Source organism: Aegilops tauschii, chromosome 5 (assembly GCF_002575655.3).
Source record: "Aegilops tauschii subsp. strangulata cultivar AL8/78 chromosome 5, Aet v6.0, whole genome shotgun sequence".
In the NCBI taxonomy this organism is placed as follows: Eukaryota; Viridiplantae; Streptophyta; class Magnoliopsida; order Poales; family Poaceae; genus Aegilops; species Aegilops tauschii.
Genome location: NC_053039.3, coordinates 44,634,668 through 44,706,475, shown reverse-complemented (window position 1 = coordinate 44,706,475; position 71,808 = coordinate 44,634,668). Strand labels below are relative to the sequence as shown.

General features: G+C 47.6%; 3 protein-coding genes across 5 annotated transcripts; 1 reads left to right on the top strand and 2 right to left on the bottom strand.

The window, feature by feature from the left end:
* Window positions 1-33,896: 33,896 nt before the first annotated feature.
* LOC109769451 (uncharacterized) lies at window positions 33,897-40,646 on the bottom strand. 2 transcript variants are annotated; one of them, XR_005755528.3, is made up of 5 exons: window positions 35,915-40,646; window positions 35,073-35,346; window positions 34,421-34,730; window positions 34,149-34,324; window positions 33,897-34,064 (listed from the first exon to the last, which is right to left on the bottom strand). XR_005755528.3 is itself a non-coding variant. In XM_040388328.3 (4 exons), exons 1-3 carry the CDS (start codon window positions 37,424-37,426, stop codon window positions 34,435-34,437), a joined length of 2,082 nt encoding a protein of 693 aa, XP_040244262.1. In that variant the 5' UTR covers window positions 37,427-40,646; the 3' UTR covers window positions 33,897-34,324; window positions 34,421-34,434. The 2 variants fall into 2 exon arrangements, 1 of the variants encoding a protein (XP_040244262.1); XM_040388328.3 differs by having other exon boundaries at window positions 33,897-34,324.
* Window positions 40,647-40,721: 75 nt separating this feature from the next.
* Window positions 40,722-44,995, top strand: LOC109769442 (protease Do-like 5, chloroplastic). Of its 2 annotated transcripts, none has more exons than XM_020328188.4 (8): window positions 40,722-41,044; window positions 41,137-41,301; window positions 41,915-41,977; window positions 42,104-42,193; window positions 42,310-42,432; window positions 42,604-42,691; window positions 43,838-43,912; window positions 44,824-44,995. In XM_020328188.4, the coding sequence occupies exons 1-8, from the start codon at window positions 40,823-40,825 to the stop codon at window positions 44,931-44,933; spliced, it is 936 nt and encodes a 311-aa protein (XP_020183777.1). In that variant the 5' UTR covers window positions 40,722-40,822; the 3' UTR covers window positions 44,934-44,995. The 2 variants fall into 2 exon arrangements, 1 of the variants encoding a protein (XP_020183777.1); XR_012184012.1 differs by having other exon boundaries at window positions 40,760-41,044; window positions 42,604-43,456.
* Window positions 44,996-51,613: 6,618 nt separating this feature from the next.
* On the bottom strand, window positions 51,614-53,052 carry LOC109769441 (uncharacterized). The gene has a single exon (XM_020328187.4). The coding sequence runs from the start codon at window positions 52,848-52,850 to the stop codon at window positions 51,987-51,989; it is 864 nt and encodes a 287-aa protein (XP_020183776.1). The 5' UTR covers window positions 52,851-53,052; the 3' UTR covers window positions 51,614-51,986.
* Window positions 53,053-71,808: the final 18,756 nt, after the last annotated feature.

The window sequence follows — 71,808 nt, the reverse complement described above, 5'->3', positions numbered from 1 at the left end:
GTCACAGAAGAGAGTCATCGGGCCCGACGCATTGGGAATCACCCCTAGGTTGGTAATGAACTCCTTCATCCAGACTGCTTCCTGTGCTGCCTCCGAGGCTGCCATGTACTCCGCTTCACATGTAGATCCCGCCACGACACTTTGCTTGCAACTGCACCAGCTTACTGCTCCTCCATTCAAAATATACACGTATCCGGTCTGTGACTTCGAGTCATCCAGATCTGTGTCCAAGCTAGCGTCGACGTAACCCTTTACGACGAGCTCTTCGTCACCTCCATAAACGAGAAACATATCCTTAGTCCTCTTCAGGTACTTCAGGATATTCTTGACCGCTGTCCAGTGTTCCTTGCCGGGATTACTTTGGTACCTTCCTACCAAACTTACGGCAAGGTTTACATCAGGTCTGGTACACAGCATGGCATACATAATAGACCCTATGGCCGAGGCATAGGGGATGACACTCATCTCTTCTATATCTTCTGCTGTGGTCGGGCATTGAGCCGTGCTCAATTGCACACCTTGCAATACAGGCAAGAACCCCTTCTTGGACTGATCCATATTGAACTTCTTCAATATCTTGTCAAGGTATGTACTCTGTGAAAGACCAATGAGGCGTCTCGATCTATCTCTATAGATCTTGATGCCTAATATATAAGCAGCTTCTCCAAGGTCCTTCATTGAAAAACACTTATTCAAATAGGCCTTTATACTTTCCAAGAATTCTATATCATTTCCCATCAATAGTATGTCATCCACATATAATATGAGAAATGCTACAGAGCTCCCACTCACTTTCTTGTAAACACAGGCTTCTCCATAAGTCTGTGTAAACCCAAACGCTTTGATCATCTCATCAAAGCGAATGTTCCAACTCCGAGATGCTTGCACCAGCCCATAGATTGAGCGCTGGAGCTTGCATACTTTGTTAGCATTCTTAGGATCGACAAAACCTTCCGGCTGCATCATATACAACTCTTCCTTAAGGAAGCCGTTAAGGAATGCCGTTTTGACGTCCATCTGCCATATCTCATAATCATAGTATGCGGCAATTGCTAACATGATTCGGACGGACTTCAGCTTCGCTACGGGTGAGAAAGTCTCATCGTAGTCAACCCCTTGAACTTGTCGATAACCCTTAGCGACAAGTCGAGCTTTGTAGATGGTCACATTACCATTCGCGTCCGTCTTCTTCTTAAAGATCCATTTGTTTTCTATGGCTCGCCGATCATCAGGCAAGTCAGTCAAAGTCCATACTTCGTTTTCATACATGGATCCTATCTCGGATTTCATGGCTTCTAGCCATTTTTCGGAATCCGGGCCCGCCATCGCTTCTTCATAGTTCGAAGGTTCACCGTTGTCTAACAACATGATTTCCAGGACAGGGTTGCCGTACCATTCTGGTGCCGAACGTGTCCTTGTGGACCTACGAAGTTCAGTAACTTGATCCGAAGTTTCATGATCATCATCATTAACTTCCTCCCCAGTCGGTGTAGGCACCACAGGAACATTTTCCCGCGCTGCGCTACTTTCCGGTTCGGAAGGGGTGACTATCACCTCATCAAGTTCCACTTTCCTCCCACTCAATTCTTTCGAGAGAAACTCCTTCTCCAGAAAGGACCCGTTCTTGGCAACGAAGATCTTGCCTTCGGATCTGAGGTAGAAGGTATACCCAATAGTTTCCTTAGGGTATCCTATGAAGACGCATTTTTCCGATTTGGGTTCGAGCTTTTCAGGTTGAAGTTTCTTGACATAACCATCGCATCCCCAAACTTTTAGAAACGACAGCTTAGGTTTCTTCCCAAACCATAATTCATACGGTGTCGTCTCAACGGATTTAGACGGTGCCCTATTTAAAGTGAATGCGGCAGTCTCTAAAGCATAACCCCAAAATGAGAGCGGTAAATCGGTAAGAGACATCATAGATCGCACCATATCCAATAGAGTGCGATTACGACGTTCGGACACACCATTTCTCTGAGGTGTTCCAGGCGGCGTGAGTTGTGAAACTATTCCACATTTCCTTAAGTGTGCACCAAACTCGTGACTTAAATATTCTCCACCACGATCTGATCGTAAGAATTTTATTTTCCTGTCACGTTGATTCTCAACTTCACTCTGAAATTCCTTGAACCTTTCAAAGGTTTCAGACTTGTGTTTCATTAGGTAGACATACCCATATCTACTTAAATCATCAGTGAGAGTGAGAACATAACGATATCCTCTGCGAGCCTCAACACTCATTGGACCGCACACATCGGTATGTATGATTTCCAATAAGTTGGTTGCTCGCTCCATTGTTCCGGAGAACGGAGTCTTGGTCATCTTACCCATGAGGCATGGTTCGCACGTGTCAAATGATTCGTAATCAAGAGACTCCAAAAGTCCATCTGCATGGAGCTTCTTCATGCGCTTGACACCAATGTGACCAAGGCGGCAGTGCCACAAGTATGTGGGACTATCGTTATCAACTTTACATCTTTTGGTATTCACACTATGAACATGTGTAACATCACGTTCGAGATTCATCAAAAATAAACCATTGACCAGCGGGGCATGACCATAAAACATATCTCTCAAATAAATAGAACAACCATTATTCTCGGATTTAAATGAGTAGCCATCTCGAATTAAACGAGATCCAGATACAATGTTCATGCTCAAAGCTGGCACTAAATAACAATTATTGAGGTTTAAAACTAATCCCGTGGGTAGATGCAGAGGTAGCGTGCCGACGGCGATCACATCAACCTTGGAACCATTCCCGACACGCATCGTCACCTCGTCCTTCGCCAGTCTCCGTTTATTCCGTAGTTCCTGTTTTGAGTTACAAATATGAGCAACCGCACCGGTATCAAATACCCAGGAGCTACTACGAGTACTGGTAAGGTACACATCAATTACATGTATATCACATATACCTTTGGTGTTGCCGGCCTTCTTCTTGCCCGCTAAGTATTCGGGGCAGTTCCGCTTCCAGTGACCACTTCCCTTGCAATAAAAGCACTCAATCTCGGGCTTGGGTCCATTCTTTGACTTCTTCCCAGTAACTGGTTTACCGGGCGCGGCAACTCCCTTGCCGTCCTTCTTGAAGTTCTTCTTACCCTTGCCCTTCTTGAACTTAGTGGTTTTATTCACCATCAACACTTGATGTTCTTTTCTGATCTCTACCTCAGCTGATTTCAGCATTGAATATACCTCAGGAATGGTCTTTTCCATCCCCTGCATATTGAAGTTCATCACAAAGCTCTTGTAGCTTGGTGGAAGCGACTGGAGGATTCTGTCAATGACGGCATCATCCGGGAGATTGACTCCCAGCTGAGACAAGCGGTTATGCAACCCAGACATTCTGAGTATGTGCTCACTAACAGAACTGTTCTCCTCCATTTTACAGCTGAAGAACTTGTCGGAGACATCATATCTCTCGACCCGGGCATGAGCTTGAAAAACCAGTTTCAGCTCCTCGAACATCTCATATGCTCCATGTTTCTCAAAACGTTTTTGGAGACCCGGTTCTAAGCTGTAAAGCATGCCGCACTGAACGAGGGAGTAATCATCAGCACGCTGCTGCCAAGCGTTCATAACGTCTTGGTTCTCAGGGATTGGTGCTTCACCTAGCGGTGCTTCTAAGACATAATCTTTCTTGGCTACTATGAGGATGATCCTCAGGTTCCGGACCCAGTCCGTATAGTTGCTGTCATCATCTTTCAGCTTGGTTTTCTCTAGGAACGCGTTGAAATTGAGGACAACGTTGGCCATTTGATCTACAAGACATAGTGTAAAGATTTTAGACTAAGTTCATGATAATTAAGTTCATCTAATCAAATTTTTAATGAACTCCCACTCAGATAGACATCCCTCTAGTCATCTAAGTGAAACATGATCCGAATTCAACTAGGCCGTGTCCGATCATCACGTGAGACGGACTAGTCAAGATCGGTGAACATCTCCATGTTGATCGTATCTTCTATACGACTCATGCTCGACCTTTCGGTCCTCCGTGTTCCGAGGCCATGTTTGTACATGCTAGGCTCGTTAAGTCAACCTAAGTGTATTGCGTGTGTTCCGAGGCCATGTCTGTACATGCTAGGCTCGTCAACACCCGTTGTATTCGAACGTTAGAATCTATCACACCCGATCATCACGTGGTGCTTCGAAACAACGAACCTTCGCAACGGTGCACAGTTAGGGTGAACACTTTCTTGAAATTATTATAAGGGAATCGTAGCATAATTTTAAAATTTTCCTACGTTCACCAAGATGCATCTATGGAGTATACTAGCAACGAGGGGAAGGGAGTGCATCTACATACCCTTGTAGATCGCGAGCGGAAGCGTTCCAATGAACGTGGATGACGGAGTCGTACTCGCCGTGATCCAAATCACCGATGACCGAGTGCCGAACGGACGGCACCTCCGCGTTCAACACACGTACGGTGCAGCGACGTCTCCTCCTTCTTGATCCAGCAAGGGGGAAGGAGAGGTTGATGGAGATCCAGCAGCACGACGGCGTGGTGGTGGATGTAGCGGTTCTCTGGCAGGGCTTCGCCGAGCTTCTGCGAGAGAGAGAGAGAGAGGTGTTGCAGGGGAGGAGGGAGGCGCCCAAAGCTGTAGGTTGCTGCCCTCCCTCCCCCCCCCCCTTTATATAGGCCCCTGGGGGGTGCACCGGCCCTGGAGATGAGATCCAAGGGGGGAGGGGCGGCGGCCACAAGGGGGGAAAGGGGTTGCCTTGCCCCCCAAGGCAAGGGGGAACTCCCCCCCCCCTAGGGTTCCCAACCCTAGGCGCATGGGGGGGCCCAAGGGGGGCGCCCCAGCCCACTAAGGGCTGGTTCCCTTCCACTTTCAGCCCACGGGGCCCTCCGGGATAGGTGGCCCCACCCGATGGACCCCCGGGACCCTTCCGGTGGTCCCGGTACAATACCGGTAACCCCCGAAACTTTCCCGGTGGCCGAAACTGGACTTCCTATGTATAATTCTTCACCTTCGGACCATTCCGGAACCTCTCGTGACGTCCGGGATCTCATCCGGGACTCCGAACAACTTTCGGGTTTCCGCATACATATATCTCTACAACCCTAGCGTCACCGGACCTTAAGTGTGTAGACCCTACGGGTTCGGGAGACATGCAGACATGACCGAGACGCCTCTCCGGTCAATAACCAACAGCGGGATCTGGATACCCATGTTGGCTCCCACATGTTCCACGATGATCTCATCGGATGAACCACGGTGTAGAGGATTCAATCAATCCGTATGCAATTCCCTTTGTCAATCGGTATGTTACTTGCCCGAGATTCGATCGTCGGTATCCCAATACCTTGTTCAATCTTGTTACCGGCAAGTCTCTTTACTCGTACCGCAATGCATGATCCCGTGACTAACGCCTTAGTCACATTGAGCTCATTATGATGATGCATTACCGAGTGGGCCCAGAGATACCTCTCCGTCACACGGAGTGACAAATCCCAGTCTCGATCCGTGCCAACCCAACAGACACTTTCGGAGATACCCGTAGTGCACCTTTATAGTCACCTAGTTACGTTGTGACGTTTGGCACACCCAAAGCACTCCTACGGTATCCGGGAGTTGCACGATCTCATGGTCTAAGGAAAAGATACTTGACATTGGAAAAGCTCTAGCAAACGAAACTACACGATCTTTTATGCTATGCTTAGGATTGGGTCTTATCCATCACATCATTCTCCTAATGATGTGATCCCGTTATCAATGACATCCAATGTCCATAGTCAGGAAACCATGACTATCTGTTGATCAACGAGCTAGTCAACTAGAGGCTTACTAGGGACACGTTGTGGTCTATGTATTCACACATGTATTACGATTTCCGGACAATACAATTATAGCATGAATAATAGACTATTATCATGAACAAAGAAATATAATAATAACCATTTATTATTGCCTCTAGGGCATATTTCCAACAACTACCGCTTGGCGCGATAAGCGGTACTGCCGCTCTGGCCGCGGTACTACCGCAGGGAGAAAACCAGAACTGCCATAACTTCTTCATATGAGCTCCGAATTGAGCAAACTCAAGCTTGTTGGATTGAGAAAGACGAGTGGCATCAAAACAGCGACTGGTTATTGATACTATCAAGCTACTCATCGAGAGCCCCCCTTGATAGTACGGCAATCGATCCTATAACCCGGTCTCCCAACTACCATCATGAGACCGGTAAAATAGAAAACCTATCAAGAGCAAACCTTTGCCTTGCACATGGTCCACTTGAGCTAGATGATGACGATCTTGACTCCCTCAAGATGGACCACCTTTCTTGGTTGTGTTGGCTCGATGAAGTCTAGTTGATTGCTCCCCCATACTCCACCATGGGTGAGCCACTCTTCCGCACATCTTCACCAGTCCATTGTCACCACAATGGACGGCAAGCTTCAAGCATTTGATCTCTTCATGATGCTTCACTTGAACTTGCACACCGCAACATCTTCACAAGTCCATTGTCGCCACAATGGACGGCAAGCTTCAAGCATTTGATCTCTTCATGATGCTTCACTTGAACTTGCACACCGCAACCTAACCCCACAAAGAACTCTCACGAAGATCATGGGTTAGTACACAAAGTGTAATTGACAATGCTTACCACACCATGGGATCGCTTGATCCCTCTCGGTACATCTTGTGCGCTTTGTGTGTTGATCAACTTGATTCACTCTTGATTTAGTCTTGATCAACCTTGACTCTTTCCAACTCTCTTCATTTGGATGATGTCTTGAAGGTAAACATGAATGATCACACAATCTTCTTCTTCAAGACATGCTTGCAATAAGCTCTACTCTCACATGACCAATCTTTGGATAATTCCTTAATAACACCTTGGTCACCACATAAACTCCTTGAAACCAACACATAGACTTCAAGAAAAGCCTATGGACAAATCCTTCAAATATAACTCAAGGCAACCATTAGTCCATAGAGATTGTCATCAATTATCAAAACCAAACATGGGGGCACCGCATGTTCTTTCAGGTTTACATGGGATTTTTGAATTTCGTATGGTGATATATTACCAAATAATCATTACCTTCTAGGAAAAACACCTTATGAAGGAAAAAAATAAGTTTTTGTATTAGTAAATCCATCTTCTCATAATTCAGTACCTGTGAAGCTCGTTTCGATTTTCAATCCTCAACATTTGGGTAAAATGTTGCTATACTGTTTTTTTATGCATGGCTCTGTGTAGCTTATGCTTATGTGTAGGGGCTTCATTTCATGGCATGTTATGAAGCTGCTCTGATGAAGGGAGATCCAAATCTTGTCAGTGATTTGAATCCCTTGTACCTGGATGATACGTTCAGAGGAACTTCATTGAGTATGACCCCACCAAAAGCATTTGTTATAATCGGTTCGTGCACACGGCATTGATCCTGCAGGAAATTGAACTTGTACGTCCTAAGGTAATGGTATCTTTAGTCAAACTTGTTGTTGAGAATATCCCTCGGCACTTATGATTCATTGATGACTATAACTCCCTAGGTCATAGTATAGTAAATAAAATATCCAGGTATTTCCAACTAGGAAATGGTTGACTATTTTTCTACATGGAGTAGTATCGTCTGTACTGTCACGCATTGGCGGAGCTTCAACAAGGCCGAATGGGCCGTGGCCCACCCATCATTTTGAAATTTATACACTACTTGTTTTACTCATAGGCCTTTTAACATGAGCTCTATTAGGCCTGCCCAGCCCGCCCAACAATGGGCCTCAAGCTCCGCCACCAATGTCACATCCTAGGTTACAAAGGGGTTAGTTGTGGGTCGTAGGAGGGTGAGGGCGAAGGGGTTTAGGATTGGGCACCGCTACGACTGGAGGAGATTTATAGCACAACTTGGTAGTAGTGTAGGAAAGACCTGAACCGACACAACTAACAAGGAAAGATCTAGATAGAAATATAGAACCCGAACTGATACCCACAAGTATAGGGATCGCAACAGTTTTAGATGGTAGATTATTTAACCCAAATTTATTGATTCAACAAAAGGGGGGCCAAAGAATATTTGAGAGTATTAGTAGTTGAGTTGTCAATTCAACCACATCTAGAGAACTAAATATCCGCACCAAGGTGATCAGTAGCACAGTGTAACGCCCACGATGCGGCTATATCTCCCACGTGTCGAGGCACGACTTAGAGGCATAACCGCATTGTGGTTTTGTCGCAAGAAGGGTCATCTTCACACAATCCCATGTAGTGAACAAGAATGGGATAAAGAGTTGGCTTACAATCGCCACTTCACACAATACATAAATATAATCCATACATCATCCAAAATACACACATAGACCGACTACGGTCAAGATCCAAATGAAAATAAGATAACCCCAAATGCTAGATCCCCGATCGTCCCAACTGGGCTCCACTACTGATCATCAGGAAAAGACACATAGTAACGACCACGTTCCTCGTCAAACTCCCACTTGAGGTCGATCCCATCATCTGCACTGGCATCGTCGGCACCTACACTGTTTTGGTAGAATCTGTGAGTCACGAGGACTCAGCAATCTCACACCCGCGAGATCAAGACTATTTAAGCTTGTAGGAAAGGATGTGTAAAATGAGGTGGAGCTGCAGCAGGCACTAAGCATATATGGTGGCTAACATACGCAAAAGAGAGCGAGAAGAGAAGCAACGGAACGGCCGCCATCTAGTAATGACCAAGAAGTGATCCTGAACTCCTACTTACGTCATTGATAACTCAAACCGTGTTCACTTCCCGGACTCCGCCGAGAAGAGACCATCACGGCTACACACGCAGTTGATGTATTTTAATTAAGTCAAGTGACAAGTTCTCTACAACCGGACATTAACAAATTCCCATCTGCCTCATAACCGCGGGCACGGCTTTTGAAAGATAATACCCTGCAGGGGTGTCCCAACTTAGCCCATCATAAGCTCTCACGGTCAACGAAGGATAAACCTTCTCCCAGAAAGACCCGATCAGTCTCGGAATCCCGGTTTACAAGACATTTCGACAATGATAAAACAAGACCAGCAAAGCCGCCCGAATGTGCCGACAAATCCCGATAGGAGCTGCACATATCTCGTTCTCAGGGCACACCGGATGAACACTAAGTACAACTAAAACCAATCCTCGAGTTTCCCCAAGGTGGCGCTGCAAGTGGCTCTAGTTTGGACCAGCACTCAGAGGAACACTGGCCCGGGGGTTTAAATAAAGATGACCCTCGGACTCGCGAAAACCCGGGGGAAAAGGCTTAGGCGGCAAATGGTAAAACCAAAGTTGGGCCTTGCTGGAGGAGTTTTATTCAATGCGAACTGTCAAGGGGGTCCCATAAATCACCCAACCGCGTAAGGAACGCAAACTCAAAGAACATTATACCGGTAAGACAGAAACTAGGGCGGCAAGAGTGGAACAAAACACCAGGCATAAGGCCGAGCCTTCCACCCTTTACCAAATATATAGATGCGTTAATTAAATAAGAGATATTGTGATATCCCAACATATCCATGTTCCAACATGGAACAAACTTCAACTTCACCTGCAACTAACAACGCTATAAGAAGGGCTGAACAAAAGCGGTAACTTAGCCAAACAACGGTTTGCTAGGAAAAGATGGTTAGAGGCTGTCGTGACAATATGGGAGGCAAGATATAGCAAGTGGTAGGTAGCGTAGCATGGCAAAGAACGAACAACTAGCAAAGCAAAGATAGAAGTGATTTCGAGGGGTGGTCATCTTGCCTGCAAGGTTCTCAGAGTTGTCGAAAGCTTGATCCTCGTAAGCATACTCAACAGGTTCCTTGTTCACGAACTCGTCTCCCGGCTCTACCCAAGACAAGAACACAAGCAACGGAACCACAATCAATCACGAGAAAAACACAAGCAACATGATGCAAAACATGAATGATATGCAAGATATGATATGCGATGCATATGCGTGCTCCGGAAGGAAAATGATGAACAAGGCAGTAACTTGGCAAACCAAGCATGCCACTGGAAAGATGAGATGATTTCGGTCGAAATCGATATAAAGATCACCGGAAACGGATGCACGGTTTGCAAATGGCAAGCAAAACAAGAATGACACGAATCTGCGATTAATAGCATGATAGCACTTAAAATGCAACAAGTAACAATGCTACAGCACTCCAACATAGCAACAAAGCATATGACAGTAATCTAAAGAAGATGCTTGACAAAAGATGAACACTGAGCTACGGCTAGATCACAACATATCAAGCTCAAACAAGCATGGCAAAAGTGCAAAAGATAACAGGATCACAGACTTAGTGAAATTACTGGACATAGCAGAAACAGCATCAGGTAGCAATGTTCAGAGCACGAAATCAACATACTACAGGAACTTAACATGGCAAAACAAGGCATGACAGTATTTTACTAAATGCATAAGACAAAAGTCCCTTACTGACCATAAGCCAAAAGGGACCAGAAGATATGATGGCAACCATGTAACATAGCAATTTTCGTTAACAGGTTTCAGACTTAGCAGAAAACAGAGCATGGCAGAAACAATAATATTAAGGCATCTTGGTGAGCTTGATGCACTCACCACAAAGAAATGCATGATAAAACAAGCATACCTACAGAAATATGGCATGTTTATGAAGCTATCCATGTCAAGAACAAAAGCATAGCATGTATGGATCAACTACAACAAGATTGGCAAAATTGAATATCATGTTAACAATCTGCCAGAAATATTTTATAGCCAAAGTAGAGCAAGATTGAGTCATGCTATGGCACTCCATAATAGCAAACAAGGGCAGGCATGGATCAATTACAACAATATCTACAAAACATCCTTACTGAACATCTCCTAAATATGCATGAATCCCTCTGTAGCATCAAGTTTACATGGCAACAAAATAACAGCAGACAAGGACTTAGAGAAATTACTGTCCCTGAAATCAGAAACATTACGGAGTCTAGTTTGCATGCTTGTGCTAGTCACCACAGAGATCACAAAACTACATGGCATAGACCACTGGAAAGATGGCATGGCATACAACAAAACATATGTAGAGCTCATGCCCATAAGATGCACAGATTAAATGATACAAAAATAACAAATCTCCAAGTTCTGCTAAGAACCAGCAGATAACAGCAACTAGCACTCTTGCACCATAGATTTGGGAATCAATATGGACTCTAATGAACATGGTGCAATTGAACAAAATGAAGAGCATCACGAGACAAACAATTCGATATATTACACGCGCGAAACGGAGCTATATGCATAGAGTTATGATGCTATGAACATGGGCACATGCTGTAAAAATAAAAGACTTGGGAAAAACGGGAGAGGGGGAGAAAGTCAACGCACGTTGTCTTCCAGATCGGATCGGCCTCGGGCTCGGGGATGAGCTCGCCGGCGACGGGAGAGGAGAGGGAGGCGACCGGAGGGAGGAGGAGAGGGCGACGGCGTCGGGGAAGGAGGGCGCGGCGCCGGAGGGAGCGGGGCCCGGCGATGGACGGCGGCGGCGTGGCACGGCGGCGCGGCGAGGCGGCGGGGCAGGCACGGCGTGGGCGCGGCGGCGCGGCGAGGCGGCGGGGCAGGCGGCGGCTGCGGGCTCGCGGGGGCCCGACGTGGGCTCGGCGGCGGCGGCGTACGGCCCGCCACATGGCAGCGCGGGAGAGGCCGGCTGCGGCGGCGGACGTGTCCGTCGGTGGGGGGGATTTGTCCGGCGGCGGCGGGGAGAATTTTTAGGGTTTCATCTGCGATTGTATACGGGAGGGGATGCATATATATAGCTAGAGGGAGCTAGGAGAGTCCAAATGAGGTGCGGTTTTCGCCCACACGATCGTGATCGAACGACCTGGAGCATGGAAGAGAGTTTGGTGGGTTTTGGGCTGGTTTTGAGGGGGGTTTTGCTGCAACAGACAGAAGGCATCTGCGGTTACCCGGTTAACCGTTGGAGTACCAAACGACCTCCAAATGGAACGAAACTTGACCGGTGGTCTCCCGGTGGTATACCAAGGCCACTTGACAAGCCTCGGTCCATTCCGAGAACGTTTGACACCCGCTCACGAAAGAAAACAAGAGGGGTGCACCGGAGGAGATGGAAGCGCCGGATTGCAAAACGGACAACGGGGAAAATGTTCGGATGCATGAGACGAACACGTATGCAAATGCAATGCACATGATGACATGGTATGAGATGCATGACATGAACAAAAATGCAAAACGAAAAAGAAAATCCGACCACGAGGGAATATCATAACACATAGCCGAAAATGGCAAGAGTTGGAGTTACAAATATGGAAAGTTACATGCGGGGTGTTACAACACTCCACCACTACGAGAGGATCTCGTCCCGAGATCTAGGACTGAAAGAACTCCGGATATTCGGAACGGAGGTGGTCCTCGCGTTCCCAGGTGGCTTCCCAGTCGGAATGGTGCGACCACTTCACTTTCAGGAATTTGATTGACTTGTTGCGAGTCTTGCGTTCGGTTTCTTCAAGAATAGCAATGGGGTGCTCATGATAAGATAAATCTTCTTGGAGGTCAATCTCTTCGAAGTCGATGGTGCGCTCAGGCGTCTTGAAGCACTTGCGGAGCTGTGACACGTGGAACACATCGTGCACATTCGCGAAGTTGGAAGGAAGCTCAAGTTGATAGGCGAGGTCGCCTATTTTGCCAATGATCTTGAAAGGACCCACGTATCTAGGGGCAAGCTTCCCTTTGATACCGAAGCGACAAGTGCCTTTCATTGGAGAGACGCGGAGGTAGACATGGTCTCCGATCTCGAAAGCCACATCACGGTGCTTACTATCATAGTAACTCTTCTGACGCGATTGCGCTGCTTTGAGATTATCACGGATGACTTTACACATTTCTTCAGCTTCAGTGATTAAGTCATTGCCAAGAAGTTTGCGTTCACCAGTCTCTGACCAATCGAGAGGAGTACGGCACTTTCTGCCATAGAGAATCTCGAATGGGGCCTTGCCGGAACTCGCTTGGAAGCTGTTGTTGTAGGAGAATTCGGCATATGGAAGACAATCTTCCCATTTCATGCCAAAGGAAATGACACAAGCCTTGAGCATATCTTCAAGAATTTGATTGACTCGCTCGACTTGGCCACTAGTTTGAGGATGGAAAGCTGTGCTGAAGCGAATGTTGGTGCCCATGGCCTTCTGGAAGGAGTCCCAGAACTTAGAGGTGAAGATGCTTCCGCGATCTGAAGATATCAATTGTGGAATGCCGTGCAAAGAGACAATTCTGGAGGTGTATAGCTCTGCCAACTGAGCTGCTGTGATAGACTCTTCGATTGGAAGGAAATGAGCCACTTTAGAAAGCTTGTCGATGACAACAAAGATAGCATCATTTCCGCGCTTGGACTTTGGAAATCCAGTCACGAAGTCCATTTCGATATGATCAAACTTCCACTCTGGGATAGCAAGAGGTTGGAGGAGACCAGCTGGTCGTTGGTGTTCTGCTTTCACTCTTCGACAGACATCACACTCATTCACGAATTGAGCAATTTCTCGCTTCATTCGAGTCCACCAATACGACTGCTTGAGGTCATGGTACATCTTCGTACTTCTGGGATGAATGGAAAGAAGAGAATTGTGCGCCTCGTTCATAATGACTTTCCTTAGATCACCTTTAGGAACCACAATCCGGTCCTCGAAGAATAAAGTGTCTCTGTCATCAATGCGATAGCACTTGTATTTGGAAAGACCCTTGTCGATACCACGTTTCACCTTCTTCACCATGGCATCAAGAAGTTGTGCCTCACGAATTTGATCTTTCAAAGTAGGAGAGACTATGAGGTTGGCAAGAAAGCCTTGAGGAACAACTTGGAGATTCAGCTTGCGTAAAGCTTCACAAAGATCCGGTTGAAATGGCTTGAGAATTAGGCTGTTGCAATAAGCCTTCCTGCTTAAAGCATCTGCAATGACATTGGCTTTGCCTGGAGTATATTCAATACTCGGATTGTACTCTTGAATCATCTCGACCCATCGAGTCTGCCTGAGGTTGAGGTTGGGCTGAGTGAAGATGTACTTGAGACTCTTGTGATCGGTGAAAATGTCCACTTGTCTTCCCAACAAGAGATGTCTCCACGTTATTAATGCATGGACAACTGTCGCCAACTCAAGATCGTGAGTGGGGTAGTTCTTCTCATTGGGCTTCAACTGACGAGAGGTATAGGCCACAACTTTCTTCTCTTGCATTAACACAGCACCGAGACCTTGAAGAGAAGCATCACAGAAAACTTCAAATGGCTTGGATTCGTCAGGAGGAGTTAAGACAGGAGCGGTGACAAGTTTCTCTTTGAGAGTGTTGAAAGCAACGTCACACTCAGGAGACCAGACATACTTCACATGCTTCTCGAGGAGGTTGGAAAGAGGCTTTGTAATCTTAGAGAAATTCTCAACGAATCTTCGGCAATAGCTTGCAAGACCAAGAAAACTGCGGAGCTGCTTAACATTCTGAGGAGGTTCCCAATTCACAATTGCGGACACCTTCTCGGGGTTAACAGCGATGCCCTTGGCAGAGATGATGTGACCAAGGTAAAGAACTTCATCGAGCCAAAACTCACAAAAGTGGATCATTTTTCTGAAGTTGCATCAACATTTTTATACTAAACTTTTATATTTTTAAAATTATTTTTATCATAGTTTATATGCCTATGTGTCATAGTTTAGCATATAATAATATAATAAAATATTAAATATAGTGATTTTTATATGGTTGTATTATAGTTATTGGAATAGTAAAATGTAACCTATTTGTTATTACAACAATTATGTTTGAATCATTTTTCATACTTACATAAGTTTATATATATATATATATATATATATATATATATATATATATATATATATATATATATAGTGTGTGTGTGTGTGTGTGTTCATTTATATTTTAGAAACATTAATCATGTTGGATATCAATAAAACTTAGGTCTGATTAATATCTTAATAGTGGTTTTCTTGTGTATTTTTAGGTACATATAAGTATAGAAACTTCTACATTATAAATCAAATCATGGGGAAATGTTTCTAGCAATGTGGGTTCAATAATAAAGTGATAACATGTGCATGGTCTATATTAGATATCACCATTTATATTAATCACCGATGAACATGAAAATGTTTGCGACTGTGCTTCTCATAAACAGGATTTGATGGTTTGATATGCCATCCGGAAAAAGTAAGTTTCGTCCGGTGGTGTATACAAGAGCTCCTCCTAGTTTCTAGGATAAAACATTGTTCACGAAATTATATATAAAATCTAGTTAGTAGGATCTAGTACAACATGTATGATATTTATCGGCGGGAGATAGGCAATACACGATATTGGTCTGTGCTATAGACTTCTATGCTATCTAAGATTTTGTTTTCACATATTCAATAATTTGTTGGACATAATTTATAATAATATTTGGATTACCATTGTAACATAGCCTTTGAGGCTCTCCTCTTCTCGATCACGGGGCAGTGGCCCTATCCTCCATATACCAACATGGTAAAAAGAACTACTCTAGATATTCATTAGTAAACTTTTCTATTTTACTTAGGTAACATGTGTTTTTTTGTGCGAGAAAACTTTGTATCTATTCATCATCTGAAGTTAGTACAAAAAACTCCAGAAGTAAAAATTACATCCAAATTTGTAGACCATCTAGCGACGACTACAATCACTGGAGAGCGACAACATATGTTGCCATTACATAAACATTGGTCTTCACTACAAGATTTCACGTATATAACGACGGCAAAATACGTCGGCAAAGGCCCGAAAACCGTCAGGATAGGCTATGCTGACGGTTGCCATCGGCATATACCCGTCGCCTTAGATTCCTTCGGTAAACCTCAGATGCCCGTCGGCAAAAAAAAATGACAGCGCGCCCGTCAAACTCCGTCCGGACATGTGCCTGCACCAACATTAGCCATGACGCAGAGCTATGCCGATGGTACAGCCGTCAGCATTGACCGGAGATATGCCAACAGTTGTACCGTCGGCATAGGTCTAACACGTAGTGCCCCCTAGGTGCTCCCTGCTAGTTGCCTACGCTAACGACACAGCCGTCGGCATATCTGCCATCTATGACATTGTTCCACCCCTTGGCTTATCTTAACCATGCAAGAATGTGTGTTGAGAGATCACACTCTCCTCTTTACCTCCCCTCTTAACCCTTTACTTGAAACTTCGCAACATATTTTTTGTTGATTTTTCCTTGAAAATTTGTTTTCTTTAAAAAGTCCAAAAACAGTAACTAGCCCTGGCACTACATTAAGTGGTCAGTAAAGAAAAATAATTAAAATTTATGACAAAACTATACAATTATGATATAAATATAGCGTGAAACAAGAAAACATTATAAATAAATACGTCTAGGATGTATAAAGAGCCAAAAAATTATACTTTTTCCAATGCCCACCGTAATAGTAGTCAGCTAATAGAAGAGGTCCTTGTTGCCTTTGTCACAAGGATTTCCTAAGCCCACCCAAACACGATCCGCGTCGCACCAGGCCAACCATGGTCAATGGAGGTGCAAAGCCCTTTGGAACTTTTTTCTTTAAAGGATTCGCCGCATGTGCACCGATAATGACAGTCCACCCCAAGGTAGAACTCCGGATTCTCATCCCAAAAACAATCTTCAACCCACCATCTTCATCAAGGAGACGACACAAGCGCGCGTTGACATAGCCTGATAAGAGATTTTATGTTTTCACCGGGATGCATAAACTTGTTATTGAAGTCGTCTCTACCATCCTCATTTATCCGGCTACCGACTCCTTGATAATCGGAAGACAAAGATGTCCCATACCGCTTGCCTCCCGTCACTATTGCACCACCTTCGATCCAGCAGTAAGAGGCTAAACATGACACCTCTGCCAGAGCCACTACGTAGCACCTGGCGATAGCAGGCATGACTTGACGCTCCGCATGAGACGTCGTGCGTAGCATCCGCCGGCAGCTACACTTGCCAGCAACAGGCATTGCTCGCGTCTCTGAAAGAGACGCATGTGTCACCTGCCGAGCCGCATCGCACCCGATCTGCTGATGGAGGGACGTCTCATACCGCCACCAGCCTTGGAAAGGCCATCACCACCTCAAGATCTAGCCACGGAGTCGTCCGTGCAACCATCGAGGGCGCCGCCTTCAAAGAAGAGGGGCCGCCGCCCCAAATCTGAGTGCTACCAACGAGCACCCACTGTCGCGCCGGCCGCTGACATCGCCCGTAACAACGGCAGATGTCACCACGACCGTCAGATCCGGGCACAAGGGCCTGAATCCTCGCGCGCCGCCACCTGCTCAGCCGCGGTCGACCTCCCATCTAGCTGACGAGACGATCACCCCCAGACCCGCCGCACGCCGCAGCCAACCCTGCTCCAATAACCCGCTGGCCCGAGGAACTGAGCCGCCAAGCCATAGGCACCGCCGCCGCGCTAGCACCGGCTGCCCGCATAGCCACGGCCACAAGCCACCACTGAGGATCCCAGGGTCGTCGCCCCGGCGTCCGTGCTCTGCCATCCATGCCTGACGTCCAGGACCGACGGACACGCATATAGGCCGGAGGCCTCCCATCGTGAGAGAAGACAGGAGGCGAGGACCCGCTGACTGCTATCCGCCACGAGGGGTTTCGCTCGACGGCTTCCTCCGGCGGGTGGCTAGAACGGAGGAGATGTGGGGGAGGCAAAGCCCTCGGGAACTTGTTGAGGTTTAGGATACCAAGGTCAAGGGGTCTTGTGTATTGCTCGTGCCTGAGACCATGCTGTAGTTATTCTGCTCCTTTAGACGTTGTGCTCCTTTATCTCTAATTCTTTCTACTGCACTGAACTCTATTGTTGTAGGTGGTAGCAGGTTTGTTCTCTCTCTCGCCATACGTACACTCATCGTCCCAAGAGGTAGGTTGCACGTTCTCAAGCCGCCGGTTTTCCGGCTCTTCTGCTTGGTAGAAAGATTTCTATGTATATCAAATGCATTATTAACCTCTCCTAATAAAAATGTGTAATCAAGAAAAGTATATTGATACAATTAATGGCTAGCAAGTCAAAACAATTTTTTAGGAACTAGTGAATAGAGAAGATCAAATTGTTTCCTATAAACCAGGCCATGCATTATCGAACACAAATAGAAAAAAAAACTACAAAGTGAGCTCTGAACATGAATAGCTCAAAATAGTTTTTTTTGTTTCTTACAAAAATAAAAAAATAAAAAACAATCTTGTGCACATGATTAAGTATTATATTTAGTCTTTTAAATCTGTGCAAAGTTATGCATTCCATTGCCATATGGGAAAAGAAAAAAGACACCAATAGGCGCCGGCGCACCGGCCGAATGATTTGGCCGGTCGGCCCCAGCCGTTCAGATCTGAATCGATCTTCTTCATGCTCACCTCGTGTACGAAGGAAACTCGAGGGAAAAACATGGCCTCCGCGCTCGCCCCCGGCCATCGCGTCCTCGTCCTCGGCCGCCTGCGCTTGCTGGCACCCCGCGCCAGCCCGTGCTCGTGCTCGGGCGCCCGCACTCGCCGCCATCTGTCGCCGGTTGCTGCCCTCGGCGCCCATCTGGCCATCTCGGTCTCCGGTCTCCGCCAATGCAACAGATGCGCCTGCGGTTGTAGCTTCGCGTGGCGATGGGTGTAGCTCCGGTGGCGACGGCAGCTCCTCGTCGGCGCACTCACCGCTGCTTCATGCCCTTCGGACGCCATCTCATCGTTCGCACCTCACCGTTGCAACATATCGCTCGGCTTGTTCCAACAAATTAGAGCGTCGTTTCCAGCACACAAAAAATACATGCTATTTTGCAATGCATCAAACCGCAATGGCGGTTGTAGCCGAATGGGACACCGGTAGTAGCAATTTTCAACGCTGGTTGTACCATGTAGCAAAAATTACCGTCGGTAGCAGCAAAACACATCTCTGGTTCCAGCAAAACAACATGTTGGTTCCAGCAAAATTCACTGCTGGCACCAATTCGAGCAAAGGAAACACCAGTTCCAGCAAAAAAATTCTCCCATAGTAGCAAGACATATCACTGGTTTCAGCAAAAAAAGAACTCGGTTCCAGCAGAAAATCACCGTCGGCACCGATCCAAGGAAAAAGAACACACCAGTTCCAGCAAAAATTACAGCCGGTAGCAGCAAAAATCACCACTGATTCCAGCATCCCTGATGTCCCCGTTTCCAGCGCCGCCGCATCTCGCAGGTGGCCGTCGCCGGTCGCAGCTCCTAGACGGCCAGTTGCAGCTTCCCACTGTTAAGATATGTATTTAGCACATGTATTCTTGTACTTCAAGTCTCCTTCTTTTGTATAGTTGAAGATATGACTTGCCCTATGTACTATATATACTTGTGCATATGCACCCATCAATACATTGAGAGTTGCATCCTATTCCTCTACATGGTATCACGCCTAAACCCTCGATCCCAGCCCTAGCCGCGCCGCCGTCGCCTCTCCTGGCCGCCGCCGCTCCCGCTGATCTGCGCCGCCGCCTCCCCGGCCGCCGCGCCGCCTGCACGCCCCCCCCCCCCCCACACCCCTTCCCTCCGCCGCGCCTCCTCCCTCCCAACCCTCTCCGCTGCGCCCCGCTACTCCACCCGAGCCGCCCCCTTCCCAAAACCCTAAAACCCTACCGAACCCATCCCGCGCTGCCATCTCCCCTTGCTGCCATGTCGGCCCTCGGCACCTCCTCCTCCTCCGGCTCTCCCCCTAGCAACTCGTTCGACTCTTCCTATGGGTCCGAACCCGATGAGCCCCAAGCCGCCGACATCCGCCGCATCCACCTCTCCGATCACGTCCCCATCATCCTCTCCCACACCTCCGCAAACTACTATGCCTGGAAAATCTACTTCAATCTCCTCTTCCGTGAGTACAACCTTCGTGATCACATGGACGGTCTCGCCAACTTCTTCGCCGGCAACCACGACGCCAACTGGCTCGCCATCGACGCCACCCTCATCCGGTGGTTCTTCCTCACCGTCTCTCCGACATCTTCCACACCGTCGTTTGCGATGGGGACGATGCCTACACGGTGTGGACCAAGATCAATGGCCTCTTCACCGACAACAAGCTTCAGCGGATTGTTTTCTTGCAGCAGGAATTTTTTGGGTGCAGGGCCGGTCCGGGGATTTCGGAGGCCCGGGGCGAAACTATAACCTGAGGCCCCATAACTTAAACATCAAAAAAGTTGCCATTGTCAGCGTTTCTATATATAAAGTGTCCCTTGATTTTCTACCAAAATTATTCCAATTTCTTGGATCATAAATATGTATAATAAAAAATGTTCTTCATCCAGACTACTAGATTCTATAGATAGAAGATAAATTAAAGGACGTGCATGATTACTCACAAGATTATCATCTGTGTTGATATTAATATTTTCTTTGTCATCTTCTTGTTTAACAATAGTTTGCTTCCATGTCATCTAGAAATAAAATCCATTTCTATAATCACTGCCAGATGCATACTTCGGGAAGACATGATAACACGCAATGCTGAAAATAAATAAGAGAATTGCATCAGTTGTGGAACGGCGCCACGCCGGTGCCGGCTACGCATCCAGTGAACGACAATATGAATAATGATATACCTCCGATCGATGATGTGTGTGTGCTTGCACTGCTACACAACACCTACAATCTGAAGACGGATAGCAAAGCGGGGTGGTGACAAGGGCCCCTGCGAATTGAAATCGGCGACGGCGAACTGACTATTACGAAGGAAATTAGAATTTTGGAGAAAACAGAAAAGGAGCACCGAGTGGGCAGCCGCGAATAGACGAAGCGTCGGCTGCCGGTGGGAATTTTTGCGTGAATACATGATGGAATAGCCAAATAAGAAGGGATCAATCAGACCTTTTTTTACGTGGACAAAGGAAGGAATCGATCGCTGCGCTGGCTGCGTGCGTATTTACGCGTCTCCCTGCGTTTTGCATGCGTTCCAGCCCATAATTTTTTTTTCTGTCCATTGGAATATGTTGGGCCATGGCCTACGTACAGACCTTGTGAGGGGCCCCTGGATTTTGGGGGCCCGGGGCGACCGCGCCCCCTGCCCCTCCCCAGGGCCGCCCCTGTTTGGGTGTCATCAAAACGACTCCACACCATCGACGCCAACTGTCTTCGGCTCAAGACCCTCTCCGACGAGCTCAAGGACGTCGGGTTCAAGGTGGGCAACGAGCTCCTCCTCTCGACACTCATCGCCGGCCTCAATGAGGACTTCGGCAACGCCGCCTCCAACCTCACCCTCATGGCCAACCCTACTTACGAGCGGGCGATGCCCTATCTTCGTCTTAAGGAGCGGCGGATGAAGCACCTCCGCACCCGTGCCGTCCACACCGCTCTCGCTGCCGGCCTCTCCAACGGCGCCTCTACACCACCCTCGGCGCCTCGCCCTCCGGCTGTCCCGCAGCCCACGCCGGTGCCCCAGCCGCCCCAACCACGCGCAACGGTGGGAACGGTGGCAATCGTCGCCGCGGTTGCGGTGGTCAACACCAAGGAGGAGGGAAAGGTGGCGGCGGCGGTCCACCTCCCCAGCAGCAGCCCCCGCCACCCTGGGTCAGCGGCTACAATCCCTGGACGGGGGTCGTGCACGCATACAGCATGCCGGTGCCGCGGCCCCCCGCCCCGGGCATCCTTGGCCCCCGCCCGAGCACGCACCAGGTGCTCCTGCCCGCGCCTCTCGGCGCCTACGGCGGCGCTCCCGCCCCTCCTGTCGCGTCCTCTTACGGCGCGTATGGCGCCCCGGCGCGTACGGCGCCCCCTACTACGACCCGGCCCTCCTAGCGGCGCTGCAGCAGCCGCCACCCTACTCTGGTGGTGGCGGCGATTGGATCATGGACTCCGGTGCCACCGCTCATATGTCCTCTCATCCGGGTAACCTCTCCACCGACCATCCCACTTCCACTCCCTCTCGCATCATCATCGGCAACGGTGTTGGTCATCCCATCTCTCATGTCGGTTCTGCACCCTTTCCCTCTAACTCTAGACCTCTCTCTCTTAATAATGTCATTGTTTCTCCTAATCTTATTCAGAACTTAGTTTCTGTTCGTAATCTTTCTCGTGATAATTCTGTAACTGTGGAATTTGACCAAGTTGGCTTTTCTGTTAAGGACGCTCGCACCAGGATGATTCTTCACCGCTGTGACAGTCCCGGCGACCTCTACCCAGTTCAGTCGCTGTCATCTCCGGGTGGTCCTTGAGCTCTTTCCGCCGGCTCGATCTTTGGCATGCTCGTCTCAGGCATCCTAGCACTTCTTCACATCGTCAAATAATGAGAGGATTTTCTTTTTCATGTAATAAAACGGCCGCTCACTCCTGTGAAGCCTGCCGGTTAGGCAAACATGTTCGCCTTCCGTTTATTTCCTCTTCCACAGTTGCTTCTTTTCCGTTTGAGTTAATTCACAGCGATGTATGGACATCTCCAGTACCCAGTAATTCTGGTTATCTTTACTATCTTGTTATACTGGATGATTACTCTCACTTTGTGTGGACATTTCCTCTTCGTAGGAAATCCGATGTTGCAGCCACCCTCCTCGCATTTTATGCTTATGTTTCCACACAGTTCGGGCGACCCATACTCGCACTTCAAACCGACAACGGGAAAGAATTCGACAACCTCACCATTCGCCATCTTCTTTCCTCCCACGGCACTGTGTTTCGCCTCACGTGTCTGTACACCTCCCGGCAGAATGGCCGTGCCGAGCGCATCCTTCGCACCCTCAATGAGTGTGTGCGTACCCTTCTTTTCCATGCCTACATGCCTTCTCGGTTCTGGCCCGACGCCCTCGCCACCGCCACCCTACTCCTTAACCTCCGACCATGTCGTCCGTGCTGGAACTATGCGCCCCACCATCTCTTATATGGCACTCCTCCCTCCTACGATGGTCTCCGTATTTTCGGTTGCCGTTGTTATCCCAACACCACCGCCACCACATCTCATAAACTCGCTCCTCGATCCGTTCCATGTGTCTTCCTTGGTTACCCAGCCAACACTAAGGGTTATCGCTGCTACGATCCCGTGTCATCACCTCACGGCACGTGTACTTTGATGAGCTTGTGTTTCCCTTTGCACAGGAACAGGTGGCGCCGTCTTCCCCTCCCGCGGCGGGTTCTCCTCCGCGCCGCCGCCCACTGCCGGCCTTGGGTGCTCCGGCGCCCCCGCCCACGGCGCCCTCCTCCGGATCGGGGATGTCCGCGGCTCTCTCCTTCGGCTCCACGCCCTCGTCGCCTGGAGCCGCGTCGACGTCGTCCCGGTCCTCCGCCATGCATGTTGGGCCGCCTGCTGGGCGGGCCTCTCCTGGCGCTGCCCCGACCCCGCCTCGGTCGCCCGCCCCGACCCTGCCTCGGTTGCCTGCTGGCGCGACCGCTGCCCCGACGCCGCCTTGTTCTTCCAACGCCGCGGCCTCGTCTCCGGCTCGGCCCGCTTCTCCCGTGGACGCTGTGGATGCCGCGACGGTTTCTGGCGGTGCACCTGCAGCCTCGCCGCCACCCGCGGCTGCTCCGATGGCCGGGACCGTCACGCGCACGCGCACGCGCACCGGTGTCTTCCGACCGAGCTCGCGTTATGCGGATGACTACGTCTGCACCGCCTCGACATCCGCTCCCTCTCCGCTGCCGTCCTCGGTTCGGGCCGCTCTTCGCGATCCCCTCTGGATGGCCGCGATGCGGGAGGAGTTCGACGCTTTGCAGCGGAACCGGACTTGGCAGCTTGTTCCCCGTCCCCGGCACGCCAATGTGATCACCGGGAAGTGGGTATTCAAACACAAGCTTCATCCCGACGACACTCTTGATCGCTACAAGGCGCGTTGGGTTGTTCGTGGTTTCCGGCAACGCGCCGGTGTGGACTTCACCGACACCTTCGCTCCGGTTGTTAAGCCTGGGACGATCCGCACTGTTTTACAGTTGGCGATTTCTCGTGCCTGGCCGGTTCATCAGATGGACGTCTCCAACGCTTTCCTCCATGGTCATCTTGAGGAGCAGGTCTTCTGTCAGCAGCCCACGGGGTTTGTTGATCCGGCGTGTCCTGATCATGTGTGCCTGCTCTCACGCTCATTATATGGGCTCAAACAGGCTCCTCGTGCCTGGTACCAGCGCATCGCAGCGTTTCTTCATCAACTCGGCTTCCGCTCTACACGCTCCGATGCTTCGTTGTTTGTTTATCACCAGGGCACCGACACGGCGTATCTGCTCTCTATGTCGACGACATCATCCTGACAGCATGCACTTCTGAGCTCCTTCGCCGGCTTACTGATCGTCTCCGTGCTGAGTTTGCCATCAAGGACCTGGGTCCGTTACACTACTTCCTCGGTGTTGAGGTGGTGCGCCGTCCTAATGGTTTCTTCCTTCATCAACGGAAGTACGCTCATGAGCTCCTCGACCGTGCTGGGATGCTTAACTGCAAACCAGCCACCACGCCTGTCGACACGAAGGCCAAGCTCTCCGCTATTGATGGTACTCCCGCTCCGGATGCTGCCTTCTACCGGTCCATTGTTGGTGCTCTCCAGTACCTCACTCTCACTCGGCCGGAGCTTTAGTACGCGGTTCAGCAGGTCTGCCTGCATATGCATGCTCCTCGAGAAGTTCACTGGACTGCCGTTAAGCGGATTCTTCACTACATCCGCGGTGCTGTGGATCTTGGTCTTACTCTGCGCGCCTCCACTACCACTGATTTGGTCGCCTACTCCGACGCCGACTGGGCTGGCTGCCCGGACACCCGTCGCTCTACTTCGGGTTACTGCATCTTCCTTGGACCGTCCCTGGTGTCCTGGTCGTCCAAGCGGCAGCCCACTGTCTCGCGGTCTAGCGCCGAGGCTGAGTACCGCGTTGTGGCTAACGTTGTTACTGAGTGTTCCTGGCTTCGTCAGCTTCTTCACGAGCTCTCGTGTCCTGTTGAGAAGGCCAAGGTCGTCTACTGCGACAACGTCTCCGCCAACCCGGTTCATCATCGTCGCACCAAGCACATTGACCCTGGTATCCATTTTGTTCGGGATCAGGTGGCTCTTGGCCATGTTCGTGTCCTACACGTACCCACCTCCCAACAATTTGCCGACATCATGACCAAAGGCTTGCCTACGACGTCTTTCGAGGAATTCCGGTCCAGTCTTTGCGTCAGCAGCGGTGTCGCTTCGACTACGGGAGGGGGGGGGGGGGGGTTGAGATATGTATTTAGCACATGTATTCTTGTACTCCAAGTCTCCTCCTTTTGTATAGTTGAGGATATGACTTGCCCTATGTACTATATATACTTGTGCATATGCACCCATCAATACATTGAGAGTTGCATCCTATTCCTCTACACCTACGAACCGATTGCAGCAAAAAAGGGAGGATGTCCGATGTAGCAGGCACGGCTGCTGATCTGCTGGTGGCCGCTTCGGCTCCACGGCAACGCTCGCGGCGGCAGCACACCAAATGACAGCGGAAAAAAAGAGGAGGAGCGGTGGGAGCATCGGCGTCGCAGGAGGTGGAAGAAAAAGATGGATGTGCGATTGATTGTGTGGCCAGCAGCACCCGTGAGAGGATAAGGGAAGTGGGCGATTGTGAGTGGACCCACGTGTGGACGTGGCTCTCGTACATGAGCGTACACGCGTGACAGAGCGAGTCGACCGGCCGAAGCTTCGGCCGGTCCGCCGGATTAAAACGTTTCCCAAAGAAAAAGGGAATCAATATACAAAATGCTGCTATTCCGGTCACTCTAACTCGTCTTTCTTGTGAAGACAACACAAACTTATCAAGCATGTTTTCTCAATCCCTCAAAAAAAAAGCATGTTTTCTCAGGAATAACGGCAGGTACGTAGGATACAACGAGAATGGCGTTTTGGCTCTCGGGAGCGCGCGCTCCCGTGTGAATAGTAAACAAAAAATATATAGTAATGTTTTAAAAAAATTCTGAATTTTTTTTTATATGTTCGTGTTAGTGTCACAAGCATCCTTGAAAATTTTCATGTCAAACTGAGCAGTGTTGTTTCGTCGGTGAAAAACACAAATTTAGGGTGACATTTTAAGGTAACATTTGGTTTTTTTTTTGCACATGCCAAAATATTTAATCTTTTTCCCTACAAATTTGTATGTAGCATTTGGATGTGACAAAGAACACATAGAATTTTTGTTGGAATTTTTTTGATATTTCAAAAAATGTTTTCACGTGCAGGAGCGCGCACTCCCGGGAACACCATCGGATTTCCGGTATACAACCATAGTTAGGGCATCTCCAACGGCAACCCGCAAAAAACCTCCCGCATCCGTACACGGACATGGGGGACCAATCCGGAGACATGGATGCGGGAGGCAGCCATCCAACGCCAGCCGCATACATCCGGCCTTCCGGATTTTTTTCTCAGTCCGCACGATCAATTAGCCGCATGCAAAGGGCACCGAAGTTCAAATGCCCTCTCGACATCCTTTCTAGTTGCTTCTTGTCTTTGGGCAAAGTGAGCTTTTTTCTAGCCAACTGGGTTTGAGATGGTGCCAACAAAGTTAGCCCATGGAGGATAGATACCATCAACCAGATAGTAGTCCATGTTGTACTCATGTCCGTTGACAGTATAGTGGTAAGGAGGAGCTTTTCCTTCAGTTAGCCTCGCAAACACAGCGATCGTTGCAGCACATTGATGTCATTGTGAGACCCGGGCATGCCAACAAAATATTCCAAATCCAAAGATCCTATGATGCAACTGCTTCAAGAATGATGGTGGGCTTCTTAACATGACCCTGATATTGCCTTTGTAAAGCCTTCGAGTAGTTCTTCCATTTCGAATGCATGCAGTCAAGATATCCAAGCAAACCTGGCCACCCTCTTGCTTCTAAGATTGCCAGACGCCTCTCGGTGTCTGCCACAGTTGGTTCTCTCAGGTACTGAGGTCCGAACACCTCGACCACGGCAGTTGCAAACCGGACCATGGCATCTCCACATGTGCTCTCAGACATCCATAGGTACTCGTCCTATGAATCAACGGCCGTGCCATATGCAAGCATCCAGAGTGCGGCCGTGCACTTCTAGTAACCAGAGAAGCCAATCGTTCCCACGACGTCCTTCTTCAGGATGAAGTAGTCATCGTACGACCGGACTCCATGGTACAAACGATCGAGACGGTCTTGCACATACAAAAACGCCGGTGAAAATGGTCAAAGAAGAGTGCATTGGGGGCAAAGTAGTCGGCCATCAGTGTCAAATGCCCGCGCACCCTGTTGCGATTGAGCACACGACAACCCTTGATCGAGCCCTTGAAATTGAGAACATGCTCCTCCGCACGCTCCGCGTCTTCAAGGACCGCCTGCATCATCGCCTTCTCATCGGAGTACTCCTCCTCGTCCTACGAACCATCGAAGGACTCAACATACTACTCGTATATTTACTCCAAATCGGAATCCATTGCTACAAAGAAGAAGGGACAACTGTTTTCAGCTTCGGCGATTCATCCAACAGTTGTCGGGCATGGTAGAGGATGGTACCTGGCGGGGCGGTCAGAGGACAGGGTTGAACGGAGACGGAGGAGAAGCGGCGGGGAGCCCTGCTGGATCGCCGGAGGTGACGGGGACGCAGATTTCTGGCTGGAGTCTGGTGTGGTGGCCGGGTGGTGGAGCGGCGGCGACGGCAAGAGAAAAATAAGGAAGAAGAGAAAATGGGGAGGATGGAGTCGCGGGGTCCAGTACGGGTTTTGGGTAGGCCCGGGGTATCATATTCGTATGTTTCGCGTGTCCAGAATCCCGCAAATCTTCCCCACTTTTATCTCCGTTTTGCAGGAGAAATCGCGTCCGAACCGACTCGTGGACCGATACAGGGCGGCATTGGATGGCTTCCGCGGTCATGAAATATTTTGTCATCCAAGTACATGCAGTCTTCATTCCATCATACTCCCTCCATTCCACAATATAGTGCGCCCGCGTTTCCCGAGATCTATGTTTGACCGTAAATTTAACCAACAAGACCGACTGTGGCGGGAGCAAAAATTATGTCACTGAAATCGCTAAAAATTATATCACTGATATTGTGGAATGGAGGGAGTAGTAAAGTTTACTAAGGGCATCTCCAATACGGACCCTCAAACCACCTGCATTCATTCAGACCGCGTTTTGTCATCTAACGCGGGCTTGTCTCTGTCTGCTGGCGATCCAGGCATCTTTTTCCCGTAAACCGGAACCAAACCGTTGGGGGGTCGGAGGGGTCCCGCGCCATTTCCTGCCCAGAGAGGTCAGTGTCGCATTCATGCCGACCGAGAGCAGACATGACCTCTCACTGGAGACGACATTGAAGCGTGCACCGTCCAAGAGCCTCGCACGTTGCACGCGTCTTCGCTCCGCATTGAAATATCATCCGTCCATCTGCCTACGTCCTTTAAACCAGTGGTCTACCGAGAAACTTACTTTGGCGCACCGAGTGCCACACGTCCGTCCGCATGCTGGCCAACATTAAACACCTCGCATTGGCATCCAGCCGCTATTTAAACATGGTCAAGTGTCGGGCAACAGCCGCACCACACTCCACTCTCCATCTCCTCTTTGCAGCACGCGCCATGGCCCGAGCTCTAGAGCCCAATGAGACAGCCTCTCCAGCGAGTAGGAGAAGGAACTCTTCGGCATTGCAGTCGGCTGGGTGGCCCGCCGAGCCAGCCGGGTAGAGGCTTGCTTGCCGGCAAGCTCTCCGGAGCCGGCACCACCGTCGTCGCCATTCCAGACTGGCATCACCATGGGTCGTCTAGCCCGTCCAGGCTGTCCTATGCCGCCACCCACCAAATCCGCCGCAAGCGATGGCGGTGCCGCGTCCGGCAGGCTGAGAAAGAAGCCATGTTCGTGGAGATTGACACGGCGGCGGAGGAATTTTACTGGGGCACCAAAGACAACATCACCAACTCCGCGTCGGTTGCGCCCCGCCGCCACGATAATGAAATTGGCACGTCTGCGGCCGCCAGCGACAACGAGAAAAACTAGACCATGGGAGGCCGCCCTCGCTTGGGTCCTAGGAAGGACACCGCCATTGTCTTGTCGGGTTACACAGCCGGTGACTTACCCGTTTCGTGGGGGCGTAGGCCACGGGATCGTCTCCCCTACCCAAAAACCAACTACTGATCTGGTCTTCCCGGAAGCGAAGGCTATTCTACCCCTCCTGCTGAAGCATTTAGCTCCGGGGCTGACGACGGTCGGGAGAGCTTGTTGGGGGACATGGGGAAGACATGTCGTGGGAAACGGGCTCTGCCATGGCCAGCGAAAAACTAGGTTAGAATAACCTAGCCTAGTTTGTTAGAGTTTAGTTGAAATATGTCTGAAATGTAAATATTTTTGGTTCGGTTTATATGAAAAACATCTGGTTTGCATGAATTTCATCCGGAAATCTGCGTTGAAATGTATGCGAGCAGGATTGAAAGTCCGGCTCCCGCAATAATGTCCGTAGACTGTTCCCCACCGGCCCGTGAACTGATATGGTGTCCGGTTCGGGGGCAGCGTTGGAGATGTCCTAAGTAATATTTAAAAAAAATCAATTAATTGTGTGAACATGAATGTGTGCAAAAATTACATATGTAGTTTTGGCCTCTTCAAAACATAGTAAAGACATTTTTTTTTTAAATGATATTGTGTTCTCCTGAAGCACCACGCGGGTACTCTACTAGGAATAATGTTGGGGAGAACCAGGGTACTTGAGACTTGATACGTATGCGTCATGAGATATTTTGAAGCACAGAAGATAGGAAGACAAGTCTCGTGTACCAATTCTTCTGTGTCAGACGTGTGTGACTCCAAACTGTCCTGGAGAGCATATCTTTCTTTTCTGTTTTCTTTTGAAATTTTCAACGGAGGGAGAGCATATCAGAACACAACGGAGTTAATGAGTGATGCTTTGCACTTGCACTATAAAAAGAAAGACTGTTCATTCCACAAACCATTTTTCTTTCTTCTTTTTTTTGAGGGGGAGAATGAGATTTCATTCATTCAACTATATCAAAACAGTTCACATAGTCTAAGGCAAGGCAAGCAAATCTTGGTAGGACATGTCCCAGCCAGAATGCTAGTCCTGGCCAAAGCTTGAAACAAGGTCAAAGGTCTTCAAACTCCATTTATCTCAGTTCTCAGGGTAAATACACCACAATCTCGACTTCTACCACGTACAAATTGTAAGATTCCAAAGTTAGATTACTGAAGCATTATGTGTGTCGTTATGGACTAAATGCAACCCATACATACACGTCAATGCCTCCTCTTCTCCAGTGCCCGACTGTCTGTACATCTTGGCACCGCGCGGCATAGTGCCCAAACTACATTGCCCTGGTGGTCCTCCATTTCATTCCAAGAAGAAAATTTGCCATGTACTTTGCCATGAGCAAGAAGATCACACCTTAGGTGCCATCCTCTCCACAAAATCATGAGAACCAGTCCTCTTCTGTCCTGTGATGGCAATCAAGTAAATTTGATTTTCATGTTCATGTGTATCTCTAGGAATTTTCAAGTCATAATGCATAATTTCAAACATTTACACTCCCTGCGGGTCCGGGCTCAGGCTTTGAATTTGACATAATGTTATAGTTCTGTGATGCAACTAAACGACTTATATTCATGATTTTCGAGTAAAGTGTTTCACAACTTATTTATGATATTTGGTTTTGAGTTTTATGCCACACATGCATCACCCGAATGAACTAAAACAAATATTTGTTGATTTTTAATTTGTATGTTCAGAAGATGCCTCGACACGTTAAACATGTTTGCCGTAGTTCAGGTGAGCTTAACAAAAGTTAGATTTGATATGTACGGCCAAATTGGCCAACTAGGCACAAACTTTTAATGCTTCCAAAAGAGGCATGTAACCGCGGGAAGAAGGTAATAACTGCACTTTTTCTATGAATTTGTTAATTAGTTACTCAATTATTATTTTTGCTATGACGTGAACTTGCTGATTAGTTACTCAATTTATTTTCCTTTATTAGTTTACAGAGGATTTCAGAATTTTGTATGATGATATATTAGTGAATAATAATTACTTTCTAGGAAAGATACATTATTAAGGGAAAAAATAAGTTTTTGTATTACTAAATCCATCTTCTCATAATTAAGTATCTGTGAAGCTTGTTTTGATTTTCAATCCTCAACATTTTCCGATGTTATCAATATTTTTATACTAAACTTTTATATTTTTTAAAATTATTTTTATCATAATTATATGCCTATGTGTCATAGTTTACCATATAATAATATAATCAAATATTAAATAGAGTGTTCTTCAAAAATATTAAATATAATGATTTTTATATGGTTATATTGCAATTACTGGAATAATAAATTTTAACCTTTTTATTATAACAACAATTATGTTTGAATAATTTTTCATAATTACATAAGTTATATAGTGTACATGCGCGCGTGTGTGTTCATTTATATTTAAAAAACATTAATCATGTTGGATACCTCTAAACTTAGGTCTGATCAATATCTTAATAGTGGTTTTCTTCTGTATTTTTAGGTACATATAATTATAGAGACTTGTATATTATAAATCAAATCATTGGGAATGTTTCTTACAATGTGGGTTCAATAATAATTGTGATAACATGTGCATGGTCCGTATTAGATATCGCCATTTATATTAATCATCGATGAACATGAAAAATGCTTGCGACTGTACTTCTCATAAACAAGGTTTGATGGTTTGATATGCTCATCTAGAACAATATTGGTTTCTTCCGGTGTATACAAGAGCTCCTACTAGTTTATAGGATAAAACATTGTTCACACCATCATGTTGGATATCAATAAAACTTAGGTCTGATTGATATCTTAATAGTGGTTTTCTTGTGTATTTTTAGGTACATATAATTATAGAAACTTCTACATTATAAATCAAATCATGGGGAAATGTTTCTAGCAATGTGGGTTCAATAATAAAGTGATAACATGTGCATGGTCTATATTAGATATCACCATTTATATTAATCACCGATGAACATGAAAATGCTTGCGACTGTACTTCTCATAAACAAGATTTGATGGTTTGATATGCTCATCTGGAAAAAGTTAGTTTCGTCCGGTGGTGTAGACAAGAGCTCCTCCTAGTTTCTAGGATAAAACATTGTTCAGGAAATTATATATAAAATCTAGTTAGTAGGATCTAGTACAACATGTATGGTATTTATCGGCGGGAGATAGGCAATACACGATATTGGTCTGTGCTATAGACTTCTCTGCTAACTAAGATATTTTTTTTCACATATTCATTAATCTTTTGGACATAATGTATAATAGTACTTGGATTACCATTGCAAAATAGTATTTGAGGCTCTCATCTTCTCGATCACGGGGCAGTGGCCCCGTCCACTATATACCAGCATGGTTAAAAGAACCCCTCTAGATACTCATTACTGAACTTTTCTCTTTTACTTAGGTAACATGTGTTTTTTTCTGAGAAAACTTCCTATCTATTCCTCAACTGTCAAGTTAGTACAAAGAACACAAGAAGTAAAAAAAATTACATTCAAATCCATAGACCACCTAGCGACGACTACAATCACTGAAGCGATAACATATGTTGTCGGTACATAAACATTGGTCTTCACTACAAGATTTCACGGCTTAGATTCCTTCAGTGACAAGTGCCAGCCTCTCCACAAAATCATGAGAACCAGTCCTCTTCTGTCCTGGCAAATTCTTAAAAAAAGCAGCAAGAGCCAATCCGGTCCAGAATGCTGGGACCAGCTCCGCGGAAGCAAAGCTCTAGGATTTCCACATTTTGTTTCTCAAAGCTTTGGCTTTAGTATAGTCCACTGTAGCACCAAATCAAACAGGACAAACGTTGTCCCAGGCTACTCTTCAAGCAAAAATTCTCACCTTATTCAGCACAGGGGAGTTCCAGATTAGCTTCCACATCTCTCTTGAGCAACCTGCCGCCGCACTTGTCCCAGGTTTTGCACTTTCATCATTCTTGAGGCTGTAAGCAAATGTGTAGGTAATCATCACGGTAGAAAAGCCATTCTTTCATAATGCCAGGCAGGAAAATCCCCTTTTCAATCATCAAGCGCTTATGTTAAGGATGATACTCACATCATGCGGACGGAAGATTTGTCTGAGTGATTGTTCATTCCAGGAATTACTAACTCTGATGCCAAGCTGGCTTAACCTTGAGTTGTATGTATAATTGTATATATGTCTATCATTCATTCTTCCCGGACTTGGTTTTAGAGCAAAATTTCAAGGAAGGCAATTACCACGCCAGGCCCTGATGCACTTACCATATCCCACTCTCAAGGTGACACCTTTTTTTAGCAGCTCCAGGCCATGTTCAATACCATGCCACACAGACGAAGCTTCATTCGCGAATACGGCATCTAATAAATTACCTCTCGGGTAGTAGATTGCTTTCATGAGTCTTGCAGCTAAACTCTTGAGGGTATTGGATCAGTCGTCATGTTTGGCAAGCCAGCAAAGCCTGATTAAAGAGAGTGGTGGTGTCTCTAAAGGCAGTGCCACATGTTTATTTGGGTTTAGTGATTAAGTCAAAGTATCCCAAGCCCAACAACCCTTTGCTGACCCTCATCCTCTCCCCGCCAAAAAATCCTAATAAGTTTCCTGTAATCATCATGGAACCTTGTAGCCAGCTTAAAAGTCACCAATACATAAGTTCGTAAAGCCTAAGCTACAGATTTTACAAGAATCTCGGTTTCTCCCATAGAAAGATATTTTTCATTCCAGGGAGAAAATCTGCTAGCAAACAGGTATTTAATGGCTGAAAACGGTTTGCTTTAATCCTTTCCTTCCGGAGTTGGCAATCACATGTACTCCCTCTGTAAAAAAAATATAAGAGCGTTTAGATCACTAAATAGTGATCTAAACGCTGTTATATTTCTTTACGGAGGGAGTACTTTTCATCGAAACCACTACGGGTGACTTAGCAAGATCCTTTTGATGTCAACATGTATATCTGTAGGACTAGCCAACAGACTATGAAACAAGCTTGTTTTATTTTTTCCAACCGGGCTAACCCCTTTCCATTAATCGCTCAACCTGTATATTTAGTTCTTACAAGAGCAACAAGCTGGAAAAGAGAGGTAGCAAGTTGGGGGAAACACGCTCTGAGTGATCGGCATCGAAGCACTCCCACGGGGCGAAAACCTGCTACCACCTGCAACCACAACATTAGAGTTCAAAGCAGTAGAGAGAACCAGAGACCAAAGGACCACAGAGTTCAAAGGGGCAGAAAAACTACAGCACAGCTTCAGGCATCAGCAACATGCAAGACTCCTTGATCACCAGCTCCAGGCACCCTGTCGGCTCCAGCCGGAGCATCAAGTATCTTACCAGCAAGCGACGTCACCATCGCCATCGCCATCAACTGATTGACCGCTTCCTCAAGCTTGGTTTTATCACCTCCTTTCAGAAGACCTGCCCAATATAAAAGTAAGGAGCACACCATGAATAAAAAAACTAGCTACTACTTAATCGAGGATAATCAGTGAAGTGAAATACGACACCCCTCACCATCACTGTATATACTACTCCTCTCCATAATAATCCGATTCATGGCCGTCGGATTCCTTGATGGTGAAGTCATTGCTACCAAGGTACATGCAGTCCTCGTCGAATCCATCGGCCACAGTGTTTGTAACATATTCACTTTTAGTTAGTATGCGATCATTGTCATACTCCTCTGGATAGTCGACATTTTCGAATAAATCTTCGCCGCGAACCGTCTTCACAAACTCCACCTGGTGCCCATGGAATCCCTCCCAACTAGCAGGGTGTACAATCCTGATCCCTTCTTGCTCGCAGAAAAGGCAGCGCACTGGTTCTGCCACATGTATGCAGACGACAATTAGTAATCACAGCATGGATTACATGCACTTAATACTTCCAACGACAAAAAGGGCAACATTGGTATTGAACCTACAGAATATATAAACATATCCTTTCTATCTTGACTTCAGAAGTTACATTCTGGTGAATTGATTGTGTGTTAGCTATATTTAAACTGTACAGTCCAAGGACTGTGAGTCTATCATACATATATTATAATATATATATATGGATAGCCGTGTGTGGTATGAGCATCAGAGCAGCTAATGAAGTTCCTTATCTATCTGATGAAAAAAGAATCTTAAACAAAAGAACGGGAGCATATATATATATATACCAGCCCCAGGTAGTGGAAACTCCACAGGGCAGCATAGAAGCTGGCTATCCTGGTCGTCGTTCTTGTTGCTAAGCTCAGCAAAGAAGAGTACTGGAACTGAACCTACAGAGCCAACATTCCGGGTCACCAGAAAGTTGGCATGTGTGTGATGGTAGTAGTCATCTTCAACAGGATCTTTTTTCTTTTGCATCATGATGGAGTGCATACTCTCGTCAGGACCAGACACATATGTATTCACACCGCATACCACATGAAGCTGATGACAGGCTTGTTCCTATAAGATGGCAAAAAAAAAACGAGCAAATCAGCAAATGTGGCATAGAATTAAGAGAAAACTAATTGCTCATCTTTTAAAACAACTTCTCTCTCATAGAGCACTACTTATTTGCGAACTACTCTACATCTCCCACCAACAATGCTTCTACAGCCACCCAACCCCTTGGTCCAAGTGTTAACTCAAATCATGCACTCAAACAAAAATCTTCTTGGCCTTGTCCAAACTCTGTTTACATGGTGCCATGGTGGCCACGGCTCAGCGGGATAATCAAAAGTAATACCTAAATGGACATTATGGGCTTATCACAAGAAATGCAGCACATTCAGTCAAGCTAATAACCGTCAATGGAGGTCGGTAGCAGCAAGTTCCACCACATGTTTTGATCAAGCAGGCCTTCTAACTGATGGAATTTCTATTAAAAAGTGCTTAGGTGTCCGCAGGGTAATTAATTAATCAAAGGAGGTCGGTAGCAAGTTCCACCAGCTGTTTTGATCAAGTAGGATTTTGGTTGATGGAATTTGGACACAAACAAATAAAGAGGTATCTGAGGGATAAACTAACTCACTGAATTCTGCACCTCATATCTGCTTAGTGCAGCCTTGACCTTTCTGGAGATTCTTCTATGAGCCCTTCGCTGTATGTGTCCCTCGTCCATGGTAAGATGGAACCGTCGTTCATAAATGGCAACTGGTCGCTTCTGCTGGGCTAACATGCCAGTGGAACGAAAAGCAGATGACAATAGCATGGCAAGCTGGTGGACACACTGAGAAGAGAGCTGTTGTTGGCCCCCATTATCTGACAGCAGTGACAGGACAGCAGGCGTCTTGCAAGAGCTGAGGAATGCTGCTTGGGCATCAGGTCTGGGGTGCCATGCCGCAGTTGCAGCAGCCCTGAAGGCTTCTTGTTCTTCCTGGACACTGCTGCACTGCTTTGTCGCGGCCAAGTTGAGATCCGTGTCGAGCAGGAACCTTATGGCCTGATCGGCGTTGAGATCTTTGTCATGGGTGCAGAGGAAAGAGACAAGTCCGTAGAAGGATTGTGCTTCAATCCGCATCAGGTTCAAGGTGCCGAGAATGTCGAGCTCGTCCAGTTGACTCAGTGGTGGGAATGTGGCTTCGTACCAGATGGTGTTGACGATGATGTTGGTGACAGGATCAAAAGGGCCGTAGCAATGGCCAGCCTTGAGCATGCTACGGTGGTAACGAGACCGCAGCTCGCCGCCCGGCATCCTGGCGAGTGCCTGCAGGTAGAAACCATGGATCGTATGTAGGAGCACTCGCCTCAGTGACCAGGAATACTGATGGGTCACCTTGGCAGCGTGCTTACTGCGACGGGCAGCAAGCTCCCATGGCCTGATGAGGCTGCTGCCAATGGCATCAGGAGCAGGACAAGGGACAACTGGCATCTGCTTGGCCAGAGTGTGGAGGATGTCGCCGGGGGAATTGGGCCGCACCGCCGAGAGCAAGGAGACGGCCTTCTCGAGGGTATCAAGGGAGGAGCACAAGGACAGCCAAACGCCTGCGAGCTCGGAGGGACACGGATGCTTGGCGGCCACCATTGCGCACTTTAGAGCGAGCTTGAGGGCGCCGTTGGTGGCCGCGGAGCCTGGGCGGAAGCACTTGGTGCGGCGGTCCTCGACGACGATGCGCGCCGCAACGAGGGGGTCGGCTTGGGCGAGGACAAGGTACCTGACGGCCTCCCAGTCGATGAGGTGAGGGAAGAAGCATGTGAGGAAGGCGACGAGGCCATCGAGGGAGCGCTGCTTCATGTCCTTGTCGACGCCGACGAGCGCCGAGGCCCCGTCGACGGGATCTGCGGCGGCGGCAAGCATGGCGCTGACGACTATGTTGGAGACCAGGTCGAGCAGGCCGACGGAGGTCGCCGCATCGAGGAACCGTAGCAGATCGGGGTGCGAGGCGAGCAGCTTGACGGCTTCGTCACGGTGGAGCTCGATCTTGCGGAGGAGGAGTGATGTGTCCTGCTCCCTCTCCTCCCGCGGCAGGGCGCCATCATCAGACAGCGACGTACCGTAGACGCGGAGATGGCCAGTGCTGGCGTTGGCTCTCAGGTTGGCCATGGCCGGAGAGCTCGCCGGAGACCCAGCGACAGAGGTTTGGGGGATTGGGGACGGAATTCTTGGGCCGGCCCATTAGATGACTTCTTTTTTTTTCTTTTTTTTGACCATCTTTTTTTGTTCTTTCCATGTCGTTTTCCTTACTTGTTTCCTTTTTCCTTTTTCTCAAAAAAAAAAAACTTGTTTCCTTTTTCTTGTTTTTATATTTTATTTTCTATTCCTTTCATTTTCCCTTTTTTATATGTCCATTTCCCTTTTGTTCTATAGGATTGCATTTTATTTGCTTAGGTTTTTTAATCTCTGTTTTCTCTCTTCTTTTGTCCTTTTCTTTCACAAGGAGATGTGTCAAAGTATTGCCTTTAAAAGGCCCAAATCTTGGATACATCTTCAATACTTGTTGTGGTAAATGTGATGGGCTATATGAGTGCATGCCTTTTGAGTTAGATAGGCTTGCGATAGAATATTAAACACGTCATGTTGGTGCTGGCCATTTAACATTTCAAAATAAACGCGACACCTAAAATATGAATGTATCAACTCCTTCATCATGTGTTAAACCAATAAATCCTTAGGAGACGGTTGGTCTTGGCCTTGCCATTGGCGCTGGCAATGGCCTCACCAAAGACCTAGGAGCAAATGGATCGATCGATTTGCCGGGGGGTATTTTTCTTCTTTATTGACAAAGGAAGTCCTCAGAAGAGGAGTCAGGGAGGGGAGTGGGGTTCGTTAGGGTTGTGTAATCCGGGCCTACACCCAACTCACTATAACCTGTTTTCTGTATTGTGGATTTGAGGGAGCAACTCATCAGATTTCACATGTCTTGCCTTAAACAATTTGAGTCATCCACGAATGTGTTTAACTTAAATTTAACCAATTCACCCACTGAATTATGTGTGGTTTTCTCTACTCTATTGAACTCTACTGATGTGGTTGCCGGTGGTAGCAAGGTTTCGCTCCATAGCTTCAATGGAGATCACTGACAGTGGGTTTTCTGCTATTGCCCCAACTCGTCACCTCTGTTTTTCATTCCCAGATTGCTGCTCTTGTCAGAACTAAACATCTCGGCTCATCGATTAATGAAAAGGGGTTAGCCCGGTTGAAAAAAGAAACATTTTGTTTCTTTGGATCAGCAAGTATGTTGGTATCAAATATTTTATGGAATGAACACCATCTTCGTGTTTACTCTGCAAGTCCACAACATCATTAACTCTATTTTGTGCTACTACTTGCCATGATACACTGTAGGTGCTTTATCCGAGACAGAATGTGTGCAATGCATAATTACTCAACAAATGAAGTGTCCCCAAATTAGAATACTTCACTCACATATTTTAAACAGAAACATAGTAGTACTGGTAGTACACAGGGTTCGGGTACTATGTCCCTGCAAAAAAAAGGTTCGGGTCCTATGCAATGCATAATAACTTGACAGATAAAATGTCCCCAAATTAGAATATTTCCCTCGCATAATTTAGATAGAAAGCACATTCGTACAAATAGTTCAGTACTTCAGTTACGATGCAATGCATAATTACTCGACAAATAAAATGTCCTCAATTTAGAATATTTCACTCACATAATTTGAAAAGAAACATAGTACATATAGAGTTCATGTACTATGCAATGATGATTCATGATTACAATATAATCAAAAATGTAATCGAGTTAAAAGATAAGCTTAAAAGTTGCTCATCTCTAGCATGTTTCCAATAAAAAGGAGAGACAGAGTAAGAGGCAAGAATATTTTTGAGGTGTGCCAAAAAATGTAAAGTAGAAAACCATGTAGCCAGTATACGAGTATGTATGTACATGTAACAGGAAATACATACAATATTCTACACGACAAACTATGAGTATGGCGGACGCCAAAACTTGCTAGATAGTTGGCTCCGCCACTTAAGAGAGGAGGATGACTTAGATATAAATTATATTGCTGGATAGTTGGCTCCGCCACTAAAGAGAGGAGGATGACTTAGATATAAATTATATAATCTGGACCTAAATTTTGAGTTGTTTTCGTCCTTATGTCTAATACTACTACACAGGGTTTGCTCATTGCCTTGCAAACTTTTGGTCATTCGAAAGTTAGCAGCGCATGTTGGCTACGGCAGTGAACCCCATGTATCTAGCAGCTTGTAACAGAGGATTGTAACCCTTGCAACTATTGAATAAAATTACTTGTTGCATTCGCAAGAAATGCTGCTAAATAAGCGAAAAGAACTTCCCAACTCTTTGTTGATACTATATAAGTAAGAAAACACTGAAACTATACTTATGTCATGGACGTTGGCAGCTTTTCTCCGACATAGAAGTTTGGCCGAAGAGGTTATAGAAAAGAAAGACATGTTGCTATTTTCCAAATAATATAAAAAACACGGTGGTGCAAGAGTAAGTGAAGCTCACAAGTGGTGTAGATGGGTGACTCGGAAGAGAGAGGTGGTGTGCTACTATTTTTTCTAAATAATACTTTTGGCTCTGAACACACACAAGTGAGCACTGCGACGGACTCTCGTGGAAGTGAGAAAAAAAAGACACATCACTCCATCCTTCTAACATCACACTGTCAGATCACTGTGATGAAGAGAAGGTAGGAAAAATCAATTATGTTACTCATCCATACTTCTATCATCACACCATTGGACCACCGCCATGGGGAGAAGTGTGAGAAAAAAAGACACACCAATCCGTACTTATGTCCATGGACGTTGGAAGCTTTTCTCAACATAGAAGTTTAGTCGAAGATATTGCGGGAGTGAAACACATGCCTGCTATTTTCCCAAACAATAGAAAAAAATGATGCGATGGTGCAAGGGCGCAATAGCTCTAGGTGGTGTGGAGAGCATCAACCCAAGCTGATAGCTCTCGCGAGAGTTTTGGGGCGCGCACACACACGAGCAAGGCGACATGCCTTCAAAGAAGCAAGAGAAATAGACGCATTACTCTATACTTTTAACGCCACACCGTCGGATCTCCGCGATGGAGAGAAGGTAGTAAAAAGAATCCATGTTCATCGTCCTTACTTCTGGCATCACACGTCGAACCACCGTGATGGGAGAAGTGTGAGAAAGAAAAGATACATTACTTCATACTTATGTCCATGGACATTGGCAACTTTCTCCAAAATAGAAGTTTAGTCGAAGAGGTTGCAGAAGATTACTCCCGTTCACGTGGGCCACTAAACGGAATGAAGGCGAGTTAATCGCTGAAAAACTTTTGAACACGAAAAGGCAATAGGTCTTCCCGCAAAAAAAGAAAAAGAAAAGGCAATAGGTCGTCCCCGCTTTCCGACTAGGAAGGCGTAAACAAACGTTGACCACTTTCGCTTCACTCCCGGCGCCACGCATCAGATAGCGGGCGCGCTTGGAGCGAACGAACCAGCGCCTCTCCCTTCGACGCGACATGGCGCTCCAGCCGCTGCTCCGGCTCCTCCTCCGCCCAGCCCCAACCCCACCTCCGCCTACGCGCCGGACTCCACACCTCCCAGCCCCTTTCTCCACCCGCCGCGGCACCGCCGCCGCGCTCCTCCTGCTCGCCGTCGCCGCGCCCCCTCCGCGGCCCGCCCGCGCCGAGCCCGACGGCGAGGACGACGTCGACGAGCCCCACGTCGTCCGCCTCTTCGAGGTACGTACCATCACTATCCCCAACTCCTTGTCTCCGCTTCACTGGAGCATTTCGCGAAACCCTACCATCTCTCTGTCTGTCACCGTATGTAGGAGGCGACGCCGTCGGTGGTGTTCATCAAGGACCTCCTAGTCGCCCCGCCGCCGCGGACGCGGGGACGTGACGGCGGGGGAGCGCAGCCGGTGGATGACGAGGAGGGGGGCGCCACGGTGGAGGGGACCGGCTCTGGCTTCGTGTGGGACTCCCTGGGCCACATTGTGAGCGCCTTAATTTTTCCTTCCCTTTGGGTTCAGTTTTATCGAGCTTCAGATAAAATGGGAGCAGGCGGTGTGGGACGTTGTGCGTGCGATTTGGTTACTGTTTGATGCGAATTAGTGATAGAATTAGAGCTCGGTTGACATCTCAATGATATCTGGTACCACACAAGTACGAAAATTGGCAATTCCAGTGGCATTTCCCCCCTTGTGCAGTTTTTGCTTTTGTCTACAGTTGTAGTTTTCCTACTCTGGGTTTTTATTTGCTTGTGCGGATGCATGCTTGCATCGTTTGGTGCAAACCTGCAGAGTTGATCACTCGCTCACTGTGAGTGTGGAACCTTTGATCTCCCTGGACTAAGTTTGTCATGCCACTATTACTTTACTTTTATGTCTGCAACCAGATACATTTCACTATTTTAAATCGATTCTTAAAACTCTGATAGAACCATACTTGTAATCATGTTATACCGCAAGACTTTTCAGTAACTCTTTGTCTTGGAACTTCTATGTAATGTTTGTCTTTCGCTAGAACACACTGCGGGAATACTATTCATCTTGAATCATCTAATCTGTTGTTGAAATTTCTGATTGATTGATTATGTTGGTGCATCAGGTGACAAATTACCATGTGGTTGCAAAATTAGCTGGGGATGGATCTGAGTCTCATCGATGCAAGGTTTCTCCCTTCCGTTCTTACAATCTACTCATTAAAGATAGTACTTCAGCCTGTTATGACTTTTTTAGAGAGAGAAGAGAGACTGTTATTTATGCATGTTTGAGCCATTATTTAATGTTTTTTTAGGTGTTCTTGGAGGATTCAACTGGCACCAGTTACTCAAAGGAAGGGAGGCTAATAGGATATGATCCAACATATGATCTTGCTGTTCTGAAGGTTTGCAATTGCACTTCTTTTGGCTGGATTGCACTTCTTTTGGCTGGAGTAGTGCAGTTGTAGTGATATGAATTTGGTTCCATGTTGCACTCTTTGAAGTCAGATTGGTTCTGCAGGTTGATGTTGATGGTGATAGGTTGAGGCCTGCTCTGCTTGGCACGTCACAGGGTTTACGAGTTGGGCAGAGCTGCTTTGCCATTGGGAACCCTTTAGGATATGAACACACCTTAACTACTGGGGTAATGCCACCTTAAAATTATCCATTTTTCTTGTTAGATACCAACTACTTAAATTGCCAGAGGTTCATCATTCCAAGATGGATGCACCTAGGAAATTTTGAATAATTTTAAACCTCCCTTGATATGTCAAAGTATTCTGATTATCTGATTGTGATCTGAAGTATCCTATAGGTGGTTAGTGGACTGGGGAGGGAGATACCATCTCCCAATGGGAGGGTGATTCGTGGGGCCATACAGACAGATGCTGCTATAAATGCCGGTAATGTCTTGCTTCACTGCATATCATGCATTGCCAGTAAATTACACGGGAACACATTTATATTGTATGGAACTCTGGATAATAACTTGTTGGTGAAGGATTGTTCTTTAGAGTTTAGACAGTAACCTTTTGGGACAGCATGGGTGAATCTATTTGGCCCAAACGCGTAATCCGTCTTGGTGCATGAAATCCAGGGATTAAGAGCCTGTTTGGTTGGGAGCCCCAGCCTGCCAAACCAAATAATTGGCGTTGACCAAGTGCTTCAGCGGTGTTTGGATCGAACCCTCTTTTGGCGTGCCCACGCTGCCCTCGGCTCTCCAGTTCAATTTCTTGCCAGCGAGAGAGCAACCCGCCGGCGGCAAAAAGCTACGCCAATTTTTTGGCTCGCCCGTGCGTTGGCAGGGCCAGCCTGGGCAAAAACCAAACAGGCCCTAAAACCCAAAATGCACCCTAACTAAATCTCTCCTTATAACTTTCTCAATGAGATTTTAGAGAAGAGAAGTCAGGAGGTTTTTTCTTGATACCCTTGGCTAGTCAGTGGACTGATGGTCCCATTGTCCTGATCTTAACTGTACTGAAATTCTTGACATATTTTCTGTATATAAGTTGACAATAGTCTAGTTAAGGTTGAGATTCAGCTGTGAGGTACTGCTAGTCTGCTAAGGTCTACCTATACTAGATATGGTGTCTGCTAAAAGGATTTGTGATGTGTTCCGACTGCAGGGAGATTGGGACCTTCTGGGGCTGTCAAGTTGGCATTAACAGGTGGATTGTAATTTGCGTCCCTCCATACCTAGAAATACATCACAGGCATACTGCACCAACCTCCTTTTGCTTTTACAAGATCACATACAAAGCCATATAAGCACGTTTAGTTGAAGGGAGAGATCAAACTTTCAGTGTGCATATCTCGTGGTTCAGTGTGATAAACTGCCGTTTAGGAGGAACCAGCCCCTTAATCTCGAAAGAGTTGGGGGTGTAACTATGTGTTTCTTCTTCTACTGTTCCTCTTATGACTTATGTTCCATTTTTTCCTTTTTTTAGTCTCGTTCCTCATTGTGCACAATTCATTGACCACATAAGCTGACCTCTAACATGCATTGAATAATATATAACGTTATTTACAAAATTTGCTAATATCGACAGGTAACTCAGGAGGCCCACTAATTGACTCTTATGGCCATGTAATTGGAGTTAATACAGCTACGTTCACACGTAAAGGTATTGCCTCAATATCAAAAGATGGATTGCTGAAGATATTTTGTTTTCCCTCCTGTTGTCTGTCTTGAGCTTGACTATTGAGGCGCCTTGGCTTTCCTTTTGTCACATGGCATGGTTTAGAGTAGGTTTTATTTTTGAACAATGAATCAAGTAGGTAATAATATTTGCAATAAGTATGTGCTAATCCTTGACTATCTTCTGTTAACATGTTGTAGCACTAACCGAAGCAATGCAACTTCATGCCTTGTGAATTTTTCTATTAAGCTCTGTTTTTTCTATGTGATATTCAGTTCAAAAAAAGAAAAAAGAAAAATGAAAGGAATGGTTAACACTTAACAAAATGTCAAGATCAATATTTATTCTCCTTTTCATGACATTCCCTAGGCGGTAGGCAAAGTGTCTTACACCGTGGTTAAGTTATTTCATTTTCTGCTTTGGTCCTCCGGGAAGCTAAGTTTTTTCTTCTTCTACAAAACTCAAGCACATTCGCTGTCAAGATTACACTATTTTCATTCCATAGATGGTGCGATGGATCACTTTCACTCCTTTAATGATAGGTGCACAGCAACTTGGGCAAACCTGTTGGTTGTACCGGCTAGAAACTACTCCCTCCGTAAACTAATATAAGAGCGTTTACATAACTACTTTAGTGATCTAAATGCTCTTATATTAGTTTACGGAGGGAGTAGTAGTCATAGATCGCCAGCTCGATATGTACTAGATTGACATGATGCTACCCCTGGTTCTGGCACACATAACTCTTGGGGCAGGTCTCACAACTTAAATGTAGAGCTACGTGTAGTACAGCCACCAATGGACCATCTCTCAGTGCGCAGGATTCAGTGCAGCAGATATACTGAAGTGAAAGCTTGTCTGCACACTGACGGATCCTCGTGTCTCTGTGTTCGCAGGATCTGGAATTTCATCTGGGGTGAACTTTGCCATCCCTATCGACACTGTTGTACGGTCGGTACCGAATCTCATAGTGTATGGAACTGATGTGAGCAACAGGTTTTATTAAACATTTAATTAGCTCCGATGTATATTCTCTGTTCAATCAATGCAAGTTGTCTCTTTGCTACATTCTTTACTGCCATCTGCTCAATGATGCTTCTTCAAGAGGTTCTGGTAATATAAAAGATAATATATCATCTCATCAATAGTAACAAGCTCTACAATAGTAGAGCCTTAGTAAGACAAATAATACTGTAGCAAAATATTGATGTGAGAGAGTTGGGCCAACAAAATGAGTCTCATAGCAACGATGGACTTTCCAGCAAGCATTTGTTTGCTACAAACCTGGGCAATTGACTGGGTCAAGCTGTGTTTCAGGCCAGGCCTTGTAAAGCCCCGATCTGAAAATGCTAGGCCCAGGCCCAGTCCAGGAAAATGGTTGTTTTTCGTGTTTAAAAAATAATAAATAAATCATTTTCAGAATAAATTAATGAAGGATTATACCCTTTAAAAAAATGTATATAAAAAAGGCTCTGTTAGGGCCTTTTGGGGCTTTTGGGCGAAAAAAGAGAAGTCCCAGCTTGGCCTGGATGCCAGGCTTTTGGTCTCTCCAGCAAGCATTTGTTTGCTACGAACCTGGGTATTGACTGGGCTAAGCTTTGTTTCGGGAAGGGCCGGGCCGTGTAAAGCCCGGCCTGAAAACGCCAAGCCTGGGCCCAGACCAGGAAAATGGCTACTTTTCATAATTTTATAATTAATAAATAAATCATTTTCGGAATAATCAATGAAGGATTATGCCCATTTAAAAAAATAAAAAAAGCTCTGTTAAGGTTTTTTGGGTTTTGGGCTAAAAGAGGAGCCTAAGTTCGGTCCGACAGGCCAGAACTCAGGCCAATGCTCAGGTTTAGTTTGTTACTGGCATCTTGTTACAAGAGCCCAAGTTGTTTAATTCATGAGTTTCCTCTGTTTCTCTCCATGAAAAATAACTTAGTGATGACTGGAGTGTAAAAAGGTTAGAAGGTGATCGTTGCCAATAAGAACCGCAGAGAAAAGAAATGAAGCTGGAGTTGCATACAGTACACAGGTCACATCGAAAGTACAGCGCTCATGACTACATGAGGAAGCTAGCCAGTCAACACCTGTGAAGAAGCAACTTAAGGTAAAGGAAATCTGATTTATTGGCTGATGGTCCTTCCTGTTCCCATCAGGAAGACCAAGAATCAGTTTCATCTCAAAAAGTAGGGGCTGCCTGACTCCAGGCTTGGTATTCCTTTTGTCAAATAATGTTGGCCTTCTTTGTTTCGTAGAATTTTAAGTCTGGCATCTCTGGCTCGTAGGATTTTTTTACCGAAAAAGGCTTTCGCCCCGCTTTATATATAAAGCACCGACTAACAAGCATCCAGTACAAACACACGTCACCGCAACACACGCACACACCCAAGGCAAGATACATAGGCGCTGAGCACAACAACACCACTCCTAGCACTACCACAACGAAGAGATGAAGTTACATATGACGAACCATGGGCTTCAAGGCGGCGCCTTCAGGAAGGGTACGACACTGGAGCGCCGCCACCGCCCGATCCAAGGATCAGAGTTTCCCCTGAAGCCGCATGACAGGCAATGAGAGTCGCGACGACGCCTTCAAGAAGGGAACGATCTTCGCCGCCGCCGGTCCGTCCGAAGAAAGAACAGATTTTCACCTCGGCCAACACTCACCGCCACCGAACGCCACATCCCGGCAACCACGCCGCCCACACGGCCATGGTGATCGAGCAGCGCCACAGCACGGGCTCTGCCCAAAAGCACCGTGCTACCACCACCAGGGCCGCCGCCCCGGCATCCAAGACCTTGACACCACCTCACACGAGACCCGCCTCCACCCCAACGAAAGAGACGAGCGGAAAGGTCCCACCTTTCGCACCCCTGGGCGACCCCCAGTGTCGAGACCCGATAGGCCGGCCAGAACTGGCATCCACCGACCCGTCCTGCTGCCCCGAGCGCGGGACGAGCTCGGTCCTGCAGCACCGAGAGGGGGGCGAGGTCAGTCCTGCTGCATCGTGCACGAGACGAGCTCGATCCCGCTGCACCGTGCGCGAGACGAGTCCGGTCTTGCAGCACCGGGCGCGAGACGAGCGGTGGACCGCAGCTGGGTGAGGACCAGCCCTTTGATGGGAGTAGCGCCCGGATGACGAGGAGATGGGGCGAAGGTCGAGACGGTCCGAACGCAGACGAGCCGACGCCGGAGAAGCCGGCCGCTGCCGCGGGCAGATCTGCTACCACCGCCACTGCGCCGCCACCCCGCCCAGCCTAGATGGCCCTGGTCGAGGCAGCCGCCCGCAGCCCTAGCCGAACGCGGCCCGCGCCGCCAAGAGGTCAGATCTGGCCGAGCCGCTTGCCGCCGTCCCCGACCCCTGGCTCGCACCACTACCGCCCTCCTTGACCCGCGCCGTCCACGGCCCGCCCCGCAGGAGGTCAGATCTGGCCGAGCTACGCCTTGCCAGCCGCCGTCCCCGACTTCAGCAGGCACATCCACCGCGCCACCGCCCGCCACGAGCAGGATCCGGCCAGGGCCGAGCTGGATCTCGCCGCCGCGGCTACAACGGGGCACACCACCACCCAGCAGCCCACCAAGCGTCGCCAACAGCCCCCGCCGTCGCCGGCGTCCCGGCCGTCAACGTCGCGCCGTCGCGCCCTGCCCAGCGCGAAGGGTGAGATGGCCCGCCGCCGCCGCCGCCGGCCGGTCGAGGGAATCGCCCCCCCCCCCCCCCCCCCCCCTCTCGTAGGAGCGGGTCGGGCGAGGGGATAAGGTCGACACGTTCAGGAGCAATATCAGATCGAAAAGGATGATAGGATTTTTTTTTCCTGTTCCCTGCCGGAGAACCGCGTGCTGTGAATTTCCTAGATTGGATCAATGACCTAAGGCTTCTAGTCTAGGGCCTGAGTGAGATCATTTGAGGGTATTGGGTTGATCCATGATCCTGATAGGACAACCACCCTAACCATACAACCAAACGTCACTTTTCCCTTGGTAGGAAATGTATGCACACCCCTTTTCTTGAAGGCATGTACGTGCAATTGGGTCGAGAGAAGAGTACAGTACATCTGAGTCCGACTCTTTCTGCCGGACTCCGCCGCCCAAGTAGCCTTTTTTCCTCCGGCAGTGTAGATTCTTCTACGGCCCACCGGCCGGGCCGGTCATCTCTTTCTGATGCATTATTGGGAGGCTGGTTGCTTCAACATCCCAGATCGATCATGTTTATCCCTTTCAGCTCGTACTGTCACACGTCCAAGGCATCATCAAGGAAAGAGCACCTGGGCAAGAGCTTCCAAGCTCTCAACAGTTTGAACTTTTTTTAGGTTACCAGTTTGATCCTTTTTTCACTTGTAGTGCACGCACATTTTTTGCCGTCGTGTGAACTTACACATTCCGTGGCCTGTCAGAGGGCAAAACAGAGAGGCAGTGTTTATAAAGCTCTATTTTGGCAAAATAAATAAATAAATAAATAACGAGCGCTTGCTTGAGGCTGCTAGAAGGTACGATAAGACCCATTGTATTTCTAGAATGGAGCTCTAAGATGGAAGGAGCAAAACGTTTGTCTCCGTCAAGGGAGGCATGGCCAGGCTCCCTGATTGAGCTTCATCTCCAGGGTTAGGAAAGGTGGAGCCAACCGCCGCCAGTTTAGTTGGTGCTCTTGTCACCTCGGCTTACAAGTCAAGTCACAAGAGGGAGGTCGGCCGGCCGCACAACACGTGTCGATACCCCATCCGTCCATGCTAATGAACTCCGCCTGTGCTTAGGTGGATGTTTACCTTTGCCGATTACCTTGTTTGCCATTATAACTACTCCAACACTACAAGCTGGTACAAAAGTTAATTTTTTTTCTTCTGACATTGAAATTTAATCCCCTTTTAATAGAAGAATTATCTGTTCCGAATTTACGCGGCAACTACTATCGTATTTCTATATAGAGCTGTACTCATTTCTCATACTAGTGTGTCAGATCCAAAAAATATTGGTTAGTTGGCACTGTTATAATCTGGAGCGGATGTGGCACATGAAGAACCCATGCAATCAAGGATCCAGTCTTGGTTAATAACTAGGAGTGGTAAAAGATTACATATGCAACAAATACTATGCACCTAGACCTAGTAATTTTTTTATCACACATGTGCTCATCCCAAGATCTTCTCAAGAGGAAATCTTTACAAATCCGCGCTTTACTCAACCAGTTGCATTAGCCTGATGCATATGCCAAGAAGAAAACGACTGACTGAAAGGTACCTCCTCATAGAGATAAATTATGTCTTTATTTGTCCTCTTTGCAACAATATTCTTGGTGCATTGTTCATTGCCCTAAACGTCTCGTCCTTGCGTCAATGTGTTCGCTTTCGACCGCATTTCCGTGCAACAAATGCCTATGGTACGTGCTGCCATTGGGCGCAGGCAACCAAATTTGATAGGATACAGCGCACAGGGGTCACTTTTAAGTTTGGCGAGGTGTCCTGCAGTCGGCCTGCAGAGTCCGTCTAACACATGAGGTCCAAGTTTTCCAACGTGTCAAGGCTCTAGAAGATATTTTAAGCATAAGGGCCGCTTCTTAATTTGGTGTGCTCCTGTGATATACTGCCTAATCTATTTATTTAAAGGTACTTTTTTCCTAGTAATTCGATGATATTTCGTCGTTTCATCTCAATAAGATCATTCTCAACAAATCGTTCCGTCACGTGAAAATATCGGCGAACAGATATGGTTTGAAAAAGCCACAGCAGCGTCGGAGGAAACCTCAGTCAGAAAGCATTCCAAAGAACCATGAACAATCTTTCGAAACCCCAACATATCCAAGATAAAGCTTATAATTGGACACTTCGTGTGGAGTAAGTGAGTAACTAATCTAAAAGTATCAGGGTTTGGTAGCTAAAAAGCAGACACTCGCCGAAAACTTTACTGACCTTCTAGCTTGGATCACTCACACATATCGCGATCTAGGCGTGCAATCAGGTCAAGCCAAGGATATTTCGTGTGGGACAAAGTCAAATCTGATATGCTAGACACAAGTGTGTTGTCTTGTTGCTTGTATTTGTGCCCATCCTTAACCATTTCAACCAGATGGCGCACGCATGGGCTTTGTGCCTTATCTCCAGGGCAACCATGGGTTGGTGTATGTATACACATGATGAGACAACACATTATTAAATTTGAACTTTTGCAGTCGATCAGATCAGCTTGTTCTTTCCAGCATGGTGTGGTTTGGCTTGATCTTCCTGCCCAAGATGTCACATGATATATATAAAAATTCTAATTTCAGCATATGCATGAGGAACTATAATACATGGGAGTAGCCACAACAACACTGATGATAATAGGGGCTCAATGGAACACATTTTGTAGTGAATAAGCAATGGCGAATCGAGCCGACACAACATATATTTAGAGGGTTTATTATCTTTCCGCGCAAACTTGAAGCCCTTGTCAGGGGGCGAAATAATCCGGTGGCATCTTGGAATTCGACCCGATATTGATCTAGCTCCTTGGTTTCTCCAAATAAGTGTAGTGCATGATTTGATTCATCTCAATCAGAGAGTGCTAACCAGCTAGTTCAAATCATTCATGCTGACTACACAGTTTTGAGTAAGTTTGATGTCACAAGAATTACAGACGTGGCATGGACACCTCAGAGTAATTAGTAGCTGTGTCAATGCCTGTCTTCTACTTTATTACGGTTGGGTGATGATGTGGTGTTAAGATAACTTCTACGACCTTTTCTTGCTAGCCATCAATCATCAGCTTACCAAAATGATAAAATAGAGCTTGATTAACCTTGGAGCAAGCCAGCTAAGTAGTAAGTGATTGGTTAGCTACTTTACTCATTTGCTTAATTTGCTTGCAGAGAAGACTTTTCCTTGTGTTAAGATGGGAAAGAAACAACTCATGCTCACTTAACAGTTAACACCACCAAATAACAGTGAACATATTAACAAATATTTTAACCCTGTTCATCCCAAGAAATATCTAAGAGCCTGATGCCCATCAAGTGACTGTTGTTCACAGTGCCTCAGGCAAACTGGCCCCTCTTTCAGGGACTGAGATCTAAATCTACCATACTTATGTCACGAGTTACCACTACTTACTTACTACTCATAGTGCAATTAGGCAGGCAAGCCGTACTAATACATGACAGGAGCTGTTTCACTGTCTCCTACTGTATTTATTTTTATGCAGCTGCTCTGCTCCTCCCCTGCATCTGGATCCTCATGTCAAGGCAGATGAAACAATAAATGATACGCTACAAAATAACAGATTTAGATTCTCCTCGGGAGCCATTAATCAAAAACGATTGTGTACTTGTGTAGATCTCCAGGACAAGATCTTGTCACAGAGACAGTCCATTGCAAAACAAGATCCCTCGGTTGATTGCAAAAGAGGATCTTCAGCTGATTTGCCAAAGGAGACCAAGTGGGCAGACCACAGATATGGAATTGAATTTTATCCAACTTACAACTAGACAAATGACAAACTCTGAAACTCACTTCAAGTTTCCATTTTAGCATTTTTACTGCACATGACCAAGATTTGGGTATCTGTGTATAAATATGGTTTGCTCTTGAGGTGGGCCCACTTTACCATTTCTCCACAGGACAAGATCTTCCTGCAGGAAGTACAGACAGAGTACAGCTTGTTTGTCAATGGAAGCTAGTGTAAACAAGATATAGCATAATCTTTTAGATAATGACACAGCACATATATATTACTAATCCATCTCCCTTGCTCCCTCTCTCTTAGTTTATTCACTGTTCTCATGCATGCAAAATACAAAGCCTCATCGAAGTGCTACAATCTCTCTGTCGCTGATGTACCTCTCACTCTCACTCCATCTCCACCAGAAGATCGATCTACCCAAAAAAAGAGGAAGCTCCTTACTAAGTTACTAGCCAGCTAATACCCCCAACCTCCTAAGAACAACATGTACATGGTCGCGGCGCGACACGCGTCGCGACATGGCGGCACGAAGCTTCGGCTGAGGTCCCGTTTGGAAGGCAGGAATTTTTTTCGACCGTCAGGAACTGAACTGGTTCCTTTCCTGTGGAATTCTTGTGTTTTGGACTGAGGTTTCATGGATCAGGCTTGTAGCTCCTCCTTCTCGACCTGCAGCCTGATCTCCCTGTTGAACCTGGTGATGAAGTCCTCCACCCTCCGGTTGAGCTCCTCGTCGGAGAGCCGCGCGTAGTACTCGCTCTCCTCCTCCTCTGCGGCGGTGGGCTGGCGCCGGCCCTCCGTGGCCGTGCGCCGGAGCTTCTCGTCCCTCACGACGACCACGCTCTTGTCCTCCACCACGGGGTCGGGCACGGCGGCCACGAGCGCGTGCGAGTGGGACCTGCTCCGCCGCCTCCTCGCCGCCCTCTCCTCCCTCGCCAGGCTCCTGCTCGCCGTCAGCCTCGCTTTCACCATCACACCGTCGTCGTCACCCTCACGGGTGGGGTAAGCGTAGGACGGCGTGCCGGACATGGCCATCTTCGGCCGAACATCTTCTTCGCCTCGTACAACCAATGCGTGTGCATGGCTGTCCACGGCCGTGTCGCCATGGAGGAGGATGTCCCTCGCGACAACCAACGGTTGGTCCTCGACGACGACCACAGGCAGCAGCGGCTCGTCGCTGGAGACGCTAACCATTGGCACCGCCGCTGCGTCGCCGTTGTAGTTGGAGACGACGAAGGGGCGGTCGTCGACGTCCGGGGAAGCGGAAGCGGAGGAGCCGAAGAAGAGCATGCCGGAGTCGGCGGCGATGACGACGATGATGGAGTTGGACATGAGGAACCAGAAGGTGGTGTCCCGGAAGAGCGTGGCCGGCGGCACGCGGAGGACGGAGACGTAGAGCACCGGCAGCGCCATCACCAGGATGGTGATGGACACCTTGGTCATCATCTGCTGCTGCCTGCTGATCTCTCTCTCCGGCGGAGCCTGCATGTTCACCAGCGGCAGCATGTGTTTGCAGTGTACGCTTTGGGCTTTCTAGCTTCCTTGCTATGCTATGGCTTATTTGAGTTTGAGCTCGTGGTTTCTGTGGACTTGTGGTGTGAATGAGATGTCCTTTTATAGGGGGAGAGAGAGAGAGAGAGTAAATGCATGCTAATTGTTGTGTTGTCTCTAAAAAATATTGTTGTTGTGTAGGTGTAGGTTTGTGGTTGTATGTGAGTGAGAATGATTGGTGTGTCTAGAGAGAGGGAGTGCATGCATGGGAGGGGGAGTGTGAGCATCACTAGTAGTACTACTAGTAGTAGCTCTCCAATAATCATGTGTCTGGCTGGATGGATGGAGATGGGGTAAAGAAAGGCATGGTGGTTTTGCATGCCTGATTAGAGAGGGCAAGCTAGGTGCTGGCTGGATGATGGTGCTGCATTTGATCTTGATATTTTGGGGTGCAATTTGCTAGAGAGGGAGGGGGACACTGTAGATGAGAGCAAATGGGCATTGTAGCACATGTTGGCCGGCAGTGCAGGACAACCAATGATATGGTGAGAAAACCATGCACGTATGGCTGTGCGTTTTGGAAAAGCAAAGTTAAGAGCATACTTTCTTATATCTACACCGCACACCCTACCTAGCTATATATACCAAGATAGGATCAAAACCATGGTGCTCATCCGTATAAACCACTGCCTTGTTGTGGCTATTGAACCATGCATGCTTGTGAAAATTGATTGTCAATTTATTATTTGTTTCTTTCGCCGTATAACATTATTGAGTGAGCTTTCGAAAAAAAAAACATGTTCATCAATCTTCCATGTTTTCTTTTTCGAAAATGGCTTGCTTTATGTACTCTATAAATATAACACACCACATGATAGCCTCTTTTGAGAGTGTATCATATACTATATAGTACAACCATATGCAAGCACGGTTAAAAAACTTGTACAATTTATCACATGGGGTTAGGGCACACCAGAACTTGTGCAATTTAAACCTATTCTTACTTGAAGGGATCAAAAAACATGCCATGAGGAGAAGAAAAAAAATAACAAAAGACCAAATGTGTAGCCCGTCGAACAAGCTCCTAGCAAAATTACTTTTTTGATGCACCAATATAACACCGAAGATTAACATGACTATTGTTATTTCAAGAACAGTCTAGTTAAGCTCATGTAGTCATGTTATTAAGTATAGAAGGACCTTGAAAAAAGAAATCATTAGACACTCCTCCTCCCCTCCCCCCTCTGCCATGAGAGGTGATTAGGGCGAGCATCCATTCCCCACCATCCACTGCCGCCGCCGTTGAGCCCATGCATTCCCTCTCCTCTCCCAGCCAATGCCGCTCCGTGATAGGTGGGCAACCCCGGTGCCTTGATGTCAGCCTATAGATAGATTAGGGTTATGTGGTGGTGCGTCCTTGGTGGTGGTGGCGACGCAAAACTGGTGAATAAGTTTTCCTTAAGCTTTCACATCTCGACGGTGTCATCTAGGCCAGTGTTGATGGCTTGGTGGCGTAGATTCCTACTATCCTTTCTTGACGGTTAGGCTAGGATTTGCAAGGTATGTCATCGCGGAGGCGATGGCGGCTTTCCTCTGCAGTTTGGTCCTTTGGCCACATCTTCATCACATTAGTGCGTCCTCGGGTTCCGGCATGAGGCCGGTGATAAAAAATGATCCATGTTGAATTTACGGCTCTTCCGGTTGTGACGGCATCTTCTCCAGGGCGCTGGATCGGCTGGACCGTGGCCTTGATAACTTCCGGTCCGCGATCAACGATGGTGGTTGGCTCCGGCATGGAGCGACATACGGCGACACACCATCTGCTGCACTGACTCGACACGTCACAAACCCAGACATGATGATATTTTTTTCCGAAAAGGTTGCAAAGTATCAACTGTACAAAAATAAATAAATAAATTTAAAATTAGGATGCGATGGTTAGTAAAAGGCCATGACCTTTTATGGACAAATCTAAACCCATGTTAACTCCTTTACGTAGTTACAAGAAGTGGCTGAAAAGACCTAAGTTTGCGTTGTCAGAATGATTGCAGGCCGAGCAAACAAGACAAAAACAAATCATTTTGGACCATAATTAGTCACAAATGCAAATATATTGTATATGCAATTGATATCACATCAATAATCAAATCATCCCCTAATTCCTTTGTTCTCATTATGTTACTCATTATGTACTAGTATGTCCTGAAGCTTTCCCATCAATAATTGGGCCGGGAAATATCAAAACTAATGTGCACCATGGCCACACGTGTCACTCTTCCTAGCTTCCTAGGCCTTCTGTTGCCTACCAACTTGTACTGCGTTGGGTCTCTCGATCATCCTGTCCATTGATGCAGATGGGACAATTTTGATCGACTTGCATAAATCCAATTAATAGTGCTTATGCGTTCTTCAATGTATGTGATGTTAACCGCGCAGCAGGCGTAGTCAACAATTGTCAAATCATTCACAAAATGTATGTGATGTTATATGGCTACACGTGTTGTTGATTAATACGTACTTCACCGCGTCAGAACCCAAGACCTCTTAGCACAAATGAGAGTACTTCACCACTGCGCCAGCCCGTCCTTCACATATTGTTGATCAATAACAATATGTACTTAAATTCTTATATCCTTTTAATGAGGTACATGCAGTCCTCATGCATGATTTACGCTATGATTGCAGTTTTCTTTTTACGAAATCCACGAAAATGAAGAAGCTGAGAGCAATACCATCATGTGGCTACCTAGTTTTCCTTTAGAAAAAGGCCGATTAAGAATAGGACAATTGCCCAGTAAATTACAGAAAACCGAGGGAAAGCAGTCACGACGCACCCCAAAGCACGAGGCACCAACGGCCGGTCTAGCTACCCACATGCAGTCCACACACATTGCCGAGAGGAAGAGCATCGACAAGGTTGCCCGCAAGAGTCATCGTCGTCACTTCTCCGTGAGCAAGCGATTTTGACTTCGCTGCATCGAACCATCCACATGGTAGCCACCAAAATAACCGCATGAGGTTCATGCTGGCCTATGCCAAAAAAGAAAACCCGGCCACGCACACCTGGATGCTATGGTGGAGGAAGAAGAAGAGCTCCACGGTGACCCCCAAAGCGGATAGCGACCGGCGGCGCCACGTCTTCAAAGCTCACATAGCCAGGGCCCGAAAAGCGTTGCTAGCCTGCCGAAACGCCCAACTCTAGTGTGGCAATGGTGCTACCTCCACGCAAGGGCCCAACCTTGCCGCCTATAAATGCCTACGAGCCGAATCCAGTCGAAACAGACAAATATGATGTCCCACCGCCGCCGCAAGCATCAAAGGCCGACACATAACCAAGTCGCGAGGGAGGGCCCCCCACCACCCCGCTCCCAAGTCGTTCGAAGGATTCGTTGGACCGAAGCCCGTGAGCTCACCAACGATGCTACTGCGGTCATTGCCTGGGAAGCCCCGACACTGCATAACAAAAGGGAATGAGCTCCATCCACCATAAGAACATGTCATCGCACAAGGAGAAAGCCCCACCGCCGCCATCCGCCCTGTGGGAGCCTCCTCCAATGACGGCGAGGGAATGAAGGGGGGCGAGGGGCGGCTTGGTGGCACTCGATCTAGGGCTCGGGAGGGGAGGCAAGATTTTCCTTTTATGAGTTTATACTTGAACAAATGTTCCTAAGGAGGGAACAATCAAATTAGCCATGTTATGATTTGTCTCCTCGGAATTCGCGCTCAGCCTCAACTAGTACCGGCTCACTCCGTTACGTGTACGTACGTACGCCAATATATATAAGAGTTGACACAGGACGTGTCCGAGTACTCAAGTGCATATATATATACGTGGTAGCTACAAGAGCTTCGCTTGATTGGCTTTGCTGGTAATCATGGAGGCCAGGTGGCAGCAAGTAGGTAGAGATATTTAGGTCAAAGCCAAGCTTTGCAATCAGCAAGCCACGAGATCTAACAGTGCGTGGCCTGCTTGCTTTGTTTGACATGCATATGCTATGGCACTGTGGAAGTTTCCGGAATCTTCTTTACTGATATGCTCGCCCTTCTCGTGACCCGTCTGTCTTACAAAACTAATCAATTATGCGTTTCGCTAACAGTGTATGCTCACAAAAATGTCAAAGGCCAGAGGCCATGTATCAGTTCTGCATAGGCGCTTACTGCTAAGAGTTTTATCGGTTAAGAAACTGGTTAGCGTTAGGCGGGAATTCAAGCCTGTCAATTAAGTGTTTTCTCTGTAAAGAAATATAAGTTCGTCTAGATCACTAAAAAGGAGTAACTACTAAATCAGATTTACCGCAACGTATTTTATCATATTATATTTCAGGTTGTAGTTTTTTTTATAGAAACATTTCAGGTTGCATGTGAGAGTAGGATTAGGTGGGACTAACCAGCCCATCCCACTTAATCTGTTTATTGGGCTCCCATTGGACAAGCAGAGAAATTAAGTAGGCTAGCCCTATTAAGAGCATGGTTAATAGCCAATTGCTGGCTATATGAAGTTGCCATGGTATATATAATCAACACTTGTAGTTTCTTTTTTGCGGGGATCAACACTTATAGTTAGTCTCATACAACAAAGTTAGTTATAAGGTTGGCTATAAGAGTACTTTTTTTTCACCTTCTCTTTATCTCTTTCCTCATATTTATTGCATCTGCCTAGGAATACACATATAGTTAGGCCCTTGCATGAGAGCCCACTTCCCTCACTTTTTCATGTCTCTTTCCTCCACATAGATAAAATTGACATGTAAGCGGACTATAAGCCTCCTATTGTACTTACTCTAACCCAGCGGGAACCCACTTTCCCAAATTACCATCCCCTTGCACCCCCGATACATTTCTCTCGTGAGGTCAGAGGAGGTGCCACCGCGTAGGCTTATTACCATCGCCGCCGCCCGATTGACGCAGGCGCCACGATGTCCCGGGGATTCGCGCTCACTCTACCTGTCGTGGCGCCTTGCAGCGGTCATGATGGCCATGCAGCCGCTGGTCAACGCTAGCTTCTACTTCAAGAAGATGCTCATAATGGTCGGCTCCAGGAAGGCCAAGAAGGCGTGTAGAGAAGCCAGCTCACCAGCGAGGTCGTGGTGAACCATTGGACGGTCACCGCATTCTTGCCGCAGTGGTACGAGGACGCGAATGTGGGCTCGAGGAAGGACACCATAAGAGCATCTCCAGCCGTCCGGCCCTCCAGGGGCATGAAATAGCGCCTCTTGGGGGGCAACCGGCGATAAAATAGGTGTGTGTGTGGGGGGGGGGGGGGTGGCTCGGGTTCCCAGCCGACCCCCCAAGTTCGCCCCCAGTCGCCGATTTCGGCCCAGTTTCGGCGCAAATTGGCCCAAATGCGGCCCACATTCGGCGTGTTTCGGCACAAATTAAAAAAACATTTTTTATCACATAGTTAATCAAAAAAGTCAATACAAATCAAATAGTTCAACGAATCAAACTCATAATTCAAACACAAATAAAAACTCATACTGCATCACACGTCGAACTAGGTGTTGCCCTTGAGCCTTCATAGGTGCTCCACCAGATCGTGCTGCAGTTCTTGATGCACCTATGGGTCTCGGATCTCCTGACGCATATTGAGGAAGGCAGCCCAGGTTGCCGGTAGCTGGTGATCAACTTGGGCAAGAGTACCCTGCCTGTAATATGGTTTAATGCCAAACACTAGCTCTTCCTGCTCGCTCTCAATGATCATGTTGTGCAAAATGACACAACAAGTCATGACTTCCCACATTTAATCTTTCGACCAGGTCAGAGCGGGGTACCGGACAACAGCAAATCGAGATTGGAGCACACCAAATGCCCGCTTGACATCCTTCTTGCAAGCCTCTTGACTAGACCTGGCCATGGGCAGCCCGGCCCGGACGACCCGACCCGACCCGGCCCGAAAATCCCGGGCCGGGCTGAGCCCGAGTGTGACGTCGGGCCGGGCTCGGGCCTGCACAAAACACATTTTTAGCCGTAGTCAGGCCGGGCCGACCGGCCGTCTCAGGCTCGGGCCGGGCTCGGGCCTGAGTTTTTAGCACCGGGCTTTTTCTGGCCCAGCCCGAAGCCCGGCCCGACCCAAGATATGCCCAGGTATACTCCTGACACTTGGCAAAGTAGGAGTTCTTGCCTCCTGGCACAGGGTTTGAGATAGTCTTCACAAATGCGGACCATCTCGGATAGATGCCATCTGCTAGGTAGTATCAGCGAAGTAGTCGACGTAGAGCAAGCAATAGCCCTCCAAACGATGCCTCTGCTTGCTCTTCTGGCGGCCCAGTGCCGAGCCACCTCGCCGCGGCTTTGCATTGCTCGCGAACAAGCCGGCCAGAGCCGCGAGGACCATGAGGTGCTCTTCGTCCTAGGCGCCGGCCTCGGCTTCCTCCTCCAGCAGCGCCGCGAACGCCTCCTCGTCGTCCGAGTCCATCGCCGAACAAACAAACCACCGAACACCTCGCGGTCGTGGTAGGCGCGCAGCCGCCGGTACCCCCGCCTGCGTGGCCGGAGCGCCGAAAAGCTCGCCCAGGAGCGGAATGGAGGATGCCGCGGTGAACCCTCTCTTTCCAGCGGGGAAATGGCCTTCCTAGCGGCGGTGGGCAGGTGGGCGTCGCCTGGATCGACATGGCGGAGGAAAGGGGTAGCGCGCATGGGGCAAATCTGGACGTGGGAAAATCCTTTTTTGCCTGACAGTGGTGGCCCATGCGCCGTTTTTCCTTCCGCCGGAGCCCCCAAGCGCCCCCAGTGCGCTGGGTTCGGCCTGGGATCGCCGGGCCAAAAAATGGGCCAAAGCGGCGGAATTCGGCGTCCTGAGGGGGCGACTGGGTTTTTTTCTGCGCCGGCGTAAAAAAACGCGTCCTGAGGGGGCTGTTGGGGGCGCGAGTGGAGATGCTCTAACGAGCACGAGACAGGTGTGCATGTGCCAGTTCAACCCCACGGCGCTTGCACTGTGGTACGGAGGCAAGCTCATGGCCAGCGGGCAAATCAACACCAAGCAGCTGTTCCAGGTCCTCATGATCATGGGAAGGGTCGGACTTGGTGCAAGGCGGTGACGCAGTCTAGTCCATCCTCAGTCCGAGGGAACCTTGATTCTGCTGTTTACCGTGCTGCAGTTTAATCGTTTAGGAAGTGGGATCCCACTTGTTAGATAATAACGAGAAATAAACGAGACAGAGAGACACGGAGATTTTTACATGGAAACCCTTGCGGGAGAAAACCCCGGACGCACGAAGGCGCAATTACTATGAGGAGGAGTATTACAAGCACGAGACGACAGACAGTCTTAGGTGCGACTACATGGGGTATATATGAGGGCAATACATGAGAGTCATTGGAGGACAAGTAAACGAGTTGTACTCGTACGCGTCAACGTCAACGCAAAGGCCCACACCAGTTGTACTACGTCTAGTCCAACACGGTATAATTTGGATCACAATTTAACAATCTCCACCTTGATCCAAATTCCCTCCAATAGTCGAAGAAAGTAAATAACTCCATCCAAATAAGCATAAACACCTTGTGCGTCAAAGTCCATAAGACTAGTGAGAAATACCAACTAAGCCTGAGCAAAGCTCAAACTTATTGGTCGGAACTGGCTTTGTCATCATATCAGCAGGATTATCATGAGTACTTATCTTGCATACCTTCAAATCGCCTTCAGCAACAACATCTCGAATATAATGAAATCTGACACCAATGTGCTTTGTCCTCTCATGATACATTGGATTCTTTGTAAGATATATGGCACTTTGACTGCCAGAAAATATGGTAGGGCAAGATGAATCTCCACAAAGCTCAGTATACAAACCTCTCAACCAGATAGCTTCTTTGCATGCCTCAGAAATAGCCATATACTCGGCATCAGTAGTGGAACAAGCCACAATAGACTGCAAAGTTGCTCTCCAACTCACAGCACAACCACCAATGGTGAAAACATAACCTGTGAGTGATCTTCTCTTATCCAAATCACCAGCAAAATCAGAATCACCAAAACCAACAAGTCCATCTCTAGTTTTCCCAAACTGTAAATAAGCATTAGAAGTACCTCACAGGTATCTGAAAATCCACTGAACTGCTCTCCAATGCTCTTTTCCAGGATTAGCCATGTATCTACTGACAACACTCAATGCATAAGATAAATCCGGACGAGAACAAACCATGGCATACATAAGTGAACCAACTGCACTCGAATAGGGAACTCTAGACATGTACTCAATATCTGCATCTGACTTAGGACATAAGGCTGATGATAACTTAAAGTGTGCAGCTAACGGAGTACTTACTGGCTTGGCATTATGCATATTAAAACGACGAAGAACTTTATCAATATATCCCTTCTGACTAAGATACACTTTTCCAGATGGTCTATCTCTGGATATTTCCATGCCAAGAATTTTCTTTGCTGCACCCAAACCCTTCATCTCAAATTCATTACCCAATTGCTTCTTTAGTTCATTAATCTCTGACATACTCTTTGCAGCAATAAGCATATCATCAACATAAAGGAGCAAATAAATAGTTGAACCTTTGACAGTTTTCAAATAAACACAACTATCATAATTAGACCTTTTGAAACCTTGAGAGAGCATAAAGGTGTGAAATCTCTTGTACCACTGTCTAGGGGATTGCTTCAATCCATAAAGAGATTTCTTTAACTTACAGACAAGCTTTTCTTTTCCAGGAATAACAAAACCTTCAGGTTGTTCCATATAAATATCCTCTTCTAATTCTCCATGTAAAAATGCAGTTTTAACATCCAATTGTTCAAGCTCAAAATCATGCATGGCAACAATACTGAGTAAAGTGTGAATAGAGCTATGCTTCACAACAGGAGAAAAGACTTCGTTATAGTCAATACCTGGAATCTGACTGTAACCTTTAGCAACTAACCTTGCTTTATATCTTGTCTCATCATTAGGAGAAACACCTTCTTTCCTCTTGAAAACCCACTTGCAACGAATAGGTTTCTTCTCTCTAGGCAATTTTACTAAATCCCAAGTGCCATTCTTTTCAAGTGATTCCATCTCATCATGCATAGCGGTCATCCACTTATTACTATCACCAGAAATAATAGCCTCGGTATATGAAGAAGGCTCAGCATTACCTTCAATTTCTTCTGCAATAGATAAAGCAAAAGAAACAATATTGCACTCTTCAATTAACCTGTCAGGTTTATTAATACCCCGCCTAACTCTGTCACGTGCAAGATTCCAACTGGGTGGAACAATAGGCTGATTTCGAGTGGGAGTGACATGTTCATTATCAACGACGGGATCATCATGTGCATCAACAATTTCCTTACCAGATGTATCACCTGAATCAATAACATGCTCCACCTGAACAGTAGGCTCCTGAACAATAGGCTGCTGTTCACTTTCAACGGGAACATTAGTAGATGAAACATCATGTAACATAGCAGATTCATTAAAGATAACATTTCTGCTAATAACAACCTTCTGGGTTTCAGGATTCCACAATTTAAAACCTTTAACACCAGACTTATAACCAAGAAAGATGCACTTAACAGCCCTAGGCTCCAATTTTCCATTATCAACATGAGCATAAGCAGTGCAACCAAAAACTCTCAATTGTGAATAATCAGCAGGTGAACCAGACCATACCTCAATTGGAGTTTTCTTATTAAGAGCAATAGATGGTGAATGGTTAATGAGATAACAAGCAGTGGAAGCAGCCTCAGCCCAAAAACGCCTATGCAAACCTGCATTGGACAACATGCAATGGGCTCTGGAAATAATGGTCATGTTCATACGCTCAGCAACACCGTTTTGTTGAGGAGTATAAGGAACGGTGTAATGTCTGACAATGCCTTCAGACTTGCAATAATTCTTAAATTGCTTAGAACAGAATTCCATACCATTATCAGTGCGAAGTATTTTTACCTTATTTTCAGTTTGTCTCTCAATCATAATCTTCCACTCCTTAAAAGCTGAGAATGCTTCATATTTATGCTTCAAGAAATAAGGCCAAACTTTTCTCAAATAATCATCAATAATAGTCAGCATGTAACTAGCACCACCTAGTGACTTCTTGCGAGATGGTCCCCATAAATCAGAATGGACATAATCAAGAATACCTTCAGTTGTATGAGTCGAAGTGTTGAACTTCACCCTCTTATGCTTGCCGAAGATACAATGCTCACAAAATTTCAATTTACCAGGTTCATATCCATCAAGAAGACCTCTCTTATTTAACTCTGCCAAACCAAGTTCACTCATATGTCCAAGACGCATATGCCAAAGGTTAGCAGCATCGCAATCAGAATTCTTTGAAATAACTGGAGTAGCGTTACCAGAAATGGTAGAACCTCGAAGGTAATAAAGACCATTGGTCGAACTCAAATCACCTTTCATCACAATAAGGGAGCCTTGGTGACCTTCAAAACACTATCTCCACCTGAATACTTGTACCCCTTTGCATCAAGGGCACTAACAGAGATAAGATTTCTCTTCATCTTCGGAATATACCGAACATCTGTCAAAGTTCTGATTATGCCATCAAACATCTTGATTCGAATAGAACCTATGCGTTCAATCTTGCATGGTGAATTATCAAAACCCAAAACGGAACTAGCAGCAGTAGTGGAATCAAAAGTAGAAAACCAATCTCTATGTGGACACATATGAAAAGTGCATGCGGTGTCAAGTACCCACTCATCATTGGTCTCAGCACATCCAGCAATAACGACAAGAGCATCATCGGAACTATCATCACGAGCAATGTTAGCAGAATTTTCACCTTGTTTGTTACCTTTCCTCTTTTCTTTATTCTGCAACTTGAAACACTCAGAGATGTCATGCCCGTCTCTCTTGCAGTACCTGCAATACTTCTTGTCTCTAGATTGCGACCGGCCCCTGTAGCCGTTCTTACTTTTGCCTCTGTTTCCATTATTGGAGTTCTTCTCCTTTGTCCTGCCACGAACAGATAATCCCTCGGCTTGGGATGAACTCGAACCATCATGAGGCACCATTAATTTCATCTTCTCCTTAGAGTTCAAAGCTTCATAAACTTCATTAAGCGTGAGAGTATCACGACTGTATAATATGGTGTCTCTAAAATTGGTATAAGAACTTGGCAGTGAACAAAGTAACACTAAAGCAGTATCTTCCTCTTCATACTTAACCTCCATTGCAGCTAGATCAGATATGATCTCTTTAAATTCAGAAATATGATTCAAAACATTACCTCCCTCGGGTAACCTGTGCAGGAATAATTTTTGCTTCAAATGCATCTTGCTGGTGAGATCTTTAGTCATGCAAATCCCTTCCAGCTTTAACCATAGAGCGGCGGCAGTTTTCTCGCTCAAAACTTCCTGCAAAATATTATTATGCAAATGGAGTTGAATCTGTGACAAAGCCTTACAATCAATTCTTTTCCCCTCATCAGTCCAGTCCTGAATTCAGTTCTTCCCAAAACTATCCAGTGCTTCGTCATAGTCGGACTGTGCCAACAACGCCCGCATCTTGACTTGCCATAGGGTAAACCTTGTGTCACGGTCCAGCAGCGAAAGATCGTACTTCATGGATGCCATGAGTCGATAAATTTGTGTACACAAAGTAGTACGCCGGTAGAAAAATTCTTGACAGAATTTAATATGCAGAGCAAAAACTGAAACAATAGCACCTGGTAGTATCCTTTGTGTAGATGTAGAAGTACTAATGAACTAGTACTAGTGGTAGGTACTATAGCCTCACAATGTCCCGTGAACAGCACCAACAGCAGCTTCGGTGCGCTTGACGTGGAGCAGCAGAAAAAGTAAATTGATCTTGTACCTCGGGTCTTGTAGCCTGTACGTGGGTAGCATCCACAACTTGGCGGAATCGGACAAAAGAAACCGACTGCAGCTTGGGTGATTTGCACGTCGTGGGAACTCCTGTCGATCTCGGTTTCAACGACGGCAGCAGAAATCGATCTGCCCTCGGATTGACAGATCGCGTGCAAGGGCGGCGGCGACACGCAACCCTAATTCTCTCGTATCAAAAATCTCGTATCTGTAACTTGGCTCTGATACCACTTGTTAGATAATAACAAGAAATAAACGAGACAGTGAGACACGGAGATTTTTACGTGGAAACCCTTGCGGGAGAAAACCACGGACGCACGAAGGCGCAATTACTATGAGGAGGAGTATTACAAGCACGAGACGACAGACAGTCTTAGGTGCGACTACATGGGGTATATATGAGGGCAATACATGAGAGTCATTGGAGGACAAGTAAACAAGTTGTACTCGTACGCGTCAACGTCAATGCAAAGGCCCACACCAGTTGTACTACGTCTAGTCCAACACGGTATAATTTGGATCACAATTTAACACCACTTATGCCCAGGTAACCCACATAAGTTTTACAGAATTGATGGCTATCACCCACCAAAGCGTGCGGAGATTAAATGGGCCATGGTGAGACGTCCACTATCAGTGCAACAGGCACCCTCTGCAGCCTGAATATTATTAGACCACAGCACAAATGAAAACGTGAAGGGGATTGTTGTTGCACCGGAGGCCCCTCTGGTTAACCACCTTCTCTTTGCGGATGATTGCCTGTTATTCTTTAAGGCCAATGAAGAGGGTGCCATTACCATGAATGAGATGATCAAAGCTTATTGTGATGCTTCAGGACAACGTGTCAATCTATCCAAGTCTAGCATCTTTTTTAGAAAAGGATGTCCAAATAATAAAAAAGAGGCGATTAAAGATATCCTAGTTATACCCAATGAATCACTTTCTGAGAGGTATTTGGGCTTACCTTCGGATGTTGGTAAATCAAAAAACAACGCCTTCAGGTACATCAAGGATAGGTTGTGGGTAAAGTCCGGGGCTGAATCGAGAGGTGTATGGCTTCAGCTGGGAAGGAAATCTTAATTAAGTCGGTTGCTCAAGCTGTGCCCACCTTTTCAATGTCTTGTTTCCTCTTACCGAGGGGTTTATGCCAATACATTGACACTATGTTGAGGAAATTTTTCTGGGGCAGGGGCAGTAAGGAAGGCGAAAGGAAGGTGGCATGGGTGTCTTGGGACGTTTTGACCATGCCAAAATATCTGGGGGAGGGGGGGGGCTCGGTTTTCGTGATACAGAATTATTTAACCTAGCAATGCTGGCCAAGCAAGCCTGGAGACTAATTCAAGGCCCTAATTCACTTAGTGCTAAAATCCTACGTGCCGTCTATTATTCAAATGGCGATGTGTTAACAGCAGATCTCGGCAGTCACCCGTCACAAGTCTGGAGGGCAGTACATACGGGTGTTTTGGTGCTGAAACAGGGGCTCATTAAGCGCGTTGGCAATAGCCATTCCATCAAGCCCTCTAGCTACCTCTTCTCTCACTCGAATGGAGGTGGAAGAAGAAGAACAGTGGACACAAGGTTTTCCGGCCGGCGCACGAACGCCGTCACGGGCGCACAAACGCCCCAATCCTTTTCTTCTTTACAGTGGCTACATGGCTACACTCCGGCTCAGCCTACAAGAGTACACAGGCGGGGAATTTATACACGGTGCGCACACACACCCCAACGGCCACACACGCACGCACAGCCTAGCCACACCGCAAGTCACGCACTAGCTAAGGCACTACATGCATGCATCCATGACTCAGCCACTAACAACTTATCCATGCATGCGTGTGACTCAATCCTCCCCTACTAACTAGGCAGTCAACTAACAAACTTGCATCAAGATTATGGCTAACAATTCCCCCCTAATCTTGACACGCCTTGCCGTCGACCGTCGTCTTGAACGCCTTCGCTCGCCCGCCGGCGCCGGAGTTGATGCAGCTCGCGTCGTTGTCGTCGTCACAGCCGTGACCCAGCCCGCGGTCCCGACCTGGCGCACCGACGCCAGTCGCACCGTGCTCCGTCACGACTCCGGCGACACACGCCCGACGTCCCTCGGCGCCCCGCACGTCCCGCGCGCACCCGACGCGCCCGACGAGCCCAACCGCACTAGTGCGTTCCGCACGTCCCGCGCGCACCCGACGCGCCCGACGAGCCCGACCACACCACACGCTATGGACTCACCGCACGCCGCCTCCGCGTCCGCCATGGCAGCCGCCAGCAACAAACGCCGGAAGGATGTAGCCGAACTCGAGCACGGACTCGAGCACAACGGCGACATACGCCTCCTCCCAACGTCAATCGCACGCTCGTACGCGCGCCCGCGGTCCCGACGCGCCCGACGCGTCCAGTGCGCACCCATAACACGCACCGGTCGCACCCGGCTCGCCACCACGGCTTATTGCCCTGCACCGCTACGGCCTCAACCGCAGCGCAACACCTCCGTGCCGCCACGCCGCGCCACTGCAGCCTCTGCGCCACCACACAGGTCCGCCGCGGCTCCGTGCCACGCGCCTCCACGGTTGTCGCGCCGAGCCGCCGCGACCTCTGCGCCACCATGCAGGTCCTCCGCGACCTCCTCGTCTCCGCGACCACCGTGCTCTTCGCGCGCACGACATCACACCGCACAGCCGCGGACTCGCCGCGCGTCGCCGTCGCCACGCGCTCGCCGTGCGCCGCAGCCGATGGCTCCATGTCGGCCGCGCACGTCGCGTCCGCCGCAGACGCCACCGCGCGCCACGGCCGCCCTTCGAACCTTGTGGCTCTGAATACCAATTGTTGGAACCGCAGCCCTCTAGCTACCTCTCCTCTCACTCGAATGGAGGTGGAAGAAGAAGAACAGTGGACACAAGGTTTTCCGGCCGGCGCACGAACGCCGCCACGGGCACACGAACGCCCCAATCCTTTTCTTCTTTACAGTGGCTACATGGCTACACTCCGGCTCAGCCTACAAGAGTACACAGGCGGGGGATTTATACACGGTGCGCGCACACACACCCCAACGGCCACACATTTCATGCTGCGGACTCTCCATCCGAGGTCTCTTAGTCCACCCATGCTGGTCTCCGATTTGATTGACGAACCCTTGAAAGCTTGGAACCGCCAACAGGTCTTGGAACACCTCCAAGCTCCAGATGCTCAAGTAGTGCTGAACATCCCTCTAAGTTCTCGCAATATGGACGATAGCTGGGCGTGGCATTACGAAAAAAGTGGCATATTTACTGTCAGATCTGCCTACAGGCTGCTGATTGACACAAAAAAGAGGCATGAGGCCTGGTTGGATGGGAGGCCTTCGACGTCCAACACAAGTGCAGTTCAGAAAGAATGGAAAAAGCTTTGGAAAGTTAGAGTCCCGGGGAAAGTAAAGAATTTTGTGTGGTGGCTAGCACGGAACTCAATTCCTACAGAGGTTGTACGACACCACAGGAGTATGGCCAACTCTGCTGTGTGTCAGGTATGTAACAATGCGGAAGATTCATGGCACCATGCGCTGGTTGATTGCAATATGTCTAAGTGTGTGTGGGCACTTCTGGAAGATGAGCTTGTTGAACACCTTATTGCTAGCAGGTATACTGATGCAAGGTTGTGGCTGATGGAGCTGACAGAGTCGACCAGAGAAGAGGAGTTCATCATTATTTTGGTCTCACTCTGGGCTATTTGGTGGGCTCGGCGACAAGCAATCCATGAAAGGATTTTTCACTCTACACTCACCACGTATAACTTCATTCAGAGTTTCCTAGGTGACCCGTCTTTGGTTCACGGCAAGGTGCCCATGCGATAGTTGCCCCAGCAGCAGTTCAGAGACAAGGAAGTTCTTGGAAGGCCCCAGCTGTCGGACGCATGAAATTAAACATCGATGCTGCAGTCTCGAGGAACCAAGACAGGGGATCTTTGCTGTAGTTTGTAGGGACGAGCAGGGATCCTATCTTGGAGCTTCGGTTGTGGTTATCCAGGATGTTGTCCAGCCGGAAATCCTAGAGGCAATGGCTTTCAGGGAAGCTCTTGATCTGCCATCTGATCTATACTTGACAAACATTCAGATTGACACTGATTGTGGGGCAACTGTAAATCACCTCAAAGGTGCTTAAAGAGGGACCAGCAATGCGATTATTCAGGATATCAAGATGAAGATGCAGGTCTTTGCCCAAGTCATTTTCTTTTTTGAAAGACCCTGCAAAACGCCGGCTTCATTGATTTAGCAGAAAGCAGCGGGAAACATGTAGATCAAGTGATCAAGTGGATGAAATTGGAAAAGTACAGCTTTCTCTCCTCTAATTAGGCTAATTTTCGCGAATTGTGTCCCCGACGGGAGGCTCTATGAATTTGGCTCCGGCCAATCTCCATTGCTCGATATTGGTCCTAATCGCCGCGATGACATCTTCCACCCGAGGTGTTTTTGCCCGGAAAACGCAGTGGTTTCTTTCCCTCCATAATTCCCAGGCGATCATGATGATTAGAGTTCTGATTCCGCGCCTGTTTGCGGTAGCAGTCTTGTTGATGAGGAGTTGGCAGGTCTGAGCCGAGCTGAGCGGAGACCTTGTGTCTGGTACAAGCGAAGAGCAGCCCGACCATCTGGCACATTTCCCCCAAACCTGTTGCGAGAAGCTGCAGCCCCAAAACAGATGGGTAGATGTTTCCAAATTCCTGGTGCACAGAGGGCAGAAATAGCCATTGGGCCAGCCTCTTCTCTGCAATCTGTCATTGCACCACAGGCGGTCTTTGACTAGGAGCCACATGAACATTTTGAGCTTGTTGGGTGCCCAAACCTTCCAGATGAAGCTGTTGTAAACTGGGTTGGGGGCCTGCTGACATTGCATCTAGTAAGCCGATTTGGCAGTGTATGTACCTTCGCGAGTGAGCTTCCAAGTCATTTCATCTTCTTGGTCAGGAGCCATGGTAATGTGTGCTGCGTCGATGAGCCGCCACATCTGAAGAAACTGAGGTGCTATTGCGGCAGCATCTCCATGTTGCAAATCTGAAATCCACTGCTCATTGGCTAGAGCCATCCGAACTGACCTGTTTTTGCGCCTCGCGTGACTGAACAGAGCAGGGAAGGCTGTGGATAGTGGCTCGTCACCGATCCAACTATCTTTCCAGAAGTTGGTCTTGTTTCCATTGCCAACTTGGATTGATGTCGCTTTGCAGGTCCAGTAAACCAAGGCCTCCATAGTCTAGAGGGGAGCAAACCTTTTCCCAGGAGACTTTGCACTTTCCACCAGAGAGCTCATCGTCTTGTGCCCATAGGAAGCGTCTTCGTGATTTGTCCATTTCCTTCAGGATTTTCTTTGGTATCTTCAGTGCAGTCATCGCAAAAGTTGGTAGGGCAGAGAGGACTTATCTGACGAGGACTTGTCTTCCAGCTATGTTGAGGAGCTTGCCCTTCCAGCCGGCCAGCCGTGCTTTCAATCTGTCGATCAGGAATTGGAAATGCGCTATTCTGAGACGAGTTGGCGAGATTGGGAGCCCCAGATAAGTTATTGGGAAACTGACGATCTGACCACCAAAACCCTGTAGCAAATCCGGCACGTTCAGATCTTCACAGCAGATTGCAACAACTGATGATTTTCTTTGATTCAGTTTCAGCCCGGTGGCTTGCCCAAAACTGTCCAGCAGATCAAGCAACTTGCCCACCTCCTGAGCAGATGGATTTGCGAAGATAACAGCGTCGTCGGCGTATAAGCTAACCCGCAAGCTTGGACCGCGGCCCGACAGAGGCGCCAGGACTCCAAGATCGGACGTAGCAGCAAGCAGATGGTGGAGCGGGTCAATTGCGATGATGAAGAGCAGAGGGGAGAGGGGGTCACCCTGTCTTAATCCTTGCATGTGCCAGAAGTGATCGCCCGGCTCCCCGTTTAGCAGCACCGAGGAAGAGGCCGACGATAGCATTAGCGCAATCCAATCACGCCATCTCGGGGGAAAACCCAGCTTTTGCATAAGCTCCAGGAGGTAAGCCCAGTTGATGGAATCGAAAGCTTTTGCAATATCCAACTTGAACAGAAGGGCCCTTTTCTTCTGCCGATGGAGCGCCCTGACAAAGCCGTGCACATATTGGTAGCTTTCATGCAAGCATTTTCCCTTCTGGAACGCCGTTTGTGCAGGGGAAATCAGGTCTTGTAGTCGAGACGCTAGCCTCATGGACATCACTTTTGCAATCAGTTTAGCAATGGAATGAATGAGGCTGATCGGTCGGAAGTGGCCCATCTCTGTTGCTCCATCCTTCTTTGGCAGCAAGGAGATGAAGGCAGTGTTCAGATCAGCAAAGTTGTCACCCGCTAGGTTGTAGAACTTTTGGAAAACCGCCATGATATCTTGTTTGATAATGTGCCAACATGATCTGAAGAACTTGCCGGTGTAGCCATCCGGCCCGGGAGCTTTATCAGTCGGAGATGCCTTGATGGCAGCCCAGATTTCATGCTCACAGAAAGGTAGATCAATGCCTTGCAGGTCGACGGCTGGCAGCTGAAGCAGGTCCCAGTTTAGCGTGCAGCTCCGTTGCAGGGATTCGCCAAGGCCGCGGGCGAAGTGATCGAAGGCCAGCTGAGCTTTCTCCCGCGGCTCCGTGACAATGGCGTCGCCCGTTTTGATGGAGTGGATGTAATTTTTTCTACGACGCGAGAGGAGACGGGCATGGAAGAACTTTGAGTTGGCATCTCCAGAACGGAGCCAAGAAATTCTGGAGGCCTGCTTCTTGCGAGCCCTCTCAATTGCTGCCAGCCCGAGAACTTTCAATCTAAGCTGATTCCTCAGGTGAAGCTCATCAGTTGACAGCGGTCTGGCCTCCTGCGGCACGTCAAGCCTCATGATAACCTCGTTTGCAATGTGGAATTGAAGTTTTGCACCCCCAAACAGGCTTTTGCTCCAAACCTTTAGATCCCCCGCTACTCTTTCCATCTTCTTTTTCATCCTGACGAACGGGCAGTCGTGGCGAACAGGCCTCTCCCATGCGTGTTGCACTGTCTCCTGGAAGTGAGGGAAAACTGTCCAAAAATTCTCAAATCTGAACCTTGCCTTGGTGACAGGCCTAACTCCATTAGCCAGCACCAGAGGGCAATGATCAGAGAACGAAGTGGAAGCCGCCATGAGGACGAAACTTGGGTGCATATCCTCCCATGCCAGGTTACAGAAGACTTTGTCGATACTGCA

Excerpts from the sequence above, each read along its gene's own strand:
- LOC109769441 (XM_020328187.4), bottom strand. The coding sequence starts at position 52,850 with ATGCTGCCGCTGGTGAACATGCAGGCTCCGCCGGAGAGAGAGATCAGC.
- LOC109769451 (XM_040388328.3), bottom strand. The coding sequence starts at position 37,426 with ATGGCCAACCTGAGAGCCAACGCCAGCACTGGCCATCTCCGCGTCTAC. Across the intron at positions 35,347-35,914 it reads GATATGAGGTGCAGAATTCA|GAACAAGCCTGTCATCAGCT; the intron begins GTGAGTTAGTTT and ends GCCATCTTATAG. Across the intron at positions 34,731-35,072 it reads GTTTCCACTACCTGGGGCTG|AACCAGTGCGCTGCCTTTTC; the intron begins GTATATATATAT and ends TACATGTGGCAG.
- LOC109769442 (XM_020328188.4), top strand. The coding sequence starts at position 40,823 with ATGGCGCTCCAGCCGCTGCTCCGGCTCCTCCTCCGCCCAGCCCCAACC. Across the intron at positions 41,302-41,914 it reads GGGACTCCCTGGGCCACATT|GTGACAAATTACCATGTGGT; the intron begins GTGAGCGCCTTA and ends TTGGTGCATCAG. Across the intron at positions 42,194-42,309 it reads ATGATCTTGCTGTTCTGAAG|GTTGATGTTGATGGTGATAG; the intron begins GTTTGCAATTGC and ends TTGGTTCTGCAG.